Raw genomic sequence first — 72,089 nt, 5'->3', positions numbered from 1 at the left:
ATCTACAACTGTACCTCATGGTGTTTCACTAATAAAAAAAAAACTAAAAAAAAATAAATAAAAAAAAAGAAAATTGAAAAAAAAAAGTCTTGATATTTGACCATGGGCCAAAGTGATAGTACAGTGGGTAAGGTGCTTGTCTTCCAGCAGCTGGCCTCAGTTCTTGCATCTTCTTTGGTCATCCAAACATCTTCAGGAGTGATCCCTGAACATAGAGCCAGGTGTAAACCCTGAGCACCACCAGTGTGGCCCCCGAAATAAACTCACCACACACACACACACACACACACACACACACACACACACTCCAAATCTTTATTTTTATTTTTAAATTGAATCACTGTGAGATAGACTCTTGTGAAGCTGTCCATGATTAAGTTACAGTCACACAGTGTTCCACACCCATCCCTCCCCCAGTGTACATTTTCCTGAACTAGCACAAATACACAAATCTTGATATTAGGCTAGAATCCATAAAATACTTCAAGGAAAACAGACAGCACTCTCTGTGATGTTTTCTTCAGAGGCATCTTTATTATTCAGTGTCACTGGCTAAGAAAATAGAAGACAAAAATACACAAGTGAGACTACATTAGACTAAGAAGATTCTGCACTTCTTAGTAAAAGAAACAATGAATGACTAAAAACACAAAACAAGACAAAAAAAAAACAACCCTACTGAGTGTCAGAAAATCTCATTAGCCATATATCTGACAAAGGGCTATTAGTCAAAATGTGTAAAATACTCATAAACCCCAACAACAGCAAAAAACAACCCCATCAAAAGGGATTGATTGGGAGATGTACAGATTTGAGAAGAGGAAACAGGTACTGTTGCTTTCTCAAATATGACATAGATGACCATCAGGTAAATGAAAAAATGCTCATCATCACTGATTACCACCAAACTGTAGCACTGTAGCACTGTCCTCCCGTTGTTCATCGATTTGCTCGAGCAGGCACCAGTAACAAATTGTGAGACTTCTTGTTTTTGGCACATTGAATACGTCACGGGTAGCTTGTCAGGCTTCGCCATGTGGGTTAGATACTCTCGGTAGCTTGCTGGGCTCTCTGAGAGGGGCGGAGGAATTGAACTCGGATTGGCTGCATGCAAGGCAAATGCCCTACCAGCTGTGCTATCACTCCAGCCCACCACCAAAACTGCAATGTGGTATTGCCTAACACTAGAGATAATGAAGCACTTCAAAATATCCAGAAATGGGCTGGAGAGATACTACAGTGGGTAAAGTGCTTGCTTTGCACGAGGCTCACCCAGGTTCAATCCCTGGCGTCCCATAAGGAGTACCACCAGGAGAAATTTGAGTGCAAAGCCAGGAGTAACCCCTGAGCACTGCCAGGTGTGGCCGAAAAACAAAACAAAACAAAATCAGCAACTACCAGTATGATGGTGTAAAAGGAGCCCTCATCCACTGCGTAATGACTCTTGTCTAACTGATCATTTATGGAATGTATGGAGACCTCTCTAAAAATTAAGACTAAAACTTTGGGGCCAGAGGGATAGCACAGAGGGTAGGGCGTTTGCCTTGCACGCAGCCGACCCAGGTTTGATCCCTGGTCCCCCAAGCATCACCAGGAGTAATTCCTGAGTGCAAAGCCAGGAGTAAACCCTGAACATTTCTGGGTGTGACCCAAAAAGCAAAAAAAAAAAAAAAAAAAAGACTAAAGCATTCACTCTTGATTCCACTCTTAAACCTCTATCTGAGAAACATATATTTTTCCCTGAGGAACATACATATTTTATATTTTTAATACCTAATAAATATGCCTGCTAAAAAATAAATAATAGAAGGGAGCACTTTAGTTGCTATTAGTATGCAGCAAGTTACCCCAAAATTAGAAGCTTAAAACAAACAAATATTTGGAGACTGAAGAGATAGTACAATGGGTAAGGCACTTGCCTTGGACATGGTTGGCCCAGGTTCGATCCCCAGGACCCAATATGATCAGTCCCTTGATCACCACCAGGAGCTATTCCTGAACAGATCCAGGGTAGGTAAGCTCTCAGCACCATGGGTGTGGCCACAAAACAAAAGAAAACCCCCAACAAAAACCATCTTTTTGTTTTTTGCTTGTTTGGGGATTATACCCAGCTGCTCTTGGGAATAACTCCTGGCAATCAAGTGTCCATAAACGGCGTCAGGGATCAAACCAGGATTGACCAGTTGACCACATGTAAACCAAGCGCCTAAATCCTGTACTGTTTCTCTGATCTCCAAACAGCAAATATTTAATTTAATATGTTAGTTTCTGTGGGTCAACAGAACTGCCAGCAGGTTAAAAGCAGTTCAGTGGGATGGATGGGAATCAGCATCTGAAGCATTTGCTGCCCTGTACAGGCCAGTGTTGCCGTGAACAGGAGACCTGTTCCGGGCAGAAAAGTTGCCCCCAAGAACAGCAAGAGAGCATGTCTCACAGAGCACTCCTCTGAGTATGGAGCACTATACCCTCATGTGTAACCCCAGGCAAAAACCATACCCACAGTGGGTAGAGCATTTGTCTTACATGCAGCCGACCTGGGTTTGATCCCCAGCACCCTATATGGTTTCCCAAACCTCACCTTGACCACTGCCAGGTGTGACCCTAAAACCAAAACAAACAGAATAATGAGGAAGCACCGCACGAAAGATGAGCAAAACACTTCCTGTAATCACAACATCATCAACATCAACAAAGGGATGGGGGTCAGGGGAGGGACGAAAAGAAATAAAATAATGTGAGTAGGAGCTGGAGCGATAGTACAGGGGGTAGGGTGTTTGCCTTGTACTCAGCCCACCCGGGTTCAATGAAGCACCAAGCACTACCAGGAGTAATTCCTGAGCGCAGAGCCAGGAAATAAATATATAAATAAATAAATAAATAAATGATGTGAGTATATACATTAAAAAATAATAAACAGAAGGTGAGGGGATAGCTCAAAAGGGTATGCCAAATGATCTTTCAGCACCACTTGGAATAATTCCCGAGGCATGCAAAAATAAAAAAAAGAAGCAAATCAACAAGTAGAGGAACAAAGGATAAAGTAAGGAAAGAAGGAAGGCTAAGACTAGGACAATGGGCTAGAATCCATATTTTGCTACTAGAAACCTCCAGTTTTGTCCCTGACTCTACCTGGTCCCCTGAATCACAGCCTGACATAACTCTGGAGGCCCCTAAACATCACCACAAATGACCCAAGTGCCTCCAGTAAACTGGGCCTAAGCTGCACCGTGCTTCCGTGCCCATGCATTGATCCACCCTGCATGACGGGCCCAGCATCACCAGACTCACCCAGAGACCCTGATCACTGCTTTAGAAGTGGCCCCTGAAACCCAGGAGCACAGAAAAGGGCAGGGACTATACATAACTCAGTGCTAGAGCTCATGCCCTGCACTGGGCACTAACAACAACACACATTCAAGGAACCCTCAGAACAGTATTCAAAGATTTTCTTTTCTTTTCCTTTCTGGTTTTTCAGCACAGCACAGCGGGGGGGGGGGGGGGGGGGGGGTACTCAGGGTTTAAACTGTCCATGGGGATCTCTCCTGGGCTGGAGCAATAGCACAGCGGTAGGGCGTTTGCCTTGCAAGCGGCCAACATGGCCGACCCCGAGAGCCCGCAAGCTACGAAAGTATCTCACCCGCACGGCAGAGCCTGGCAAGCTACTCACGATGGAGATGTTACTGGGCCCGCTGGAGCAAATCGATGAACAACGGGAGGATCGTGACCGTGTTGGGGATCTCTCCAGCAGGGCCCCTGGGACTGGATGGGGCGCTGGAAATCAGATCAGAGTGTTTTAGTTTTATCCCTCTGGCCCAGAAGGCATTTTTAAATGTGCACTCTTTCACAAGGTTTGGTTTTTATTTTATTTTTTTGCTTTTTTTTGGGGGGGGGGGTCACACCCGTTGATGCACAGGGGTTACTCCTGGCTCTGCACTCAGGAATTACTACTGGTGGTGCTCAGGGGACCATATGGGATGCTAGAAATTGAACCCGGGGCAGCCGCATGCAAGGCAAACACCCTACCTGCTGTGCTATTTCTCCAGCCCCTTGGTTTTTATTTTAAATAGATGCATGGTCACCGCCATACGGACACGAGTCACAAGGAACCCATCAAATGACCAGGGAGCAGCCGGTCACCAAGGCGCTGGGAAGGGTCGAACCCCAGGGACAATGCACGCAGCTGCACGTGGGATTCACAGAGGACACGAGCTGTTCCATCACCCGCAACGTGAAAGGCGGGGTTCATAACGGTGACACAGTGACCCTGCGAGAGGCCCTGAGCCGTGCTGACTCCCCCGGGTCAAGGATGTCTGGCTCAGCCCTTGGCCTCCCACCGATGACCTGTTAATAAACCAAGTCTGCCATATGGGGGGAAAAGAGAAATGTATGGTTAAGGGGGCAATTGTAAAGCTTCAGGACAGAATGAATGTGAAAACACTGACTTTTTATTGTACTCGAGGTATTGATGTTTATATTTATGTTGTTCCAAATTCCTGCCCCTCCACCACCCCCAAAGTGTTCAAGACTCATCACCCCTGAAGTACTCTGATGTCGCTTCTTTTCCACCTCTCCTACCCTCTCCCCATACTTGGTACATTCCGATCTGTAAAACCCAATGCTTTATTAATAATCAGATATTGTTTGTCCTTTTTTTGTTTCTTTGTATACTACAAATGAATTTTTTATCTGGGCTTTTCACTAATGTGATGCCTTAAGTTCCACTTGAGTTGCAGTGAATTACTAAATTGCATCTTTTCTTATAGCTACATAGTATTCGACTGTGTATGTGCACCATATTTTTTTATTTAAATTTTTATTAGTGAGACATCATGAGGTACAGTTGTAGACTTACGTGCAACATATTTTTTAACTATTCATCTGTCATTGGACATTTGCGTTGTTTCCATATCTTGGCTATGTAGTACTGCAATGAACATTTATCTTTATTTTTTCAAGTTAATTTTTTGTGCTTTTAGGGTAGATGCCAAGAAGATGAATCATTGGGTCATAGGATAATTCTATTATTAATATCCTTTTAAAAATATTTATGAAAAAGCTATGATTTCCAAAGTTTCTGATAAATGTGTTTTAGGCATATAATAACACCAATCCCTTTACCATTGTCAACTTTCCTCCACCAAAGAAAGAAAGAAAGAAAGAAAGGAAGGAAGAAAGTAGCCTTAAGTTCTTAAGAAATCTCATACTGTTTTCCACAGAACTTTAATCAGGTAGCTTTCCGGTCAGTAGCAAGTGAGGATTGTTGTTCAGCTGCAGCCTCACAAACTATTTTTTTTTTTTTGCATAGGCACATCTGGCAGTGCCAGGGCTCATTCCTGGCTCTGTGTTCTGAGATCACTCGTAGTGGTGCTTAGGGAAACTACATGGAGTGGCTAAGGATTAAAACAGGGTCACCTGCATGCAAGCCAAGTGCCTTACCCCTTGTGCTATCTCTTGGACCCCAATAGAGTTTTATAAACAATTTTATAACAAGAAATTTGAAATTGTAAGTAAAATGGCCTATGCTTAAAATATTAAAATTTCAAATTTAACCAAGATGTGAAACATGATTATTACTACTAAAGAAGTAAAGCAAAAATTTTATTTTATTTATTTTTGCTTTTTGGGTCACACCCGGCAATGCACAGGGGTTACTCCTGGTCCTGCACTCAGGAATTACTCCTGGCAGTGCTCAGGGGCCTATATAGGATGCTGGGAATTGAACCCGGGTTGTCAGCGTGCAAGGCAAACGCCCTACCCACTGTTCTATCACTCCAGCCCCCTAAAGCAAAAATTTTAAATCTCCAAAAATTATCAGATCCAAATCTTTTTTAAAAGAATATCTTTTATTTTAAAATAATTTCAAAGATATAGAAATAGTATTGGCTGGAGCGATAGCACAGCGGGTAGGGTGTTTGCCTTGCAAGCGGCTGATATGGCCGAACTGATTTCGATTCCTCCACCCCGCTCAGAGAGCCTGGCAAGCTGCCAAGAGTATCTTGCCTGCAGGGCAAAAGCCTGGCAAGCTACCCATGACGTATTTGATATGCCAAACACAGTAACAAGTCTCAATGTTACCGGGCCCGTGTGAGCAAATCGATGAACAATGGGAGGACAGTGACAGTGACAGAAATAGTATTAAAAACAATACAAGAAGAGATAGTATAGAAAGGAAGGTGTTTGCCTTGCACTTACCTGGTCTGGATTTTATCCCTAAAATAAACAAAGTTCCCCTGAACAATGCCAGATGTGACTCCTGAATATAGATTCAGGAGTAACCCTTGAGCATTGCTGGGTATGACCCAAAACCTAAAAACAGAAACAAAATGATAATTAAAAAAAATCAAACAAACCACAAGAAGGAAAAAAGAAGTCAAGTTGCTGGATCATTCCATGTAGATCCATCTCTGAGCCCTTCTTGGACTTCAAGTGGGCTGATTCCCCTCCTTTCTTCCGGTGAGGCCCAGTGGCCAACACACCCGACCTCCTCCGACATATAAATGACCTAGTTCCACAGCTCCTGGAGGACATGGGCACATATGGGTCTGCAATGCCTTCTCCATAATCACAGTATTAGCAGCCAAGTAGAAGCAGAGCAAATTTGATAGGAAAAGTCCACCAAGCTTGATGAGCAAAAACAATAACACAATAGGCTCAACCAGAAACAACGAGCTCAGTAATCTTCAAATAATAACTTTAGTGACACTGTTGTGAAATATAACAATGATCACAAATTGACTTTTATTAATCTCTTTTGCCATTTTGCCATTTTGTTGTAATAAGCAATATGAAGTAAATTTGTCTGTGCCTGCCAAGAGGGAAGGGGGAGTGAGAGGGGAAGCTGGTAACATTAGTGGAAGGAAAGTCATACTGGTTGTGGTATTAGAGTTGGAACACCGAATGCCTGAAATAACTGTTATGAACAGCTTTGTAAATCACGGTGTTTAAATTTAAAAAAATACAAAGTAAAACAATACAGACTAGGAAATGGCACAACAATTAGGGTACATGGCTGGTATGCATTCTACCTGGTTCAATCCCCAGCACCATCTGGTTCTCCAGCACTTCCCTTGCACACTCTGGGAGTAACTGATGACCAGAGAAGTGCTACCAAGAAATCCCGGTGGGGCCCAAACTAATGGTCATGCGTTCATACCTGGTGTTCCACATGCCCCAAGTGTGATTCTGGCAGCTATTTGAGGTTTGAATTCTTTGTGTGCAGAACCACACCCAGCAGTACTCACAACCTATTCCTGGCTCGGCTCTGTGCACAGGACTAACCTCTGCAGTTCTCAAGGCACCATATGTGGTGCTTGAGATTTGAACCAGGGTTGTGACCACCAGAGCCATATGCAAGGAACGTACATATTGCAAGAAAAGTGCATAACTTCAACTGTAAGCTTCTCGAATTTAACTCCTCTACTTTTTTTGATCCCAAACACCACAAGCCATTTTCAGCTGTACTACAGGTGTAGATAATAAACACCACAAAAGGGATGTGACCCTCAGTGAAACAGCAAAATAGCGTGACTGTCTCAGCCAAGAAGTGTCAATACTGCATAAGCACTGGGTGATGCCCAAGAGCACTGTAACCAGGATTTGAACTCAGAACCCAGTAGTATAAGCAGAACATATAGGCAGGTAACACAGCCAAGGAAATCAAGCCTGGGGAATCTTCGTAGGTGAGTGTAAAAGCTCTACAGTGATATATATGACCCGTGGCAAGCACCAGAGTTGCGTGTGTTTGCAAACTTTGGTAAGTATCACATTACCAAAAGAAGAAGAAGGCAGGAGGGAAAATTAAAAGAATAATAAAAAAAAAACCTATATTTTCTTTCAGGCTCACTGAGTGTTAATATTTTGCAACATCTGCCAATCTTTTACTAATCCCTTCTTTATGAGATTTTTCTGTCCTTGGAACTGCAAAAAATACATAAAACTTGTCTTTTTTTTTTTTTTTGCTTGTTGGGTCACACCCGGTGATGCACAGGGGCTACTCCTGGCTCATGAATAATTCCTGGTGGTGCTTGGGGGACCATATGGGATGCTGAGAATCGAACCTGGGTCAGCCGCGTGCAAGGCAAATGCCCTACCTTCTGTGCTGTCGCTCCAGCCCAAAACTTGTCTTTTTCCCTTTTTGGCCACACCTGGTAGTGCTCAGGGCTTACTTCTGGCTCCTCACTCAGAGATCATTCCCAATGGGGCTCAGGGAACCACGTATGATGCCAGGGATTGAATCTAGTTGACTTCATGGAAAGCAAGCACATTATCCATTATTTTACCTCTCCAGCCTCAATTATTTTATTCCTTTATTAATATTTTTTAAATTGGGGTTTGGACCACTTTATTTAATTTGGAGGGGAGCAGTGGTGTTTGGGAATATAATTGGATGTGCTCACTTAATCACTTAATCACTTAACTTCCCGTTAGTCGATTTGCTCGAGCGGGCGCCAGTAACGTCTCCATTTGTCCCTGTCACGTGCTAGTGTAGCCCAATGGCATCTGTTCGCTCCGGGAACATGAAGAGCCTCAAACCGATCATTCATGATCTTGATGAAGAAGTCTGACCATCTGGTAGGTGGGCGGCCACGCAGTCTTTTGATATCCCGTGGAATCCAGTCGGTAACAGCTCTAGTCCAGCGGTCGTCTTTAAATCTCATTACATGACCAGCCCATCTGATTTTCAACACCTTGACAAATGAGACAGCGTCCCTGATTGTTGATCGTCGACGGATGTCGGAACTCCGGATTCTTTCTCTCATTTGAGTGAAACGTGATATTCCAAGCATAGCTCTTTCTATTCTTCTTTGGGAGACCTGAATGGCGTTCTCATCTTGTTTGCGTAGGGCCCAGGTCTCTGAGGCATATGTTAATGCAGGAAGAACAGTGGAATCAAAGAGATGTGCCCGGAGCCGGAGGTTCTTCGTCCTCTTAGCTATTTCTTCGACGTTCTTGAAGGCGTTCCAAGCCGCTCTCTTCCTCCTGCGCAGCTCGGGTGCCAGGTCATTTGTCATGTTGACTTCTCGACCTAGGTACACATAGCTGTTGCATTTGGAGATGGTCGTTCCGTTGAGAGCGAATGGTGCATCAGGAACGAGGCTGTTTCTCATGAACATTGTCTTCGTAAGATTCAGCTGTAGTCCTACCTTTCCACACTCATGGTCAAAGTCGGCCAGCACTTGTGCCGCTTGGCTGATGTTTGGTGTTATTAAAACAATGTCATCAGCAAAGCGGAGGTGGTGTAGTTGCCGACAATCTATCTTCACTCCCATTCCTTCCCATTCCAGTCGTCGCATGATGTTCTCAAGGGTGGCACTGAAGAGTTTCGGTGAAATGGTATCACCCTGCCGAACCCCTCTCTTGACATCAACGATCACTTCTGTGTAGAATGGTGAGATCCTGGTAGTGAATCCGCAATACAGCTCACGGAGGATCTTGATGTATTGGGCTTGAATGCCCTGATTGGCTAGGGCTTCAATGACCGCTTCCTTCTCAACGGAATCAAAGGCCTTCTTTAAATCAATGACCGTTAGACAGAGCGGCATCTTGAACTCCCGAGAAACCTCAATAAGCTTGGTTATCATGTGGATATGGTCGATGGTGCTGAATCCTTTGCAGAACCCGGCTTGCTCGCATGGTTGTCCTTCCTCTAGTGTTCTGCCAATCCTATTTAGGATGACTCGAGTGAACAACTTGTAGATGACAGACAATAGGCAGATGGGGCGATAGTTGCCAATGTCATGGATGTCTCCCTTCTTGAACAGTAGTACGGTCCTGCTGGTTTTCCATTGGGACGGAACCTTGCATTCAGACAGGTAGCGAGTGAAGAGCCGAGCCAGTGTATTGATGAGTACTGACGGCAGGTTCTTCAGGTATTCAGGTCTGACCTTGTCTGGGCCGTGTGCTGTTTGTTTCTTTACCTATGAAATGGCGTGTCGGATTTCGGAAGGGAGAACGTTGGGAATGACATATCCATCCTGTGGAATTTGGTATGTCGGCAAGTGGACATGGCTATCGAAGAGATTTGAGTAGAAGTCATGGATAATCTTCTCCATTGCCGTTCTGGAGGATGTGATGGATCCATCAGGACGTCGGAGGGCAGTCATCTTGGTCTTGTAGTTGGCGAAGGACAGGCGGGCATTACGAATACTTTTCCCGGCTTCTGCCGCATCTACCAGTACTTCTGCTCATCTCTCTTTGAGGTCTTCCTTGATCGCATCTCTGCACTGCTTTGCGAGCTCGGATGTTAGCTTGCAGTTGCCTGAGGCATGCGCCAAACCACGCTGGCGAATTAGCTCAAGAGTTTTCGAAGACAGGCATTTTTTTGTGGCTATCTCTCTCTTGGCGTTCCTCGCACATTCATGGAGGTGCTGAACCAGTTGATCGTATTCCTCGTCAATGTTGTCAACAATGGCATCCTCCCATGTTGCCGCAATAGTGCCAAAGAGTTCCCAGTTGGTGGTCGTTCTGGGAGTTCTCTTTTTGAACTTTGCAGCCCTTTCTCCTCCCTCTGTGAAGTAGAATTTTGCACGAAGGAGACGGTGGTCCGATCCCGTTCGAAATTTTGGGACAACAGCGACATCAATCAGGCAAAACCGTCGATTGAATATGATGTGGTCTATTTCGTTGTGGAATCTTCCACCGGGAGACTCCCATGTCCATCGTTTAGATTCTGCCTTCTGGAACTGTGAGTTACCATGAGTGGTCTTGGTCTTGGTCGACATAATGGATGTGCTCAAGGCTTACTAATGGATCTATGCTCAGTGATCACTCCTCATGACTTTCAGGAGACCATAGGAGATGCCAGGGATTGAATTTGGGTGAGTCACCTGCATGGCAAGGACCAACCCTGTACTCTATTTCTGGTCCTAAGTCTCTATATTAAAATCGTTAAATGTGGGGGGCTGGAGCAATAGCACAGCAGGTAGGGCGTTTGCCTTGCACGCAGCCAACCCGGGTTCAATTCCCAGCATCCCATATGGTTCCCTGAGCACTGCCAGGAGTAATTCCTGAGTTCAGAGCCAGAAATAACCCTTGTGCATTGCTGAATGTGACCCAAAAAATCAAAAAAATAAAATAAAATTGTTAATGCGGGGGTATTGATGCCACCATCAGGTCAACCTGTACCTGCAGGAAAAGTGCATCAGCAGTCCAATGGTGCCTGCCTTCAGGCTTCCTGGCACCCCAAAATTGCCACTGTGCCTTTGGCCAGACCCCAACAACCTGGATTAAGTTTACCAAGAAATTAAAGAGCTTAAAGTTAGGTATGTGGGAGCCATGCCCACAAACCACCTCCGGCTCAGCTATACAAGCTCATTTATTGGCCTTATTTCAGAGACCCATAGATAAATCTCAAAAGAGACTGAAAGTCACAGTTAATCTCAGACCCATGCATGGCTGACCTGCGTGGGGTAAATCAGAGGGCAGCAGAGCCCAAAAAGAGCCCTCAGCAGCCACTTGCTTCCACAATCCAAAATTGCTGCCATACCCCTGGCCTGACTCCACTCTCTCAGGACAGACATCACCAAGATATAATCTGCTGAAAATTCAGGTGTGCAGGTTTTGTGACTGAAATCTCCAGGTTTTCACAGAGTTGGGGAGGGCTACTTCCCTCCACTTCCCAATACACATGAAAGCACTGGCAGTCACCCCCACGAATCAACTCCAGCGCCACCCTGTAAACTCTACTACTGGCCTTCAGAGACCCATAAATTTCAAAGGAGAGCAAAAGCCAGAGACACAGCAGAGAGTCCCCAAGACACCACAGAGCCAGAGATCTCTCTGGGTCCCATATCGAGCCAGTTTCACCAGGGCAACCCAGATGGAGCAGATACACTATCCCCACCTACTCCAGATGGAATCCCAGCCACCACAAGCTTCCACAAGCAAGGGCAGGTATGCGGGTTCCAGGATTAAATCTCCATGCCACATGGTGGCAGAGGTGCTGGGCTGTCCCTCCTCAGGTTCCCGCCTGCGAAGCAGACTGGCTCTCAGCCCCACAATGTGCCCTGGGTGCCATCTTAGCGCACCAACAGCCCTGGTCCAGAGGTGCCCAGTTGAATCCCAAAGTGGATTAGTGCCCTACAGAGATGTCTCTGCAACCCAACCATTTACAATCTAGGATTCCAGAAGCTCAGGGCTGTGGCACCCAAGATATTCAAAATAAGCAATGGACGATAAATGATCTAGCATCTGCCCCTGGCAGGCAGGCTTGAATGGTGGTGGGAAAATTCGAGCAAAACATAATGCCCAAAAGTAGAGAGAGAGTACTGTGGAAATTGCCTGCCATGGAGGCAGGGTGAGGACTGGGATGGAGGGGATGGGGATATACTGGGGACACTGGTGGCAGAAAGTGTGCATTGGTGGAGGGATGGGTCATTGTACGGCTGAATCTCAAACATGAAAGCTTTGTAACTGTGTCTCGCGGTGAATAAATAAAAAAAAAAAAGTAATGTGGAGTTCATGCCCAATTCAATCAGCTTAATCTATGGCTGAATAAATAGCAGTACTCCTACATTTCTAAAAAAAAAAATTGTTAAATGCACATGCTTTGCAAGCAGCACACCCAGTTTAATCCTCAGGTTCTCATAGTCCCAGAACAATAAGCTGGGAGTACTTCCTGAGCACCATTGTATGTGACCTAAAACGAAAATACATAAAAATAAAAATCAGTCTCTCTCATCCACTGCTGGTGGTAAGGTTGTCTTGTTCAACCTGTGTGGAAAAAAGTGTGTATAGTTTCCAATAAACATACAATTGATTTGCCATATGACCCAGAAATTCCATTTTTGGGTATCTATCCCTAGAACATTAAAATATTCATTCAAAAGGACATATGCACACCATTATTCACTGCAGCACTCCATTATTCAAAAGGACATATGCACACCATTATTCACACCATTATTCACCCAGTAAGATAGCCAAGATATGGAATCAACCTAGGTGTCCAATAAAGAGATGATAGTGTGCTTTATTGACTCTCTCTACCATCATTTCTTTGAGATCATTAAATATCTCCCATGTAGTATCTATATAGTTATTGTCTGAGAGGTTGCAGAGCTGGTTGGCACTGGTAGAACTTTCAGTGGTATTATCTTCACTCATTGAGCATGGTGGGTTTCCACAACATTAGTTTGTTGTGCTCTGAAAATGAATATTTGTAGTTCACCCTACTGGGGATCAGATATTAGATATTAGATATCAGGTATTAGACTGAGTTACTCTGTTATTCTTTTCCTTCCCTGCCAGTCCTCAGTCTGTTACAGGAATATTAGTATGCATAGTATTGTGGTGTGATAATTAGAGCTCCTGTGGCAGTGTGGTTCAGGATATAGGCAAAGATGAATGACGCCATGGACTTGGGGTATGATGTGGGCCAGGAGGGTTGAATAAGTAAGCAGAGGGTCTGTGGTGGTGAATCTGCTGAGATGGTGGAAGTAGGGTGTGGAGGCTGCCCGGACCCAGATACCAAAATAGTTTCCTTGCTTTTATGACTGAACAATATATACTTCATATTTCCTTTAGCCATTTTGGTTGCTTCCATGTCTTAGCTGTTGAAAATAGTGCTGCAATAAACAAGGGAAGCATGTATCCTTTTTTTCCTTCCCTCCCCGTCCCTCCCTCCCTCCCTCCCTCCTTCCCTCCCTTCTTCCTTCCTTCCTTCCTTCCTTCCTTCCTTCCTTCCTTCCTTCCTTCCATCCTTCCTTCCCTCCCTCCCTCCCTCCTTCCCTCCCTTCTTCCTTCCTTTCTTCCTTCCTTCCTTCCTTCCTTCCTTCCTTCCTTCCTTCCTTCCTTCCCTCCTTCCCTTCCCCCTTCCCTTCCCCTTCCTTCCTTCCTTCCTTCCTTCCTTCCTTCCTTCCTTCCTTCCTTCCTTCCTTCCTTCCTTCCCTCCCACCCTCCCTCCTTCCATCCTTCTTTCCTTCTCTCCTTCCTCTTCTTTCCTCCTTCCTCCCTCCCTCCCTCCCTCCCTTTATTCCTTTTACCGTCTTTAATTTTCCTACCCTACTTGCATACGCATTTGCGATTTCTGTTTTGTTTTCTTTCGCTAAATACACAGAAATGGAATTGCTGAGCCACACTGTTAATTCTACTTTTAATTCTTTTAGAATCTCCCACACAGTTTCCCATAGTGGCTACTCCAATTTGCATTTCTATGAACAGTGAAGAGTTCTTTTTTGTGTAAAATCTTACCCATATTTATTATTTTCTTTCTGTCTAATAATAGACATTCTGATGGGCATGAGATATCTCATTTTAGTTTTTATATACATTTCCCTGATAATTAGTGATATCCAGCATCTTTTCATGTATCCATCAGCCATTTCAGAGTTTCATCTTTGGAAATACGTATATTCAAATATTCTTCCATTTTTAATGGATTTTTTGTGTGTGTTTTTGAATCATATGTACTTTGGATATTAATCACTTATGATTTACAATTATTTTCTCCCATTAAGGTGCCTTTTAATTTTTGTTAATGATTCCTTTGTTAATGTCCCATTTATTTATTTTTGGTTTTGTTGCCTTTGCTTTTGTTAGATCCAAAAACTCATCACTAAGAGTTACTGTTAGTAGCCTAACTCAGGTGTTTGGTTTATTGGGTAGATTATAGAACCCTCATGAATACAAGACAAATTACTACTGAGCTACAATCTCAGCTCTTAAATCTATGATTTCTTCTAGGAGTCTTATGGTTTTAGAACTTACATTGAAGTATTTAACTAATTTTGAATTTGTTTGTGTGTATGGTGTCCAGGTTTTTCCAACAGAGTTGTATTTTATTGGCTCTTGTGTTGTCAATTAGTTGACAATATACGTGTAAGTTTAGTCCTGTTTTCTCTCTTTTGATCCATTGGTTTATGTGCTCTCTACCATACTGATTTCCTTAGATTTGTATCATATTTTAAAATTGGAGACTGTGGGTGCTGGAGAGATAGCACTGCATGTAGGGCACTTGCCTTGCATGCGGTTTACATGGGTTTCACCCCTGGCATCCTATATGGTCCCCCAAGGCTGCCAGGAATGATCCCTGGGTATGGCCCCAAAACAAACAAACCATTGGAGAGTATGATTCTTCCTCAAGATTTCTTACGTTCTTCTTGGAATTATTTGCTTTGTTTCTGTGAAATTCTCATGGAATTTTTTTTTAGAAATTATATTAAATGTGTAGATTACTTTGAGTATTGACGACTTAACGATATTAAATCTTCCATTCATGACCATGGAAGTTCCCCTCCCTCCCTCCCTCCCTCCCTCCCTTCTTTCCTTCCTTCCTTCCTTCCTTCCTTCCTTCCTTCCTTCCTTCCTTCCTTCCTCCTCTTTCTTTCTGTTACTTGTAGTCTACCACTTTGAAAGCTATCTCCCTGGTCCCACCTTCTATATGGGAAATTGTAAATAGTACTGCTTTCTTAATTTATCTTTCTGATAGTTCACTATTAGTGTATACAAATCAGTAAATTTTGGGTTATTTTAGGGTCACATCCAGTGGTGCTCAGGGGTTATTCCTGGCACTCAGGAATACTGTCTTATGTTTAAAAACTTACTGAATTAATTTATTAATCCTAATGTTTTATGGGGATTCCACGCTAGGCTGTTTTTACTCAGGGTGCCCCACAGCGGGGCTGACAGGAACCCTCCCCAACCCAGGGGACCCAGCCCCAGCACTGCCCAACCTCTGCCATGCTCCAGGCTGCTCTCCGAACACTCAGGCCTAGCCTTACACAGGAGTGAAGTCCCATGGAACTCAGGTCATGCAGAACTTTGTAACCTTGGACTCTGGACTCAACCCGGAGCAGAGATCCTCTGCCTGCTTCTCCCAGCCTCCAGTGACCCGAGGTTACACCCATAAGCAACACTCTGCCAGCACCATAAAACATCATAAAACATTTCCTACCCATTTTCCATAATTACTACATCATGTTTGATGGAGTTCATACAGTAGGCAACAAATCATATAGAGAAATAGATATATATATATATATGCTTCTCGGAGAGCCTGGCAAGCTCCTCGTGGCATAGTCGATATGCAAAAACCAGTAACTATTTTTTTTTTTTGCTTTTTATGTCACACCTGGCAATGCACAGGGGTTACTCCTGGCTCTGTATTCAGGAATCACCCCTGGCGGTGCTCAGGGGACCATATGGGATGCTGGGAATCGAACCCAGGTTGGCCGAGTGCAAGGCAAACACCCTACCCACTGTGCTATTGCTCCAGCTCCAAACCAGTAACTATTAAACTATTATTGGAAGTTCTAGTCAAAACAGTTGGAGGGGGAAAATAAAGTTACCCTAATTCTATAAAACTTTTACTACTCTCATTCCCCTGACTCTGAAAGAGCCTCCAACTGTTGTTAAAGACGAGTAAGGAGAGGATGCTAAAATCTCAGGGCTGGGACAAGTAGAGATATTACTGGCGCCTACTTGAGTAAGTAAATCGAAGAATAACGGGATGACAGTGATACAGTGAATATTTTGTGGAGTTCTGGAGTTGTTACATTTTGGGGGGAAGCACACCCAAGTGGTGCTCTGGGCTTACTTTCTCTCTCTCTCTCTCTCTCTCTAAATATATATATATATGCACACACATTTTAAATTTATTTTTATTAGTATATATGACATTTGAAAATAGTAAAAGTTTTATAGAATTAGGGTAACTTTATTTTCCCCCTCCAACTGTTTTGACTAGAACTTCCAATAATATTTTTGTGTGTTTGTTTTGGGGGCACACCCTGAAGTGCTCAGAGCTTACTCCTGGCTCTATACTCAGAGATGACTCTTGGCAGGCTTGGGGGACCTCATGGAATGCTGGGATGGAACCTGGGTCAGCTGCATGCTGATGGTTCTGGATGGTCTATCTATTGATGTGAGTAATGTAATTCAGTTCCCTCCATAATATTGTATTGCTGTCAATGTTTTTAAGTGTTAATAGCTAATGTTTGCTTTAAGTATTTATTAGCTTCTATTTTAGAGATACTGTCTCTAGTTGGATTTTTACCCACTATATAAATTGGATGCCTGGAATTGAATTCAGGTTGCTTAATGCAAGGCAAATGCCTTACCTGCTATACCATCTTCTGACTCCTGCTTCAGAGTTTTCTAACTATGGTATCTGCACTGAACTTCCGGGGCTTTGGGCCGCTCCCCAAGCTGGGCATGCCATTGGGCAAACATAGGAGGAACCGAGGGTCATGCCGCTTGAGTGATCAATTGCTATTTATTTCATTCTCCCTTCGTGCCTGTTCAAGTCTCTCTGAGTCCCCCATTCTAGTCTCACACTGCCCCTCATTCCCATCTCCTCCTGTCTCTCCTGCTCATCTCTCAGCGTTCCATCTTGCTGCCCTGCTCTCTCTCTCATTTCTCTCCAACGCCCTCATTCTTTCCCCCTCCCCAGCACTGGGGGCGGACACAACACCCAGTCCTTTAACAAAATCAACATAAGAAAGCCCTTCCTGATGGCCTATCGGGCTTAAGCTGTGGAAATACCACCTAGGGGTATTCCTCTTCTCCTTAGTCCAATAACTTAATTAACATCTTGATTAACATCTTAATTCTACTTCTTAATATTAGTTATTTTGTTTGGACACTGTAAGAGAAGTTGAGGCTTATAGGAAGGGTCTCCCGGGAACACCTTGGCACAGACTCAGACTACAGTGCTCAGGCCAGATTAATCTTCCCTAACCCTAGCAGGGTCCGAATCTAGATATTACATTTATGGATCATGATCGCATTTGTCCATGACCAAGCTCTTAACTTATAGTTAAGCATTATGGCACTTTGGTAAGGCCCATTTTGATGCCAGGTTAGCACATTGCTCACCTGCATCCATCCAGCCCCTCATCAGGACCCTGCTCTTGGGGTAGTAGGAAGTAAGGGGGGCAGCTAAGGCTTAAGTCAAGAGAACAGATGCCCAGGAGGTAAATATCATTGAGAGTCCATTAACTCCCTTGTTACAAAAGCATAGCATTTACTATCTTCTTGTGCCCTTAATTAACTTTCCAAAGGACTTAAGGAGAAGAGAAAACAATATTTACAAGTCAAGAGAGCACAAACAAGGAAGTTACAAATAAACACAGAAGAATGGGAGTAACCCAATAAACCTAAACTCCCTACAGCAAGGCAGAAAGGACAAACCAATGTTATCCTACAATACAGGAATTTGTCGATCACAAATTTCACAAACATCCTTTGAAAAATATAATTACTAAATCATGATTATGAAAATTCTTCAAATTTTTTAAAATTTAATTTTAAAATTTAGGGGACTGGAGCAATAGCACAGTGGTAGGTTGTTTTGCCTTGCGCACAGCCGCCCGGCCAGCCGGGTTCGATTCCTCCGCCCCTCTTGGAGAGCCCAGCAATCTACTGAGAGTATCTTGCCCGACTGGCAAAGCCTGGCAAGTTACCCGTGACATATTCAATCTGCCAAACACAGTAACAACAAGTCTCAAGATGGAGACGTTACTGGGCCCGCCTGAGCAAATCGCAAATCGATGAACGGGAGGATAGTGCTACAGTGCTACAGTGCTACCATAACACGGGTTCCTATGTACTTTTCCACTCCTTGTCTCTGCTCTGGCAAGTGTTGATTCCCTCATTTGACAGTCTCCAATCTTTGGGACAGATTTTTCTATGTATCCGACTCACTAATGAGTCCTTGTTGATGTTTCAGCTTGCTTGCTTTCCACATGTGGCAGGACAGAGTGGTAAAAACTACTGATATCCCTCATTGTACTATTGATTTACAATTATCGATCAGTTAATGATAGAGAGCATCTTTTCAAATGCTTACTGGCAGTTGGTATATCTTATTTTTTTGCGGAGGGGTGGGGACCCAGCAATGCTCAGGGGTCCTCCTGGCTCTATATTCAGGAATTAATCCTGGTGGTGCTTGGAGGATCATATGGGATGCTGAGGATTGAACCCAGATCAACCGCTTGCAAGGCAAATGCTCTCCCCGCTGTGCTATCACTCCAGTCCCAGTTTGTATATCTTCTTTGAAGAAATTTAAGTCCTTTGCCCACTATAGAGCAATTTATTTTTTGTTGCTGAGTTTTAGTTCTCTATGAACTCTCAATATTAACCCCTCAAACATGGTTTGCAAACATTTTTCTTCTTTTTTCTGAGTTGCCTTCTCATTAAGTGGTATATTTTCAAACTTTTTCATTTTCAAAAATCCCAACTTGTCTTGTCTTTCTTTGGTTAACTGCCTTTGAGTGGAATTTGGAATTTCATTCAAAATATAATTACTAAATCATGATTATGAAAATTCTTCAAAATTTTTTAAATTTAATTTTAAAGTTTAGGGGACTGGAGCAATAGCACAGAGGGTAGGGTTTGCTTTGCACGCCCCTGAAACAGGTTTGATTCCCAGCATCCCATATGGTCCCCCAAGCACCACCAGGAAAGATTCCTGAATTCATGAGCCAGGAGTAACCCCTGTGCATTACCAGGTGTGGCCCCCCAAAAAAAGCAAAAAAAAATTTAAATTTAAATCTATAATCTTAATTCTGACATCTTAGTCTGACATCGTCTTTGATATTTTGTATATTGTGTTTCCTGTAAAAATTTTACCAAACTTTTTATAAGCATTGCATTCTATCTGTAGATTGCTTTACACTTATTGGCCTTAATTTTCATTTGTTTTTGGGCATCAACTGTGCTCAGGGCTTACTGCTAGTTCTGTGTTCTAGGAATTATTTCTGGCAGTACTCATAGTGCCAGAGATTGAACTGTGTTCAGGCACTTTCCTCTAGATTCTTTGGATTAACACCTTGGAAAAATTGTTATTTATGACACTGTGATTTACAATACTATTCATGGTAGGTTTTCATGCATGCAAGGTTCCAACACCGTATTTTCCACTAGTGTCCACTTCCCTTACTACTGCCTATTTCCTCCTTAAAAAAAAATGCAAAAAAACAAACAAAAACAACGCCCCATCCCCACTATAGTAAACTCACTACTGTGGACCAATTATTATTTTCTGTTGCTGCTGGTCAATTTTTTATTCCCTACTATATTTCATTATATCTCACATATGAGATCATTCTATCTGTCCGTCTTCTTCTGACTTCACTTGACATAACACTCTCCAGATCCATCCATGGAGCACCAAATTGCATGATTTTGTCTTTTCATTTAGATGAATAGTATTCCATCATATACATGTACCATAGTTTCATTTTCCATTCATTTGTTCTTGGATACTTAGGTTGTTTCCAGATTTGGGTTATCGTGAATAGTGCTACAATGAACATAGGAGTACAAATGTCTACAAGTTTTTTCGTTGTGAACTCTTCAGAATTTCTTACATGCAAGATAATATCTGCAAGCAGATAATTTTATATCTTTCCAATTTGGATAGATATTTATTTCATTAATGGTTTGATTTCACTGATATTGATGATTTCCTTTTTGAAATCTTCCCAAAGGTCCACCAGATGTGGCAGTCACAGAACTTCTTAGCTGCAATGCTTACTGAGATTCGCACCCCTTTTTGGCTCTTTTGGTCACAACAGTCCAAAACAGTGACAGACTCAAAGACTGATACAAGTGCATGGGTCTTGTCAGATTAAATTAGAGTTCTGCTAGGTTTTTTTTTTTCCTTTTTGGGTCACACCCGACTATGCACAGGGGTTCCTCCTGGCTCTGCACACAGGAATTACTCCTGGCGGTGCTCAGGGGAACATATGGATGCTGGTAATCGAGCCCGGGTCAGCTGCATGCAAGGCAAACACCCTACCCGCTATACTAATGCTCCAGTCCCATAGAACCCTTTTTATGGTGCTTACACACACCTGGCTGTGGTTCAGTTAGAAACTGCTGCAGCACAGGGGATGTTAAACAGCAGAGCAGTCAAGCCGAAACAATAGAACTGCCTGAATTATCCTCAGTACATGTGGGTCACGCAGTAATCTTTCAGTTTCCAATACCTTTTTTTTCATCCCAAAAGGAATTTAATATTTAAGTTGATTTCAAAACATCAATGTCTTGTTGATTTGGTCATTAATCCTAAATTTTACTTTTCTTGGGCTTTTTGGGTCACATCTGACGATATTCAGGGGTTACTCCTGACTCTGCACTCAGGAATTACTCCTGGAAGTACTCTGGAGATCATATGGATCTGGGGGTTGAATTAGCTCAGCTGCATGCAAGGCAAACACTCTACCCACTGCACTATTGCTCCGGTCCCTAATTCTAAATTTTAATGGTTATGGGATATCATGTCCTATAAAACTTTTTTTTTTAATAGGGGCTATTCCAAGCACACCTCAGGTACTGGTGCCAGAGATCTTTATGCTGGAGGCCACCAGAGACCAGAGTCACATGGGAGAAAGAAGCAGGGTGGGGAAGAATGCTGGGGCCAAACTCAGGGCTTCATACATGCTAGGCATGTATGTGCTCTATCATTTGAGATGTCACTGTAATCCTAATATTGCTTTTCAGACTCCATTATGGGGCCAGAGATATGGTAAAACACATGCTTTTGCATTCATAAGACCTGGGCTTGATCCCTGGCACTACAAAATAAAAAGATTGTAAAACTATAGAATGCAGATTAAATTGTTAATGATAAAATCTGGTTATTATAAATATCTTTAATGCAACATCTTTGGGAGGGGGCTTGGGGAAGGGGAGACTGCCACATGTGGCAATGCTCAGGGGTTACCCTTGACTCTGCATTCAGGAATTACTCCTGGTGGTGCTCAGGAGACCCTATGGAATGCTGGAGATGGAACCTGTGAGCCGCATGCAAGGCAAGCATCCCATCAGCTGTACTATCACTATGGTCTCCAATATCTATTTTCTATTTATCTATAGCACAGCGGGTAGGGCGTCTGCCTTGTACGCAGCCAACATGGCCGACCCGAGTTCGATTCCTCCGCCCCTCTCTGAGAGCCCGGCAAGCTACTGAGAGTATTCGATATGCCAGACACAGTAACAACAAAGTCTCCAATGGAGACGTTACTGGGCCCACTCGAGCAAATCTATTGTGTAACTGTCTATATTTAATAACTCAAAAGCTTGTTTAGATCTTTTGTATCTCAGCTTACTGGTTAGGGGGTTCTCCTCAGAAGTATCCAAAAAAGTCACTGGGTCCACTCAGGGAACCATGTGATTCTGGGAAGAAAACCTGGGACCACTGCACACCAGGTACGCATTCATAAGAAATTTTTAATATTAATTCTGTTGATTATATGTGACCATGTGGGTTTTATTTTTTTAGTTTAGTAAAATGCATCATAATTACAAGGCAGTGTAATTCACTATGATTTTATTTTGGGGCGACACCCAGAGTGCCCAGGGAATCACTCCAGGCTTGGTGGACCACAGGGTAGCTGGGGATTGAAACCAAGTTGGTCGCGTGCAAGGCAAGAGCCTACCAGCTCTCTCTCTCTATATATATCAATCTGTCAGGCACCGGGAATTTTATTTTATTTTTTTTTAACGTAGAACTCACTCTTCATGGAAAGATAATTGCAACAGTATTCTTCTCTTTCCGGGGAATCAGTACAGGGCAAGACTCTTGCCTTGCACACAGATGATCCTGGTGCCATGCTCAGCACTGCATGCGGTTCCCTGGAACAAGGAAGGTTCCTGAGCACCGCGGAATAAACCCAGTTTTTTAAAAAAATTAGCACAGCGGTAGGGCATTTGCCTTGCACGCAGACAACATGGCCGACCTGAGTTCGATTCCTCCGCTCCTCTCGGGGAGCCTGGCAAGCTACCGAGAGTATCTCGCCACCATGGCAGAGCCTGGCAAGCTCTCCATGACGTATTCAATATGCCAAACACAGTAACAAAAATTTTTATTTACTAGTGCAACACCATGAGGTACAGTTATAGACTTACAATTTTTGTGCTTGGGTTTCAGTTATACAATGATCAAGTACCCATCCCTCCACCAGCACGGGTCCCAGCATCCCCGGTCCCAGCATCCCCCCCCCCCCCCCCAGGGCACTCCCTTTTGTTCTCCTGCTCTCCTTTTGGGTCCTGTGGTTTGCAAGAGAGGCACTGAGTGGCAAGCCAAAGTTTTTTTTTAAAGAAAGACATCTCGTGGACTTTAGGAATGTACGTGGAAACTGCAAAAGATCTAGAAGAAGGGCTGGAGAGATAGCACAGCGGGTAGGGCGGTTGCCTTGCACCCAGCCGACCGGCATTCTATTCCCAGCATCCCATATGGTCCCCTGAGCACCGCCAGGAGTAACTCCTGAGTGCAGAGCCAGGAGGAACCCCTCTGCATCGCCAGGGTGTGACGCAAACAGGAAAAAAAAATCTAGCAGAACTCTAATTTAATCTGACCAGACCCGTGCACTTGTATCAGGCTTTGAGTCTGTCACTGTTTCGGACTTGCTTATTCAGGAGACTGCAGTTTCCCGTCAAGATTTCTCCGGACTCCCTCTGCGGATCCACGAGGACCTCTAGGCCAGGAATAGTGTCCGTCTGTCAGAACATGGCAGTCAAGCCCAAAGCGCACGGAGCATCCACGGCACGGACGACCACCTCTGAGGCGACAGCCCACCTAAGGCCGAGCCCCTGCCACGTGCTCGCGAGTGCCTTCTCAGACCTCCCCGCCGGCAGACGGCCGCGCCGTGGCAGAACAATGGGCCACCGTCCTCGGCGGCTCCCGCGGCCCGCACGTCCCAGCGCCCTCGCCGCGGCCCGGCCCGGCCCCGCGCAGCCCCGGGGCCCCTCGCCGAGGCCCCTCGCGGGCAGCCGGCGGGGAAGGTCGGGCCGAGGGCGGCCGCGGCCCAGCCCCGGGAGCCCGCGCGGCCTCCATCTTGGTGGATGGGAGCGGGAGCGGCGTCTGGCTGGTCCCCGCGGCGCCCCCAGCCCTGGGCCCGGACGCCGGGAGCGGGGACCGCGCTCCCAGCCGAACGGGGGGCCGAGCGGGGGCGCCCCGGGCCGGCCCCCAGCCCCGGGGCCGCCGTGGCACTGGCCCCACGTCCTGCGGCGGCCCCCACAAAATGGAGGACGCCGTCTCCTCCCGCAGCCATGGCGGGCGGCGGGGCCCGTCCCCCGGGATGAGGCGCGCTCGAGGCGGCCCTCGGGCCCTGCGGGAAGTCGCGGCGCCCGCGGCCCAGTCCCCACGTGGCCCCGCCGCCCCGCTCGCCCCCGCGGGGCCTCACGCCCCGGGCGGGGCGGCGTGGGGCTTATCGAGGCCCGGCGTCCCCGGGCAGGGGGGCTCGAGGGAGCGCCGGCGGCCCCCAGCCGCCTGCGCCCGCGGGAGCTGGCGCCGGCGGCCGCTGTCCACGGACCGGGCCGGGCCCGCGAGGGCGCCAGTGCCCCGGGAGGAGGCCGGCTGCCAGCGCGGCGGGTAACGAAACTCGCGCGGCCTGACCCTGACGGACCCCGGAGTGGGGGCGGGGCGGGAGGCGGGGGCAAGCCGGGGCGGGGACGCGGCGGGAGCCGAGCGGGGCGTGGCCCGGGCGCGCGGGGGCGTGGCTCGCGTCTGACGGACGGCCTCCCGGACCACCCCCTCGAGGGGGGTCGTGAAGGAAGGCCGAGGCGGCCAATGGACGTGCCCGCAGCGCCCGGGCCCGCCCTCTGCGCCCGCCTATGGGGGCGCGAGGGCGGGGCGTCCCCGGGCTCGGCCGTGCTGCCGCCGCCGCCTCCTCCGCCGCCTCCTCCTCCTCCGCAGCCCTCGGGCCGGGACTTGGCCGAGCGGAGTTGTGCGTGTGGCCGAAGGGGGGGTGGGCCTGGGGAGCGGAGGTCCGTTCGGCCGAGCCGCAGCCGGAGCCAGGTGAGGCTTCTCGGAGCTGTTCTTCCAGCCCGGGGCCGCCGAGAGTGGGAGTGGTGGGGAGCGGCGCAGACTCGGAGTAGGCGGAGGCGACCGGGGAGGCGGAGATGGGTGAGGGCAGCCTCCGAGCTTCCCGGCGACCGGCTCCGAATCCCCCGCGGCGCGGCTGCCGCGGCCGCCGGCGCGTCGGGGCCTGGGGGCCGCCGTGGGCTCCGCTCGCGTCGCGGCGGCCGGGAGCGCGGCCCGCGGGGCGGCGACAGGGCCGGGCCGGGCCGGGCGGGCCGGGGGAGGCGTTCGCGGCGGCGGGGGGGCTCGCTGCTGGGCGGGGGCCGCCCGGCCGGGGCGGTGGGAGGTCGCGGGGGCTTTTCCTTTCGTGCGGGCAGGGTGGGGGTGAGGCCCGTCGGCGGCGCCTCCCGCGCCCGGCCTGGGGCTGCGGGCCCCGGCGCGGTGCCCCGCGGCCCCCAAGTTTCGCGGGCGCGGGTGCTGCCCTGCCCGGCCGGCCGGCGGCTCCGTCGAGTTCCTAATGGCGGACGGGCAGCGGGCTCTTTGCCTGTGAGCAGTGTGTGCGGCCCGGCGAGCGCTCTCGGGCCCGGGGCGAGTAACCGGGCGAGTGTGTGCCCCTCCTGTCTGTGTGGCCCGACTGCCTCACCCGGGACTGGTGCGGGGGCGGGGGGCGCGCTACTTGGGCTGCCTCGCGTCAGCGTGCGTCCAGTCCTCTGGCCCCTATGGTTCGGCCCACCGAGGGCGCCGGCCCGCCCCGCCCCGGAGACACGCACTTCTGTGCCCCGGAGCTCGGGCTCCCCACCGGCTCATCCCAGTGCGAGAAGCTTCTCGGGAAGCCCCGCCGGGTTCCCCCTCCCTGTCTGCCGCGGCCGGCTGGGCGACCCGAAGTTCTTCGCGGCCGCCTGGAGGGGCAGGAGTCGCCTCAGACCAGCGTGGCGAGACTGGCGGAGCCGAGCAGACGCTCCCTCCGCGGTCCCTGTGCCCGGCCTCCGGCCACTTGGCCGCTCTAAGGGTCGGGGACTGGTTTCTCCGGGCCCGTCGCACGGAGTGGTGGCGCGAGGGGGGCGGGGGGGGGGAACCACTGGAAGGCCCCGTGGGCAGTTTCTTGGGACCGACCCGGTCATTCCCGTTACGGCTGGGCGGGGCACCCCTCCCGCTTGAAAGTTGACTCTGGTTTGAATTTGGGCCACTCGCGCGGGTGTTGAGGGAAGGGGTCGGCTGTGTTGCTCAGCGTCCAGCGCTGGCTCCGCACATCTTGGACTCGAGCTAGCCACTTGGCCCATGCTCAGGTCTCTTTTAAACACTTTGCACCTAATTTCTTTTCCTTTACAATGGATTGTTCTTTTCTGTCGTCGAAGAGAAGCCCCTTTATTGATGAAATCTTACTTTGAAGTTGTTATGTATTTATAGAGTACGTTTGAGAAACTTTTGCATTTAGGTACTTGACAGTCCTGTTGACATACACAATATATTGTCACATTATTAGTGAGTCTAAGATTAACCACTTAACTGGACGTAACAGTTGGTTCCCTCTTACAAAGGCTATTTGCCTTTGGGATTTTTTTTGCTTTGTAGGGGATCTAACCCAAGGTCCCTCATGCAAGGCTTTAAGCCTTAATGTGCTTATTCTCATAATCAAAAAATACTCGATGTGATTTTTTTATTTTGATACAATAAAATACTCAGGTTAAAGTTAATTTAGCTTGGGGCCGGAGATACAGTACAGAAGTAGGACACTTACCTTGCACATCACCGATCTGGTTTCTATCTGAAGCATCCTACATGGTCCTCCAGATCGCCAGGAGTGATTCCTGACTGTAGAGCCAGGAGTTAACTAGTGCACCCTTGAGTCTGTCCCAAAAACCAGAAAGGGAAAAGAAAAGAGTTAATTTAACTCAAGACCTAGGACAGTATTGGTATAGAGTGCTCTCATTAAGTCTTAGAAGTTTCAGCTTTACGTTTTAGAGGCTACCTTGAGGAGATAATTTTTCCATTCTATGATGTTTTAGTGAGAACATTGGATGTGATTGTGGTTGTGGAGCTACTATGGGCCTTCGCAGGGACAGGGAAGTAGTGGAAACTAAGTTTTGGTTGTTCCTGATATTTGTAGTTTGGTATAGAGAACTAGGTTTTAATATCTAATTGTGCAGATTTCTGCTCTCATATACTTTGGCAAGGACAAACTAGAGTCAAGAAATAAAGCTTTGTTAGGAACATTTATAAAATATACCTATTCAGTCAAATGCAGTGTATTGTGTAAGTACACAAATGTAAATTATGTCTGATTTTCTGAAATTGTTATAAAGATTGAGTAGCTAAATTCAATCTCAGCATAGCTACTGAAAGTATCTTAAATGCTTGGAATGTAAATTTATATTTAAAAAATACATCATTAATGTTAGCTTTAGTACCTTTTTTTCTTTTAGTGTCAGTTTCTGATGATTTCTTTAGTTTTATGTTTCCTACTGGTGCTTAGCTTTTAATTTTTGGAAATCCTTTTTTTTTTTGTCCACAAGCGGCCAACATGGCCGACCCGAGTTCGATTCCTCCGCCCCTCTCGGAGAGCCCGGCAAGCTACCGAGAGTATTGGATATGCCAGACACAGTAACAACAAAGTCTCCAATGGAGACGTTACTGGGCCCGCTCGAGCAAATCGACGATCAACGGGAGGGCCTTTACCTTTACCTTTACCTTTTGTCCACCTTGCAGTGCTCAGCAGCTTAGTGCTCAGGAGTCATGATGCTGCTTATGGGACCGTAATGGAATCTGTACGGACTTTAGAGGGACTTAGCTCCCTTAGTACTGTATCACCTAGTGTTCCCAAATGTGAAATATGTACTCTGGTCCTCTGAACTATCTTCCCAGCCCTCCATTTTTATATTTGAAGTGTTAATGTTTTTGCTTTTAATGCTTTCACTCATCTCTTATCATCTAGACTACTGACTCTGTTTTTGGTTTTCACATTTTCTTTTCTTGTATTTGCTATTTACTTGTTTCCCTGTTTCACTATTTTTCCTTATTTGGGAGGTGGGGATGGGTATTGAACCACAACCAGCAGTACTTAGGGAATCTTATGCAGTGCTGGGGATGGAACCCAGGGCTGTCACCTTGTACTATCTCTTGACCTCTATTTTATGGTTTCTATGAAAAGTCGGCAGAGTCTGGCAAACTCCCCGTGGTGTACTGATTATGCCCAATACCAGTAACAATGATGGGTCTGTCTCATTCTCCTAACCCTAAAAGAGCCTTGAATATGGCACTTTTTAAAAAATCTCAGGGCTAGGATGAAGGAGACGTTACTGGGGCCTGCTCGAGGCCATCGACGAACAACAGGATGGTCGTGAATCATGATCATGATGAAAAGTCTATAAGCTTGATGCCTTCTAACTTTATTTTTCTTTTTTCCCTTATCAGATAAAAACTTTATTAAAAAACCCATAGCTAACAACACTTAGCATACTTTCCCCCTTAAGATTAGGAGCAGGATAAGGATTTTTGCTTTTAGCTCACCTTTTTCATCATTTTATTGGAAGTTCTAGCCATAAAAAAATAGTGAAGAAAATTAAACAAAAAGCACCTTTAGTGGAAAGGAATAAATAAGACTATTTGATCTTGTACAGAGGAGCAAAAAGGGAAAAAAACATATTAGGATGCCATAAAGGTTAAGAAAACATTAGATAAGTACACATAAAACAATTACATTGTTATAGTAACATGTAGAATCACGTTATCACTTGACATCCTGTTACTCATGAATTTGCTCGAGCGGGCGCCAGTAATGTCTCCTTTCGTCCATGTCGCGTGCTAGTATAGCCCAATGGCGTCTGCTTGCTCCAAGAACACGAAGAGCCTCAAACCGATCTTTCAGGGTCTTGACAAAGTCCCGTAGGTGAGCGACCACGCGATCTTTTGACGTCCCTAGTCCAGCGATCATCTCCAAATCACATTATGTGTCCAGTCCATCTGATTTTCGACGCCTTGGCAAACGAGACAGCATCCCTGATTCTTGGTTGTTGATGGAGGTCAGAACTCCAGATTCCTTCTCTCACTTGAGTAAAGTGTGATTCTCCAAGCATAGCTTTTTCGATTCCTTTTTGGGAGATCCAAATAGCATTCTCATCCTGTTTTCCTAGGGCCCAGGTCTCTGAGGCATATGTTAATGCAGGAAAAATGGTGGAGTCGAAAAGATGTGCCCGGAGCTGGAGGTTCTCCATCCTCTTAGCTATTTATTTGACACTCTTGAAGGTGTTGCACGCTGCTCTCTTCCTCCTGTGTAACTTAGGTGCCAGGTCGTTCGTCAGGTTGAGTTCTGTACGTAGGTACACATAAATGCTGCATTCAGAGGTGTTCGTTCCATTGACAGCGAATGGAACGTCAGGAACGAGTTCGTTTCTCATGAACATTGTCTTCGTGAGACTGAACTGCAGTCCCACCTTTTCACACTCATGGTCGAAGTCGGCCAGCATTTGTGCTGCTTGGCTAAATGTTTGGTGTTATTAGAACGATGTCGTCAGCGAAGCGGAGGTGGTGTAGGTGCTGATGTCTATCTTCACTCCCATTTCTTCCCATTCCAGCCGTTCTTGAGGGTGGCACTGAAGAGTTTCAGTGAAATGGTATCACCCTGCCAAACCCCTCTCTGTAAGTCAATGGTCACTTCCTTGAGAACTGTGAGATCCTGGTAGTGAATCCGTAATACAGCTCACGGAGGATCCTGATACATTGACTTTGAATGCCCTGTTTGCTTAGGGCTTCGATGACTGCTTCAGTCTCAACAGAATCCAAGGCCTTCTTTAAATCAATGAACGTTAGACAGAGCGGCATCTTGAACTCCTGAGAAACCTCAATGAGCTTGGTTACTGTGTGGATATGGTTGATAGTGCTGAATCCTTTTCGGAACTCAGCTTGCTCGCATGGTTGACCTTCATCTAGTGTTCTGCCAGTCCTATTCAGGATGACTCGAGTGAACAGCTTGTAGACTACGGACAACAGGTAGATCAGGCAATAGTTGCCAATGTCGTGGATGTCTCCCTTCTTATACAGTAGAACGGTCCTGCTGGTTTTCCGTTGGGATGGAGCCTTGCATTCAGACAGGTTATCATGTGAAGAACTGATCCAGTGTATTGATGAGAACTGATAGCAGGTTCTTCAGGTTTTTCTGGCACGGTGTTTTCGCTTCTTGACTGACAAAATAGCGTGTCGGATTTTGGAAGGGAGAACGCTGGGAGCGACATATCTATCGTGCGGAATTTGGTATGTGGGCAGGTGGACGTGGCTATCGAAGAGTTCTGAGTAGAAGTCATGGATAATCTTCTCCATTGCCATTCTGGAAGATGTGATAGATCCATCAGGACGTCGGAGGGCAGTCATCTTGGTCTTGTAGTTGGCGAAGTACGGGCGGGCATTGCGAATGCTTTTCCCAGTTTCTACTACAATGCCAGCACTACTGCTCTTCTCTCTTTAAGGGCTTCCTTTATTGCTTTTCTGCACTGCTTTGTGAGATTGACTGTTAGCTTGTGGTTGCCTGAGGTTTCACAGAGCCGGGACAAAGGGCTGCAAAGTTTAAGAGAGCTCCCAGAACAACCACCAACTGGGAGCTCTTTGGCACTATTTGGCACTATTGTGGCAACATGGCAAGATGCCATTGAGAAAGAATACCATCGACTGGTTCAGCACCTCCATGATTGTGCGAGGAATGCTGATGGAGAGAAAGCCACAAAAAAGACGCCTGTTGGGGCTGGAGCGATAGCACAGCGGGGAGGGCGTTTGCCTTGCACGCGGCCAACCTGGGTTCAATCCCTGCATCCCGTATGGTCCCCCGAGCACCGCCAGGAGTAATTCCTGAGTACAGAGCCAGGAGTAACCCCTTGAGCATTGCTGGGTGTGATCCCAAAAGCAAAAAAAAAAAAAAAAGACACCTGTCTTCAAAAACTGGAGCTCATTTGCCAATGTGGCTGGGCATGGGCCTCAGGCAACCACAAGCTAACATGTATAATATGAAAAATAAAAGTAAAAGAATAATTTCATTTACAATGAAAAGAAAAAGGAGTAGTAGAATTAGAAAATAAGTATAAATAAGTATAAAAATTTTACTCCACTACTTATATAAAGCATTGTCTAACTATTCTTATGAGAAGTTTTCCTTGAGTATTTCATAAGTAAAGTAAAGTAAAGTAAAGGCCCTCCCGTTGATCATTGATTTGCTCGAGCGGGCCCAGTAACGTCTCCATTGGAGACTTTGTTGTTACTGTGTCTGGCATATCGAATACTCTCGGTAGCTTGCCGGGCTCTCCGAGTATTTCATGATTTTTTTTTTTTTAATTTTTATTAGTGAAACACCATGAGATACAATTGTAGACTTACAAATTTTTGTGCTTGGGTTTCAATTATACAATGATCAAGTGCCCACCCCTCCACCAGTGCCCATTTTCCCCACCACTGATCCCAGTATCCCACCCCCATCCCACCCTACCTCTGTGGCAGGGTATTCCCTTTTGTTCTCTCTCCTTTTGGGTGTTGTGGTTTGCAAAGAGGCATTGAGTGGCGATCATGTTCGGTCTATAGTCTACTTTCAGCATATTTCATGATTCTTGACTAGTCTACTCCTGATTAAGAATTGATTACTGGGACTTGAGGAATAGCACAGCGGGTAGGGCGTTTGCCTTGCCCGCAGCTGACCTATGTTCGATTCCCAGCAACCCATATGGTCCCCTGAGCACCACCAGGAGTAATTCCTGAGTGAACCAGGAGTAACTCCTGTGCATCGCCGGGTGTGACCCAAAAAGCAAAAAAAAAAAAAGAAAGAAAGAAAGAATTGATTACTGGAGATGCATATGCTCCCTGAGCCCATGTGATGGAGCACATGTGGTGCCCGGGCACATGTGTCTCCCGCATTTCCCCTCTTGAGATGTGTACTTTCACGCTTTCGTGTCTAATGTTAGGATGTGTGTAGGGGCTCCCTCCCTCTGCCATAGGAGAAGCCTGTATTCTCCCTTGAGTACGTTACTCTCTCTCACTGCCTCCCTCTTCACACCTTAAAAATCCTCCAAATAAAATCTGTTTATTTCACTAAAAAAAAAAAGAATTGATTACTGGAATGTTAGAACATTGTATGACTAATAAATACCTTATTTGACATTCAGAATAATTCAATAAAAATTTTTTTTAATGAAAGAAAAGAATTTAATACTAGAAGGCAGGTTGGACAAGTGAGAATGAGCTTTCAACCTAAACCTTTACTATAGGACAATTTTTTTTTGACTGGTAATGGGAAAATTGAGTCATTTTGGTGGGTGACTGGTGGGGGATGCACATTTAACAGTGCTCAGGGAACCATGAGGATATCAGAAATTGGAGCAAGGACTCATTCATGCAGTGCACGTACTTTATATATTTGAACTATCTTCAATGTCTCCATTGACACTTGTTACTGTGTTTGGCATATTGAATACTGTCACGGGTAGCTTGCCAGGCTCTCCGAGAGGGGCAGAATAATCGAAACTGGGTCAGCCAGGTTGGCCCACGTGCAAGGCAAATGCCCTTACCCGCTGTGCTGTCGCTCCAGCCCCCTGTACTATATACTCACGAAATATGAACCTAGCTTTGGAGTTGATTATTTTGTGTAAATACATAAATATTTTATGATTATTTGACTATAAATGTACAGAAGTACCATGAAAAATGTTTTACAGTTTGCGAAAAACAGCTTTTGTAGCCTAACATCCTATCTATATCCTTTCACAGAGCCTAAAAGATCTTATAGGCAGCCTAAAAAGGAAACTTTAGAAACAGTTATACAGTACTTTAAAATACTTTCCTTTTAATTTTAAATGACTCTAAGCAGATAAAGGGGCCGAGGAGATAGTATAGAGTTTAATATACTCCTTGCAAGTGGCAGACACTGTTTTGATGCCCAGCACTGCATATGGCTCCTTAGTACAGCCAGGAGTGATCCCTGAGCTTCCATAGGTGTTTCCCAACATACAAATAAAAATCTCTTCTAGGGTCTGGAGAGATAGTACAGTGTACATAGCCTTACACACAGCCAACCCAGGTTCAATCCCCTCGATCCCCACCATTTCCACCATTCCCAGTACCACCAGAACTAATTCCTGAGTGCAAAGCCTGGAGTAAGCCCTGAGCATCACTGGGTATGGCAAAAAAAAAAAAAAAAAATCACAGAATTTTTTAAAAAAAAATCCAATTTCATAAGCAGTTTTTCTCATCATGTTGCTAAACTTGACACTTTTGCATTTGTTTTATTATTTTTTTTTTGTTTTATTTATTTTTTGGGGCTTTTTTTGGGTCACTCCCAGCAATACACCGGGGTTACTCCTGACTCTGCACTCACTCAGGAATTACCCCTGGCGGTGCTCAGGGGACCATATGGGATACTGGGAATCTAACCCAGGTCGGCCGTGTGCAAGGCAAACACCCTACCCGCTGTGCTATTGCTCCAGCCCCTGCATTCGTTTTTTTTTTTTTTGCATTTGTTTTTAAAATGATTCTTTTTAACATGTAAGTTCTATTTGTACATATGTTTAATTGTTGAATGACTACTAAATTCTTCAGTAAATTTTTTTCATTGAATATGGTATCAGAAAAATTATATTTGTGTTGTAATAACTTAAGAATTTAGCATTTTCACAACTACTAAGAAGCATATTTAGCTGGTGTGATTCTTAGCGGTATAACCTTGCCTTGCATGATGAGGTCCTGGGTTCAATCCCCAGCACTGCAAACAAAAACACACCTTAAAAAAAATATACTGAGGGCCAGGATTGTGACTCAGGGATAATGCACATGCCTGGAATATGTGGGTGTTCCCCCCCATCCTCCAACAAATAAATACAAAAACTATGGCACTGATCTATGTAGCACTGTCCTCCCGTTGTTCATCAATTTTGCTCGAGCAGGCCCAGTAACGTCTCCATTGTGAGACTTGTTACTGTGTTTGGCATATCGAATACATCGTGGGTAGTTTCCCAGGCTTTGCCATGCAGGCAAGATACTCGGTAGCTTGCCGGACTCTCAGAGAGAGGTGGAGGAATCGAACCTGGGCTGACTGGGTCTGCCACATGGAAGGCAAACGCCCTACCCACTGTGCTATTGCTAAATGATAAAATGGTAAATTTTATGTATTTTTGCCTCTTTCTAAAAAGACAAATATAGCAACATTTAGGAAAATTACAGCTGTGAGATGTTGCTCAAAGTAGTCTGTTTCAGAACTAATACAGTAGGACTGTACCTATATTTATGTCTTTGAGAGTTAGCTCTTGGAGGAGTACTGCTATTTATTCAGCCATTGAGTAAGCTGATTGAATTGGATATGAACTCCACATTACTGTTGGTGCTTATTTTTTTTTTTTTGCTTTTTGGGTCACACCCAGCTATGCTTAGGGGTTACTCCTAGTTTTACACTCAGGAATTAATCCTCGGGGTACTGTGGGGACCATATGGGATGCTGGGGATCTCACCAGGTCTGCCGTGTGCAAGGCAAATGCTCTACCCGCTATACTATCCCTCCGGCCCTGTGTTTAATTTTTTTAATTGTAGATCTGTGAGATAGACCATTACAAGGCTGTTCATAATTGGGTTTCAGTCATACAATGACCCAGCACCCATCCCTCCACCAGTGTACATTTCCCACCATCCCCCAACACCCCACCCTCCACCCCCAGCCTTCCTCTATTGGAGGCACATAGTCCTTTTTGCTAAGAGTTCAATCTTACCCCTTTTTTAAAGTACTCTGTTGACTTTGAAGGTAGATACCCATTATCTGCACTGCACTGTCTTCCTGTTGTTCATTGATTTGCTTGAGCGGGCACCAGTAACATCTCCATTGTGAGACTTGTTACTGTTTTTGGCATATCTAACATGCCACGGGGAGCTTGCTGGGCTCTCCGAGAGGAATCGAACCCGGGTCAGCTGCATGCAAGGCAAATGCCCTACCCACTGTGCTATCGCTTCAGCCCACCCATTATCTAAAGACAGTAAATATTTAGGAGTTCTCTTTGGGTTTCAATCTGACTTTTCGTGTGTTGTGTATAGGATATTGCACCTGCCTTCTTTTGTGTAGATTTTCCTTTGATTTTACATTCACAAATCACAAAATCACAAATCATCCTGTTAATCGTTGATTGCCTCGAGCAGGCCCCAGTAACATCTCCTTCATCCTAGCCCTGAGATTATATTCAAGGCTCTTTAGGAGAATGAGACCCATCATTGTTACTGGTATTTGGCATATTGGGTACGACACAGGGAGTTTGCCAGACTCTGCCGGATTTTACATTAACTTCACTTTATGTCAATTCTTACTGTATTAAAAATGAAAATTTTTAAAGTTAAATGTTCTTAATTGGTAGATGAAGATCCTAAGTAAATATTTAAAATTTATTAGGCCTTTCTTGAACTCCTAGGATAATGCCAAATTATATGATTCCTTCATTTTCTTTTCCCTTTTTTGGGGGGGATGGGGGATAGGTGCCTGCAAGGGGGCATATATATAAAATGTGCTCAGCTGTGGAGCTATATCTGCAAACCTTAAACACCTTCTCTTGGTAGGATTTACCTCCTCTCCCCGTTTTTTTTTCCACCTTCAATTTCCTGTAGTGGTGGTGGTGACAGTGATATTGCTGCTTCTGCTGGTGGTGGTTTTGCTTCTAAGAGTGACGTAGAAATCACTCACTTAGCTGGCTGTGGTGCATATTTTTTAGTTGCAGTGTGCATTGAGGGCTAAACATGAAATTGTGGCACTTGGCATGTAACCTGGCTGCTTGCTGCATGAGGAATTATAGGTATTAAGGAAATAGAAATAAGGCAAAAAGAAGGAAGAAAGAAAAAGTACTTTTGATTAAATGAAATGACTGCTATACGAAGCAGATTTTCTTCCTACCTCCAATACTGAGGTATTGCTGAGGTATACTAGGGAATGTGCATTTGGCTGAGCTGCTCACATGTTTGTTATGGTTACTTTGCTCAGGGAGTCACATACAAAGTGAATTGTTCTTTTTTAGGGGGGGAGAGGCCACACCCAGTGGGGCTCAGAACTCATTTCTGGCTCTGTGTTCAGGGATCATTCCTAACAGGACTTGGAACCATATGTGATTCCAGAGATTAAACCAGCATTAGCCACATGTAAGGCAAGCTCCCTGCCTTCTGTACTATTGCTCCAACCCTATAGAGTGATGTTTTCTTATTAACTTACTACCATATAGTTCTTACTGCCTTCACTCTCTTGGGTTTCAAAAAAAATGGAATCAGCATGTATAAATTCACATCAACTTTTTTTGGTTAGGTGGGTATACCTAGATGGGTACTTCTGGCAGTGCTAGGGAACTATATGCAGTGTCTGAAGTATTTTAACAAAGTAGTTAGTATTTGGGGGCCTGATGTTTAAGGCCAGAGTTGAAGTTCTTTTTGGTCTTAAATTTAGTTTCTCTTTGCCTGATTATACCTCATCATGAGATGTGTTCAGAATTTTCTATTAAAGATTCATAGTATAGAGCTGGAAAAATAGTACAGAGTCTAGACCGTTTGCCTTGCCTGTGGCCGACCTGGGATTTCTCCTTGGCATCCTTCATGGTCCCAAGCACCATCAAGAGTAATTCCTGAGTAACCCCTGAGCATTGCTGGGTATGGTTCAAAAAAATAAATAAAAATTTATAGTATAATGTTTGGTGATTTCTGGACAGTACAGAAAAGATTTAATCACAGTAATGTCGAAAGCAGAAAATTTGCAAACCAATGACAAAAGATTAGGGAAGGAGGAACTAGAAAAGAGGCTTTTAAATAGATGAAGGTATATGATCAATAGAGATTATATTTGAAAACTTGGTTATTGTATTGGTTCAGATATAATTTTATACTATTTTCTATTTCAAAGAAAGACAGGTGTGGGCAAGTACCACTGGATACTTTGTTTCTGTTTAAAGATGTAAGCATGAATGGTTTATGGGAAAAGCTGAATAAAAGAGGGACAGATTTTGTCTTTAGGAGGAAGATACAAATTTCATTTGATTTTTTTCATTGTAATAAAATCAAATAATTACAATATTCTTTATCTTTGTTTCACAGGTTCTTTGGCATGGATAAATGTTCAGTGGAAGGATTAGAATTGACTGAACAGACTCCTGTTTTATTGGGGAGTACAGCCATGGCAGCTAGTCTCATGAATGTAGAAAATTCATTTGGTGACCAAATTAGTCCTCTGGTTAATAGGTCTAGAAATTCATCTATGGAAGATGATGAGGATGATGATGTTGTATTTATTGACTCTATACAACCTCCTTCAACTGCTCCAGTGGTAACTTATCCAAGAAACTTTGTATTATCAAAAAATGAAAAACTGCAAGGAAATTACTCCAAATTTCTTCCTTCCTCAAGAGATTTGGCTTCTCAAAAGGGTCATATGATTGAGACAATAGTCATTGATGATGAAGAGGACTTAGAAACAAATGGAGCGAATAAAAAAATTTCTTCCAGTTTTGTTGGATGGGGATTTCCCGAAACTAAAAACAGAACCAAAGATTTGGATTTCTCTACTACCAGTCTTTCAAGAAGTAAGGTAAATTCAGGAATGGGTAATAGTGTTATCACTACAGAATCGACTCTCAATTTCATATTACTAATGTTACCACCTTAGAAACAGGTTTAAGCTCTGAATGCTGGGCGAGATGTGAACTTAATGATTACACATGTAACAGTACTGTAGAGAACCAACTTGGGAGATGTCGCTAAAGGACTTCAGTCAAGTAATTTTGGTGTTAATATGCAAACATACGCCCCGTCTTTAACTTCACAGAGCAAGACTGCTGTAGGACGTTTTAATCCTGGTAGAATGAATGTGGCAGGACATGAATTTCAGAATGGAGGATTTACGACTCATCATACTCCTGGTAAGCAATAAGTGATGTTAAATATTTTTCTTTCAAACTTTTGACTTTTGTTTTTCCTTCCTAAAACAAAATAGCTATTTTATTTATAGTTTGTACCTGAAATACCTTAGTTCTCGTGATTTTCATATTAAGACAATTCTTTTACTTATAAAAGTCTCCAGTTCATTTTGTCTGTGTTTTTGATAATTGAAGCTGTGTTTATATAATTTACCTCCAGTGCCAATTGAAAGTGTACTTTTTTTTTTGGGGGGGGTCACACTGCTCAGGATGCTCAGGGGCTACTCCTGGCTTTACACTCAGGAGTTACTCCTGGTGGTGCTTAGGGGACCATATGGGATGCTGGGGATCGAACCCAGATCAGCCTCATGCAAGGCAAACACCCTACCTGGCCCTCAATGTACCTATTTTTACTAGTGTGTTTTTGTTGTTATGTTTTGGTTTTTTAATTTATTGCAGTCTGGGCAATCAAGCCCAGGGATTCTTACAGCATATGTTCTGAAATTTGAGTCACACATCCCTAACTCCTACTATGTTTATTTTATTTCTGTACTATATCTTTGTTTTGGAGCCACACAAGCTGTGCTCAGGACTTAATCTTTTTTCTGTGCTCAGGGATCACTCCTGACTTCTGTTTGGGGATCACTCTGGTTGTGCTAGGGGAATGATAAGGGATCCCAGGGATTGAACTCTGGTCTGCCACATGTAAGACAAATGCCTTACCCATTGTACATTATCTCTGAGCCAATTATTAATAACATTGCTTTATATTTTTACAGATCTCTTAAATTCTGGCTTAGTGGAAGATAGTAAAGGGTTCTAGTTTTTAACATCTATTTCACATTGAAAATGTTGGCAGAAGAACTGGAGAGATTGTATAATGATATTTAGCATCACATAAGATCCCCCAAGCACTGCTAGGAGAAGGCCCTGAGCACTGCCCAGTGTGGCCCCAAACCGAGGGGGTGGAGGAAGGAACAAACCAAAAAATCTGGAGAATTTTGGGTTGAAATAAAAAATTCTTAGGATATAAGAAAATCTGGGGCTGGAGCAATACTACAGGAGGCAGGGAACTTGCCTTGCATGAAGCCAACCTGAATTCAATCCCCAGTATCCCATATGGTATCTCAGCACTGCCAGTAGTGATCCCTGGTGTGTGTTACCCCAAAACAAAAACAAAACAAAGTAAAATTGTTACTTGGTATTATACACCTAAAAAAAGGGAAAAAATATCTGACCTTGCATAGATATGTAGTTATAGATATAAGTGTTGTTTTAATGGCCTTTTTTGAAAACTTTTCTTTCTTTCTTTCTTTCTTTCTTTCTTTCTTTCTTTCTTTCTTTCCTCTCTTTCTTTCTTTCTTTCTTTCTTTCTTTCTTTCTTTCTTTCTATACCAGAACTTTAGAGGTGTTGGTTTCTTTTTTTATTTAATTTATTTATTTATTTGCCTTTTGGGTCACACCCGGTGATACACAGGCGTTACTCCTGTCTCTGCACTCAGGAGTTACTCCTGGTGGTGCTCAGGGAAACATATAGGATGCTGTGGATTGAACCTGTGTTGGCCATGTTCAAGGCAAATGCCTTACCCATTGTGTTATTGCTGCAGTCCCTTTGTTTCTTTTTTTAAAAAACTGCAGAATAATAACAACTATGATTGTTTTGTGTTTGGGAACCACACTGTCAGTGCTCAGTGGCTACTCCTTGCCTCTGTGATCAGGGCTTCTCCTGGTTAAGGTGAGTGAGTCCTCAGGGAACTATATCTGTGCTGGGGATCAAACCTGAGTTGGCCGTGCAAAGCAAGTGCCATTACCCCCGTGTTAGTTTCTTAAAGCTTCTTAAATTGCAAAATCTATAACCATATAATGACTTTTTCATATTCTTAAAATAATATTTAAATGGATTTGTATAATTGATAACGTCCTTTGGTTGTTTAGAAAAATACTAATTCATTTGAGTTTAAAAGATCTTCCAGATTTTGGAACTTGAGCAAGTTTTCAGAGTAGAATGGTGCATGTAACTTTTCAGATTTCTGTTTCCTCTTGAAATCTCAGATATTCCTTTTGTTTAGTTTTTTTTGGGGGGGGATGGGGAGTCTATTCCCAGTGGTGCCCAGGGCTTATTCCTGGCTCTGGCTCAAAGATTGCTCCTGGCAGAGCTCAGGGAACGATATGGCTTGCCAGGGATTGAGTCTGGGTCAGCTGTGTGCAATACAAACACCTTGCCCACTGTATTGTTGCTCCAACTCCTCCCATGTCCTTTTTTTAATCCCCAGTTGTTTGTGCCACATTAGAGTGGGGTTACTCTTGGCGCTGTGTTCAGGGATCACTCCTGGCAGAACTCAGGAAACCATATGAGGTACTGGGGATTGAATTGGGATCAGCCATGTGCAAGGCAAAATCCCTGCCGATTATACTGTCTTTCCTTCCTGCCTTTTTTTTTTATAATTTTGTTTTTTTTGTTTTTCGCTTTTGGGCCAGACGTGCCTGTGTCTGGAAGGCCCTCCCAACCTCCCCTGTTCCCCTTCTTTCTTCCTCCAGGCTGTCTCTTGAGGATTTCTCTCTCTCTCTCTCTCTCTCTCTCTCTCTCTCTCTCTCTCTCTCTCTCTCTCTCTCTCTCTCACACACACACACACACACACACACACACCCCACACACACACACACACATGGGTTTACTCTCTCTTCGGGGATCATGGGATCACTCCTGGTGGTGCTTGATGGACCATGAATGGTGCCTGGGATTGAACCCAGGTTGGGTATATTCGAGGCAATGTCCTATCTGCTGTACTACCTCTCTGGCCCCTTATTTAAAATTTTTTTAACATTGCATTTTGCCGGGGGCGGGGGGGGGTGTCATATCTAGCAGAGCTAGGAGGGGGGACCATAATACTAGGGATTGAACCCTTTGTTCCTGTGTGCACTCTGCTATCCTCTTGTTGGGTTTGGGGTCAAGCCTGTGAGGTTTCTATGTTCAGAGGTGACCCCTGGTTGAGGTCAGGGTACCTTATGCTATATGGGAAATTCGAACTAGGGTTGCCAGTATCATACATTCACGCCATGCCACTGCCTTATCTCTTCTACTGTCCTGTCCTGAAATCTCTGATCTGAAAGCTCTCAGATTTTCTCATTGGGAACAAATGCTGTTCGTTTTCTTTTGCATTTTATTTTTAAATGGGCCACACCTTGTGATGCTCGGGGTTACTTCTGGCTTTGCACTTAGAATTACTCCTGGCAGTGCTGGGGGACCATATGAGATGGCAGGGTTTGAACCCTGGTTGGCCATGTGCAAGGCAAATGGCTTACCCACTGTACTATCACTCCAGCCCCCTGTTTGTTTTCTTGACATATCAAATGCTTTGGATTTATTTTAAAGAAAGTGCCCCAATCGCCAGTTTGTCACCATTCTCTGAAGACTGCCTTGCAGTTCAATAATTACTTCCCTACTTTTCCTAAAATAACTTTTGTCTTTTGATGTTAAGCTGGAATGGTTTTAGATGTGCTTACTTTCTTAATTACATGAATACATGAATTAAGCCTGCCTGCCTGCCTTCCTTTTTCTGTTTTTCTTTTTTTTTTTTTTTTTAATTTTTTTGGGTCCCTACCAGCTGTGCTTATGGGTTACTCCTCACTCTGCACTCAGAATTACTCCTGGCAGTGCCAGGGTACCATATGGGACGCCAGGGATCAAACCCAGATCTGCCACATGGAAGGGAAATGCCCTCCCTGTTGTACTGTTGCTCTGATCCCTATAAGACCCTTTTCATCAAAGACTGAAATTGTTTATTGTTGTTGTTTCATCAAGGATATCTTTTGTATAATAAATAATTGTGGACTGACCTTTATCCCAGGTCTGGGGGAGAGACTAAATCCTTGAAATTTTCCAAACAATAGAAGTGGCTTTTCTATTTGTATAAGTTTTTTTTGATCACACCTGAATTTATGCAGAGATAAAGAGACTTCTGCTGAGTGCAAATCACCTGAAGGCCAACATGTCATAAAAATGTTAGGGCTTTGAGCCAATCCAACCACAAAGGAGAGTAGAGAGGCTGGAGATTGGGTTCAGTCCTGTGCAATGAATGATTTTCTTCCTCCCTTCCTCCCTTTTTCCCTTCCTTTCTTCCCTTCTTCCCTTTTTCCCTTCCCTTCTTCCCTTCCACCCTTCTCCACCAAGTGATGTTCAGGGGTTACTCCTAGCTCTGCACTCAGGAATCATTCCTGGCAGTGCTTGGGGGACCATATGGGATGCCAGGGATTGAACCTGGGTCCACCGCATGCAGAGCAAACGCCCTACCTGATGTACTGTCGCTCTGGTCCCAATGAGTGATTTTCTGTTAATCATATCTACAAGTGAAACACTCTTTAGACAGTAAGATGTGCAGCCTCATGATTGGGGAACTTTTATTGTGCCAGGAAGCTCTGCATTTGAGACCTTCCCAGTCTCTTCATTTGGCTGACTTTTATTGGAATTCTTTCTAATAAAATCTATTTTAATAAATTATGAAGTCTGTAGAAGGTTGCAGGAGTCTCCCAGATTCATAACTAGGTCATCAGAAGTAGGGATGTTATTATTAGTGACCAGGCCTTTAAACTGGTGGAATCTGCTATTTTTTTCCCTCTCTCTTTAAATTTGTTTTATGGGCTATACTTCACGGTTTATTCCTGGTTCTGTGCTGAAGAATCATTCCTGTCAGGTCTTTAGGGTCCATATGGGTTGCCAAGGATTGAACTGAGGTTAGTTGAGTGCATGGCAAACGCCTACCCACTCTATTTTCTCTTCAGCCTGGATAATTCTATTTTTTTAATTTTAATTTTTATAACATTGTTTACATTTAATATCCAAACACCAATCCCACCACCATTGCACCTTCCCACCACCACATTTCAAATGTTTCCACCCCAAATCCCAAACTGTGCCCCCAAAGTAGAATCGAAACAATTTTGTATTACTTGGTCTAAATAATTCACTGAAAATGGTCCTACAAAGTTTCCTTAGAGGAGAGTGTATGAAGATTGTTGTAATTCATCCTTGAGCCTTTAAACCCTTGCATAAGAGATTACTAACAGGATAGTTACCCTCCATCAGTGGTATAGGGTATGAGAGCTCATTTGCGGCCGCACTCTCCAGAAATTCTAAAATTTAGATTGATTATATAGCAGATTCACGGGTGAAGCTCGTCCACAGACCTGACTTTTTTTATTTTTTTTGTTATTGTTGCTTTTTGGGTCAAACCCGGAGGTGCACAGGGTTTACTCCTGGCTCTGCACTCAGGAATTATTCCTGTGGGGCTCAGGAAACTGTATGGAATGTTGGGGATTGAACCTGGGTCAGCCACATGCAAGGCAAACACCCTATCTGCTGTACTATAGCTCCAGCCCCAGTTCTGATAATTCTTTTTTTTTTTAATTTTAATGTAGGAGTATTGCTAATCAGCCATTGATTAGGCTGATTGAATTGGGCAGTTATAAAGCTTTTGGGTTTAAGTCTCAGTCATACAATGATGAAACACTCGTCCCTTCACCATTTTCCACCACCAAAAGCCTCAGTATACCCCCCGTCCCACACCCTCTCCCTACCTGTGGGGAAGATGAGTTCCACATTACTCTCTCTCTACTTTGATTACATTCAGTATTTATTTCGACACCAGGTAAAGGTAAAGGTAAAGGCCCTCCCGTTGATCGTCGATTTGCTCGAGCGGGCCCAGTAACGTCTCCATTGGAGACTTTGTTGTTACTGTGTCTGGCATATCGAATACTCTCGGTAGCTTGCCGGGCTCTCCGAGAGGGGCGGAGGAATCGAACTCGGGTCGGCCATGTTGGCCGCTTGTAAGGCGAACGCCCTACCCACTGTGCTATCGCTCCAGCCACTGTGCTATCGACACCACTGTGCTATCGACACCAGACCCACTGTGCTATCGACACCACTGTGCTATCGACACCACTGTGCTATCGACACCAGACCCCCGACACTGTGCTATCGACACCACTGTGCTATCGCTCCAGCCACTGTGCTATCTACCCACTGTGCTATCGACACCAGACCCACCATTATTATTTGGGATTTTACCCCAACACTCAGATCTGCCGAAACAGTAACCATAGATAATTTGTTTTCTATTGCTGGTTATGAATAACATATGATGTCACACAACCGCAGTAGTGACCACACGATTTTGGAATTTTGAAATTTTGAAATTTAAATCTGGAGAGATTTCTGCCAAAACCTACTGGTTCCAAGATTTGTTCCTGAGTCTCTGGCATCATGGCCATCAAGCAGTTTGATCAGGAGCCAGAGAGGCTGTTCGTGGCCAGCGACCCAGGGGTCGCCTTGGGGTGGGGAGAAAAGGGTTGACTCCACCCTCATTCCATGAGCACACATGTGTCTCATCACTGTGGGCCCAAACCTGACTGTCCAATGGCCTCTGGAGGATGATGGCCACGGAGCTGCCAGGGGGAACAGGCCAAGGCACGAAACCTATTCCTACTTGGGGTGGGGTGGCTCGGCACCGGTAACCTACTGCAGGGACCAGATGCATTTCTGCCAAAAGCTGCTGGGTTCTGAGATTTGTTTCTGGGTGTCTGGGATCATGGCTATTAAGCAGCTTGATCGGGAGCCAGAGAGGATATTTGTGGATGGGCAGCAACTCGGGACTCGTTGGGGTGGGGAGGAAAGACCCTGACAATTCTTAAATGGTTAGTTTCAGAATTGTTTTCAGTGGTTGGTTTTGGAATAATAACAGTATGTGAAAATAACACTTTTCCCTCCCCTCCACACAAACTTTAGTTTAAGTGAAGAAAACTATTTACTTACATAGTTTTATTCCATTATGAGCAGTGAAAAAACTCATTATTGTTCTTATTCAGTAGTGCAAATACTAATGCAGTGAGGATAAAAGAGTCATAGAATTATTATAGAAGTAGTTTGAGCTCAAAAGATTCTCTTTTGTTTATATTTTTCCTACAAGAATGTTGCGTAGAAGTGGTGATAACATAAGCTTTTGGTCTTAGCATAGGAGGAGGGACTTGATATTTTATCATTTAGTTATATTGGCTTATATCAATTGCAGTTATCCTTTGTGGTGGGGCTACACCAAGCAGTGCTTAGGAGCTACTCTCAACTCTGGATTTGGGGGTTTACTCCTGATCCCTGTGATCCTCAGAGGGACCACATGGTACCAAGGACTGAACCCAATTTTTCTGCTTGTAAAGCTTGTACTCCAATGTCTTGAGCTCTCTCTCTCTCTCTCTCTCTCTCTCTCGCTCTCTCGCTCTCTCTTGCTCTCTCACTCTCTTTCTCTCAGGCCCCTCAAATGTAATTATCTTTTTATATTTATAATTTAGCACCTTACACCTTGAGGTTATTTTTAGTCTTAATTGTATGCAGAATTCTCACAAATATCTACTTTTGATATAGGTATGTCATCTTACTTTTTGGGGTGTGGTGGGTTTTAGGCCACACTTGGAAGTGTTCAGGGCTTACTTCTGCTCTGTGCTCAGGGGTCTCTTCTAGCGGACTTGGGACCATATAGGGTTCCAGGGATTGAACTCGGTTTGACCATGTGTAAGACAAATGCCCTACCTGCTGCACTATAACTCTGGCCCCCTTATATTTTTTCTTGGGGAGCAGCTGGAGGTTCTTGGGGTAACAGGGATCAAACTTTACCCAACTGCTTAGAAGTGCCTTACCCACTGTACCATCTCTCTGAACCCCTATGTAGTTGTTGTCTTTTTCTTTATTTCCTTTTTTTCTTGGGGGGGGCAGGGAAGTGGAATCCACACCCAACTGTGCTCTGGAATCACTCCCGGATGAGCTCAGGAGACCATATTAGGTGCAAGGAATCAAACCTGCATCAGCACGTATCTTCCCACTGTACTGTCTGACCCCTGTAGGTGTGTTTCGAGAAAAGTTTCTCTAGTTATAATTGTGAATTCTAATGGTTAACAAGTATTTGCTTTCTTTTTTATGTTTGTGTTTTGGCGGCGATCACACCCAGTGACGCTCTGGGGTTACTCCTGGCCCTACTGGTGCTGCTTGGGGAACCATGTGGGGTAATGGTGATTGAACTTGGATGACCTGCATGTAAGGCAAGCGTCCTACACGCTGTACTATTTCTCTAGCCCTCTTTTTTAAAAATTACATAATAAACTATAATTAAATTCTATCACTGTATCACTGTCATCCTGTTGTTCATCGACTGCCTCAAGCACGCCCCAGTAACGTCTCCTTCATCCTAGCCCTGAGATTTTAAAAAGTGCCACATTCGAGACTCTTTCAGGGTGAGAAGAATGAGACCCATCATTGTTACTGGTTTTTGTCGTATTGAATACACCACGGGAAGTTTGCCAGACTCTGCCATGTGGGCAGGATACTTTTGGTAGCCTGCCAGGTTCTCCAGAGTAAGAACTAGATAATAAGAGGTCGCTCTTCTGGGAGCAGGGTTTTAGAGTCTCTGGGTCTTGGCCGTTGATGCGGTTATACGGCACTGGGGGCAGTTGGTGGGTGTAAAACCTACGTACTGGAAGATGGGGGATCTGGGTGGTGGAGGCTCCAGTCCCAACCCGAGCAGGCTTGGAGATCTTCATCCCGGGTCCTGCACATCTGGGTTCCTCTGCCGGTTCCTTCATGTGTGAGGCTCATCCGAACGTGTGGAGAGTGGTCTTAAGCATGGCTCTGGCTGGAACCGGAGGTCTTCAGCTGCCGGGCCTCTGCTCGGGTTGGGGAGGGAAACTCAACCCACCCTCCTCCAAGGGGCCCCAGTGAGGACAGCCAGGCATGGAGGCAGGAGACAGATAAAAAATAATAGGGGCTACTTCTCGCAGTCCTGGTAAACAGCAGAAGTGTGCATTGCCAGGGATCTAATTCAGGGCCTTACACATGCTAGATTTGTGCTCTACAGTTGAGCTATCTCCCTGGCCTATCAACATTTTTTTTTTCAAATGAATTTGTCTATTTAGGCGGAACTCTTCCAAGCAACTCTTGGGATTCAGGGTCCACACCTTGCAATACTGGGTCTACTGCTTCATGGACCTTGCAGTGTTAGGGAGTTCTATGCAGTATAGGGAGTTGAAGCTGGAGCCTCTGCATGTCATGCATAAACTCCAGGAGCCTATTAAGCATTCTGCCTAGCCCCTCAACATCTTGTTTTGTTTTAGAGTCACACCCACCATAGCTTGGGGATTACTAATGGCTCTACAGTCAGGAATTACTCCTGGCAGGGATGCCAGGTCTCAAACCTGGCTTAGCTGTGTGCAGGCCGCTGCTTTACCCGCTGTACTATCGTTCTGACCCAAGAACCAGCTTTCTTCTTTCTTTTGCGGGAGGTGGTGTTGGGGTTGGGTGGGGGTTGGAGCCACACCTGGCAATGCTCAGACTTACTCTTGCTCGAAGGGGCCGTATGGGATCCCTGCAATCAAACCCAGGTTGGCAGCATGCAAGGCCTTCCTTGCCTGCTGTTCTATTCTTCCTATCCCTCCCCTGCTCCTCAACACATTCTTTTTTTTTTCCCCCTTGGTTTTTGGGTCACACCTTGCTCTGCATTCAGGAATTACCCCTGGTGGTGCTCAGGGGTCCATATGAGATGCTGGAAATCGAACTTGGGTCGGCTGTGTGCAAGGCAAACGCCCTACCTGCTGTGCTGTTGCTCCAGGCCCCCCTCAACACATTCTTAAAGCTTTTGATTGTTAATGCAAAATTAAATTCATTAAAATAATTGTATTTGCTTTTCCTTAAAATTCCCAAGACTTGTAGCTCTGTTCCGGCTAGTATTATTTAATGTTAGCAAAGTGGTTATTTTAAGCATTTGTATAAAGGGCCAGAGCAATAGTACTGCGGATAGAACATTTGTCTTGCGTGCAGTCAACCCAGTTAGATCCCCAGCATCCTGTTTGGTCCACTGAGCACTGCCAGGCGTGGTTCCTGATTGCGGAGCCAGGAGTAACGCCTGAACATTGCTGGGTGTGATCAAAAAGAAAAAAAAAAGTATACACACATATATGTATAAAATGTAGGGGCTGGTGAGAATACTGTGGGAAAGGCTGTTTCCTTGCATGCAGTCATTATGAATCCTATCCACAGTAACCCACATGGCCCCCTGAACCTGCCAGGAGTGAGAGTGCAGAGCCAGAAGTAAGATCTGAGAATAACTAGGTATGTGCCCCCTCCCAAAAAAACAAAAAAGAAAGAAAAAGGAAAACCAATTTAAAATGTAATAGAAAGACAAAACACCTGACATTTATATAAATTGAGCAGAGATTCTCAATTTAAGTGATTTTGTTATGGTAAATGGCAATGAATTTCACCCCTTTTGGGAGAGGGCTGCATTCAGGAATTACTTCTGCCAGTGCTTGGAGGGTCATATAGGATTCTGGGGATCAAACCTGGTCAGCCCTACCCACTGTACTATCACTCCAGCCCAAGGCAGTGAATTCCTAATGCCTGTGAAGTATGTGTAAATTTACTGAGTTCTTTAATTTGGGGGGGTTTTGGGCAGAGGAGCACATGTGGCTATGTTAAGAGCTTACTCTTGACCCTGCACTTAGGAATTACTCGTTGACAGTTTGGTGAACCTTATGATGTGCCAGGGATCAAACCCAACTTGGCCACGTGGAAGACAAGTGCCCTGCCTGCTGTACTGTCAGTCTGACCCAAGTTCAGTTGTTATAGACAAGCATTATAGAATTATATCCATTAAGTCATTGTTTTTTAACGTATTTTCAACCAAGACCTCACTGGTGCACTAGTAATCTCCTAGCTCTTCATATATACTACTTTCTTCTCTGATCCTGTATCCCTCTTGAAATATCCTAGGGTTCCACTGGGGGACCATATGTCCCCAACTAAGATATACTGTTTTAGATAATATTTTGTCTAGTATTGTGAAAAGATATTATTAATCAAGTTATTGAGTGAGCTTCTATGACTACCTTTTTCCCCTTTGGCAGTGCTAGAGATCAAACCCAGGGCATCACATATGCAAGACAGCTCCTACATTCCTGGGGCACCTAATTGTCATCAGAAAGGAGATGGTATACCAGAGCGATAGTACAGTGAGTGGGTAGTGCATTTACTTTGCCCAAGGCCAACCCAGTTTGATCCTTGACATCCCACCAAGCACTGCCAGAAGTAATTCCTGAATGCAGAGGTAGGGAAAACCCTTGAGCACCACTGGGTGTGACCCCTCTCTTGTCCCCCACCCTCTTCCCCCCATAAAAAAGAAAAGAAGAGAAGATATGTTTGAAGTTTTAAGTCTTTTGGATAGGAGCAATAATGTAGCAGGAGTTGGGGGTTAACTACCTTGCACACGGCCTGGATTCAATCCCCAGTACACAGTATGATCTCTGTACCCTGCAGGAGTGATCTTTGAGCGCAGAGCGGGGAGTGAGTCCTGAGATCTTGGATTTTCTGTTCCAAAACAAAAACACAAACAAAAAACATTTGTTTTGCTGAAAATTGTGTCAAGGATAGTATTTTTTTTATGTTACTCTTTTAAAAAAAAAAACAAACTTGAACTGAGTGTAGTATTGGAAAGTTATCTAATATTAAACATTAACTCAAAATTTTCTGTCAAACTAATAAAAATCAAGGAGACTTTTAGAATAATCACGAATCACGACCATCCTGTTATTCGTCGATTTGCCTCGAGCAGGCACCAGTAACGTCTCCTTCATCATAGCCCTGAGATTTTTAAGAAAGTGCTATGTTCAAGGCTCTTTAGGAGAATAATTTATTTATTTAGAATAATTTAGCAACAATTGTTAGAATCAAAACTCTGCTTAAGTATCTTACTTTAGTTACTATGTACTTCTTGTAGAAATTGAAGTTGCAGCTCAGGAAAATGACAAATACATATGTGCAACATGAGGTTTTCTAGAGTTGCGTTCTATTTAAATCTAGGACTCATAAAAATTGTGACTGTGCATAAGATATATGTTTCATCTTATTAAAATAGAACTATGACCTTGAGAATGGACCTTTGCATTGTTTTTCCATTAACCTTTAGAGTAAACTTTGTTTTGCTGAAAATTCTCTACTTGTCACATATCTATAAACAGCAAAAATCTCTTCACACAGAGTACTTAAACATAGAACTTGCTCTTGCACCTGTGTTGTATTTCTCTTGCTTTTTGAACATATCTGGCCACGATATTAATTCTGGGGTATTCCAGTTCTAATAAGTTGTAGTGAGTAGGACTTCCCAAGCAATGATTAAGTAGCCGGGGGCCCCCTCTTGGCAATTCTTGGCCAACCAGGCCAGTATTCAGTGTAAGAGCCCTGCCTCAGGAGACAGTGCTGCTCAGGAGTCTGTGGGTTCCGAGGATTGAATCAGGGTCAGTCATATGCTAGACGTTGACTCAAACTCCTTTACAATATACCTCTTCACCCATGTTACTTGGTAATTTTTGTTTCTTGTTAGGAGTTCTGCCTAGTGATGTTTGGGTGCTGGGCTTCTCCTTGTGGTTCATATAGAGCCAGGGATGGAACCCAACCTCCTACCTGCAAAGCATGTTTTGCAGGCACTCAGCTGTTAAACTATCTGGTCCCCACAGTTCTTTTTGGGTGGGGGGGGGGAGGAGATTTGGCCACATGCATTGGTGCTAATAGCTTTTCCTGACTCGTAGTCAGGAGTGACCTCTAGTGTTGCCAGGGATTTAAACCAGGACAGAGGGGTGCAAGGCAAGCACCTTAATCCCCTATATTATCCGAGAGGGTAATTTTTAAATCTCCTACAGTGCTTAGGGGCTGGAGTGGTGGGGGTAGATGGGAGACGAAATATGTAAAATAGCTACTGGTAGCATCATAAGTGCTACAAATACAGTGAAAAATTTATTTATTTATTTTTTTATCACACCCAGCAATGCTCAGGGGTTACTCCTGGCTTTACACTCAGGAATTACGTCTGGCAGTGCTAAGGGGACCATATGGGATGCCAGGGATCGAACCCGGGTCAGCCGCGTGCAAGGCAAACGCCCTACCGGCTGTGCTATCGCTCCAGCCCCTCAAATTCTTAAGATATGAGAAATGGAGCTTCCAAGAAGTGATCTATGTTTTGGGAATATTTTATCTTGTAGTATTCAATTCGATAGCACAGCGGTAGGGCGTTGGCCTTACAAGCGGCCAACATGGCCGACCCGAGTTCGATTCCTCCGCCCCTCTCGGAGAGCCTGGCAAGCTACCAAGAGTATTCGATATGCCAGACACAGTAACAACAAAGTCTCCAATGGAGACGTTACTGGGCCAGCTCGAGCAAATCGACGATCAACGGGAGGGCCTTTACCTTTACCTTACCTTTACCTTACCAATTCCAGAAAAGTCTGCTGGGAAGGACTAACATTTCAGTCGAGCTTTCAAAACAGACTTACAAACCACAAGGAGGGATGCTAGTAAATTAATTATGATGAATCAATTGTCATATGATTAAACAGAAGGAAATAAATGAGAAAGGGAATGAGAATATTCTAAAATGGAGAAAAACATTAACCTGCAAACTCCAGATATGTGAATCCTAACTGAGATATTCCCCAAATAACTTTTCAAAACTCAGGTGTCAGAGATTGTAAAGGGGTTAAGGTGCTTGCCTTACGTGCAGCTCACCCTGGTTTGTCCCTGGTACAGCCAATAGTCTCCTAAGTACTATCAGGAGTGATCCTTGAACGCTGCTGGCTGTGGCTGAAAAATAGCAAAAATACCAAAAATCGGAAATAATTCAAATGTTTAAAAATAAAGTGAATGTTAGCTATATGATCAATTTTTTTTTTTTCTTTTTGAGTCACACCCGGCGATGCTCAGGGGTTACTCCTGGCTCATGCACTCAGGAATTACTCCTGGCAGTGATCGGGGGACCAGATGGGATGCTGGGAATCGGCCATGTTGGCTGCGTGCAAGGCAAACGCCCTACCCGCTGTGCTATCGCTCCATCCCCCATGATCAAATATTTAACAATGAAAAAATGAACTGTTGCATGTAAGTGTGACTAAGCCATGCAAGATGTTAAATTAACAAAACTAGTTACAAAAAATTGTAATATAGTTTTATGTAATTTATGATGATAATGAAGGTCAAAATTTAAAAATATTTGAAGTTAAAATAGGAAAAGAAGTTACCAAGTGAGAAAATTAGGAAGGTTTCTAAGATAATGGGAATTTCGTGTGTGTGTGTGATGCTGGTAGTCATGCAAATAATTCATTGTGAAAGATTTTATTGGGCCACAAGAGTGCTTTCTTTTGCATACAGTTGACTCAGATTTAAACCCCAGCACTGTATATGTTCCCCTGAGCTCCACCAGAAAGTGAACCCTGAGCACATAGCCAGGGGGAAACACTAAGTGCAGACAGCCAGGTGTGACTCAAAGCACACCTAAGAGAAGTAGGGGCAGAGCAGTAGTGTAAGTGTGTTTGTATATTGCCTTGCATACAACAGACTTAAATTCTATTCCCAGAACCCCATATGGTCCCCAGGCCCCATCAGAAGTGATTCAGGGTATGCCCACCCTCAAAAAAGAAAAAAAACCACCTAGGTTATTATCTAGGTGATAAGTAGGAAAGTTTGACTACAGAAAGAATATAATGTAGGTTGTTCTGTAGAGGATTGAGGGTGTGACCAAAAAGGAAAGAAATCTCTTTTTTGTTTATTCTGATTTCTTTTTGCCTATAAATAAAAGTAGCACTGTCCTCCCTTTGTTCATCAATTTGCTCGAGCAGGCACTAGTAACATCTCTGTTGTGAGACTTGTTACTGTTTTTGGGCATATTTAATACATCACGGGTAACCTGCTAGGCTCTCCGAGAGGGCCGGAGAAATCGAACCTGGGTCAGCTGCATTCAAAGCAAATGCCCTACCCACTGTGCTATGGCTCCAGCCTGTAAATAAAGGTGCTTAAAAATAATATGTTAGGGGCTGGAGAGATTGCACAGCGGGTAGGGCATTTGCCTTGCATGCAGCCAACCCGGGTTTGATTGCCAGCATCCCATATGGTCCCCTGAGCACTGCCAGGAGTAATTCCTGAATGCAGAGCAGGAATAACCCCTGTGCATCGCCGGGTATGACCCCAAAAAAAGCAAAAAAGAAAATGAAAAAAGAAGGAATATATTAGAAGCTGTTGAATAGGAGGTTGGAAATGAAAATAAAGTCGTTAGTTTTAGCAGTATTATAAAAAGACTTTCAGAGCAAGCTATGATAGGTAGAAGGCCTTATATTTCATGCTAGTCATAAAACCAATTTTTCGTTTTGGTTTTACGGCCACACCCAGCAACGCTCAGGGGTCACTCCTGGAGGGCTTGGTGAACCATATATGGTGCAGGGGATTAAACCTGCATTTGCCCCATGGCAATACACTCTGTACTATCTCTCTGGCCCCAGAAACAATTTTTCAAGAGATAACAGAATAATTCATTAGTCTACCCAGCAGTTAGAAGTGCAGGATCTCAGTTCCTACTTCAGACTTCCTCTTCTAGAATCTGTTTAAACAAGATTCCCCAATGATGTCATATGTTGAGAAGCACTATGACTTCATAAAAAATACCCTCCTGATTAACTAGTAATATGTGTTGGAGGAGTCCATGTCTGAATTTGGAAAACTGAGTCTTTCTAAGTAATCTACCACCTCTATAATGAACACTTGTTCAATCACTGAACAATTGTTGAAATTATTTATGTTGGAGTATTTTGGAAGGAAATTGTTTTTTTAATCCCTCAAAATATAGAAAAAGATATTTTAGTGTACTAGAGAGAGTACAGATTTAAGGCACTTGCCTTGCAGTGGACCCTGATTAATCTCTGGCATTATATATGGTCCCCTAAAACATTATCAGGACTCACTGTCTTAGCACACCCAATGTGACCTCAAACCACCCCCACCCCATTTTTAAAAAGGATTCTATTTGGACAATGGTGCAGGGGTTAAGGTGCTTGCTTTGTATCTGGTTCAGATTCCCCCCCCCCCCTTTATTTTTTTTCCAAAATTTGATGCTGGGAAGGTAGCACAGGAGTTAAGGTGCTTACCTTGCACAAATCATTGGCACCACATATGCTCTCTCAAGCACCACCGGGGTATTCCTGACTCAGAACCAGGAATATAGCCTCTGAGCACTGCTGGGTATGACCTAACCACCACCCCTCCCCCCCCAAAAAAAGAAGATTAAACAAGAATACTAAAGTAATAATATTTACTTCTTGATCATATGGTTGTTCTTTGTAAAATTCATTTTTTTATAAAAATGGTAGGAAAATGAATTATGAAATTGGATTGTAAAGAAGCTAGTTGTTATATACACGACTCTTTGTCTTGGTATTTGTGTATTCTTCTTTATCCCATATTAAGTTAATGCTTTACTCTTAGATAACAGAAATTACTATTTCAAATCTTTTGCACGTCAGACATAATACCTCGCAAAATCATTGTCAACATGTAGGTGAGAAAACGAAGATACAGTAATATGTACTAGCATGATACAGATAGATTTTGAACCTAGGACTCAGACTTAAATGCTGATGGCTAATATAGTGCATAAGAGTATCATTCACTTATACTTCAAAATGTGCAGTTCTCCAGGGCTTGTGCAGTGTGGCTCCTTGACCTCAGTTATACAGTTTTACTACCTCTCCCTAGTCTTTATTGGTACAAATTAATTTCTGGTATGAATTTGAATTATTCATGACTTTCTTTTGTGTTTTACTTTAAGATTCTTGGATATCCCAGTCAGCATTATTTCCCCGTAATCAGAAGCAAGAACAGGTGGATTCTTTAGCACCAGTGGCTTCTCTTCCTAAACAGATTTTCCAGCCTTCAGATCAACAGCAACGTATTAAACCAGCTAAAATCATTTGTGCTCATTGCAAAAATCCTTTACAGAAGGGACAGACTGCTTATCAACGAAAAGGATCAGTTCACCTATTTTGTTCTACCACCTGCCTTTCCTCTTTCTCTCATAAACGTATTCCCAAGAAGAGCAATGTAATATGTAAAAAGTAAGCTATATTTTTCAGTGACTCCTTATGGTTGAATACTGATATGTATGTTCTCAAGTAGCAGTGTATGTTCCTAAACAGCATTGTTGGGAACAGTATTTTAAGGTTTATTGAACCTAAAATATCCTAGATAGTGTCAACTGTGGGGATCATCATATTGTATAATTTAAGCAGGAAAACAAGGATATAAGTTGTACAGATAAATCTTCTTGCTACTGCTTTTGCCTTCTCACCTCCTTCTTAATTGTCCCAAATCACAACCAGCCTTTGGATTGTTTCTATAACAGGTTTCTTGTGCTTACATAATTTTTTAAAAATTTGTTTTGTGTTTGGTTCTAGGGCCCCACCCAGCAATGCTCAGGGATTACTCTTGACTCTGCACTCAGGAATTACTCTTGGTGGTGCCAGAATTGGACAAGGCAGTTGCCCTGTCCACAATACTATCTTTGTAGCCCCCAACTTTTTTGTTGGAGGGGCATACCCAGTGATGCTCAGAGGTTACTTCTGGATCCGCACTCAGGAAACTCCTAGCAGTGCTTAGAGGACCAAATAGGATGCTGGGGGATCAAAACCGGGTCAGCCGTTTATAAGGCAAGCACCCTCCCACTGTACTCTCTCTCCAGCCCCTCTTCTAATATTTTTTTTTCCACATTTAGAGACTTTTTTTTTTTTTTAACTTCCTAAGAAGCGGACCTTTAATCCTTGAGGACACTTCTGGTGATACTTGGACAAATGATCTGCTCTGATCCAGCAATGCTTGGGATGGTGCCCGTAGTGCCAGAGATTAATCACTGGTTTCTCATGTGCAAGACATGTATTCCAACCCTTGGCACTCTCTCCAGCTCCTATTTTTTTTTCCCTTTATTGTATTTTATTTTTTTTTAAAGTTGTAGATTTACAATTTTTTGTGCTTTGGTTTCAATTATACAATGATCAGATACCCATCCCTCCACCAGTGCCCATTTTCCACCACCATGGATAATATCCCTCCCACCCCCATCCCCCCATCCCCCCTGTCTCTGTGGCAGGGCAATCCCCTGTGTTCTCTCTCTCCTTTTGGGTGTTGTGGTCTGCAAAAGAGGCATTGAGTGGCAAACATGTTCAGTCCATAGTCTACTTTCGACATGCATCTCCCCTCCTGGGAGGATCCTCCAAACATCCTTTATTTGGTGCTCCCTTCTCTATCTGAACTGCCCTTTCCTCTAGGATACCCGGCTGGCCTCTAAGTTATGGAGTAATCCTCCTGGTGCTGATCTCAGCTATTCTTGGGTATTAATCTCTTACTTTGTTACTTTATATCCCCCAGATGAATGCAATCTTTCTATGTCTATCCCTCTCTTTCTGACTCATTTCGCTTAGCATGATACTTTCCATATTGTACCACTTGTATGTAAATTTCATGACTTCATCTTTTCTAAGAGCTACATAGTACTCCATTGTGTAGATGTACCAAAGTTTCTTTAACCAGTCATCTGTTCTTGGGCACTCAGGTTTCTTCCAGTTTCTGGCTATTGTAAAGAGTGCTGCAATGAACAAACAAGTGCAGATGTCACTTCGACTATACATTTTTGCCTCTCTGGGATATATTCCCAGGAGTGGTATTGCTGGGTCAAATGGGAGCTCAATTTCTAATTTTTTGAGAATCGTCCATACTGTTTTCCAGAAGGGCTGAACCAGTGGACATTCCCACCAACAGTGAAGGAGTGTCCCTTTCTCGCCACATCCACGCCAGCATCGGTTGCTTTTGTTCTTTTGAATGTGGGCTAGTCTCTGAGGTGTGAGATGGTATCTCATTGTGGTTTTGGTCTGCATCTCCCTGATGATTAATGATGTAGAGCATTTTCTCATGTGCTTTTTTGCCATTCGGATTTCTTCTTTGAGAAAGTTTCTGTTCATTTCATTGCCCCATTTTTGGATGGGGTTGGATGTTTTCTTCTTGTGGAGTTTAACCAGTATTTTGTATATCCTGGATATCAACCCCTTGTCAGATGTGTATTCGGCGAATATCCTTTCCCATTCTGTAGACTGTCTTTGTATTTTGGTCACTGTTTCTTTGGAGGTGCAGAAGCTTCTTAGTTTAAGATAGTCCCATTTATCTATCTCTGTTTTCACTTGCTCGGCCAGTGGCGTGGCATCTTTGAAGATACCATTAGCTTCAATGTCATGGAGGGTTTTGCCAACTTTATCTTCAATGTACCTTATGGTTTCTGGTCTGATGTTGAGGTCTTTAATCCATTTTGATCTTACTTTTGTACATGGTGTTAGGCAGAGTTCTGAGCCTATTTTTTTGCATGTAGCCGTCCAGTGATGCCAACACAATTTATTAAAGAGGCTTTCCTTACTCCACTTCTCATTACTTGCACCTTTATCAAAGATTAGATGAGCATATGATTGAGGAGAGATGTCAGTGTATTCAACCCTGTTCCAGTGGTCTGCAGTTCTGCCTTTGTTCCAGTACCATGCTGTTTTAATTATTACTGCTTTGTAGTACAGTTTGAAGTTCGGGAGGTTGATTCCTCCCATTTTCTTTTTCCCAAGAATTGCTTTAGCTATTCGTGGGGGCTTATTGTTCCATATAAATTTCAGGCAGCTCCTATTTATTAACGATTGACAAACCCAAAAGCTAGCTTTTGCTAGATCCAAAACTCACAGGGGATTATTAGCAGTAGAGTATGAGAGAATTAAAACTCTGTTTTTGTTAATATAGTTCTCCTTTATTAAAATGCAGTGTTATCTATTCTTTGTTTCAGGGACACACCTACAAATAAAACTCCTATGGTTCCTACAATGAAGTCAACTGAATCCATCCAGAAATTTTCTAGTACATCTTGTTTAACTCTCTATGAAGATAATCAGGACATTAGAAAAAGAGCACTAAATAAATCAAGATGTACAATCTGTAGTAAACTAACAGAGGTTTGGATTTTTATATTTTAGATAACTGTTATCTAGACTAACAGATATTTTAACCTTTGAGTGCTGTTATATGCTCTGCCATCTATATTATACACATCTTGAATCTGTACAGTGAAAGTTTAAAGAATTGGGATATGAATTATGATTTAACTTACATAGTTAAGTAAAACATCTTTTCCCCCCACTCAGCCCATAGAATTGGATGTACTCAAACAAAACAGTCATTTTATGTTGGATTTTGATTTTAATAGTAATTCTAAATAAAAATGTAGTCTCAACATGGAAGCAAATGATTCTGGTACAGTATCATGTAAAACAAGTGGAATGAAAGTATGCTGATAACTTCACATTTCTTTCTAGTTGCTAACAAAATTAATTTGCATATCGGCAGTCTTCACTATTCATACTTACTAAATTGTTCTTTTGAAGCCATGCAAATCCATGATTCAATTTTATTTCAGTTAACAAAGCTAAAGAAAGGAAGAACTATTTTATTTAATATATACACAGTATATCATACTGAATATGGGTAATATTGATGACCTTTGCCCAGAAGTTCCTAAACATACTTTTAGGGGAGAAAATTGTTTAGCAACCCTTCTAAAATCTACTTTCTTGGACCACAGAGATAGTATAGTGGACATGGTACTTTCCTTGCTTGTGGCTACCCAGATTTGATCCTTGACACTATATATGGTCCCTAAGAATCACCAGGGGTGATCCTTGAGCACAAAGCCAGGACTTAGCCCTGAGCATCTCTAGGTGTGACCTGAAAGCGAACAATAAATCAGTCTTAGGGGAATAAACAGAAATCCTGCTTAATTGTGCCCGAGGCCACCACCACACACCTTGGATTGTTACAGCCCTTACCCTATAGGGTGAAGAGTTGAGAGGTATTGTATACACATAAAAACGCTACCATTACCCCTTGCACAGGTTTTCTGGGGCAGTGAAATTTGAAACCAAGCTGGCGCGCGCGCGCTCTCTCTCTGTCTCTCTATCTCTTTTTCTTTTTCTCCCTCTCTCCTCTCTTCTCTCTCTTTCCCCTCTTTCTCCCTCCATCCCTCTCTCTCACTTTCTTTAGTTGTTATTTTGTTGGCTTTTTGGGACCCCCCACTGCTTGTGGCAGTGCTCTGGATTACTCCTGGCTCGGCCCTCATAAATCACTACTAGTGGTGCTCAGGAGACTGTATGGGAAGCCAGGGAATGAAAGAAAAGCGCCTTCCACTGTACTGTCTCTCCAGTCCATTTTCTAGAATTAAATGTCTCTGAGAAAATTAATACGAGTGTATTGCTTTTTTTTTCTGAGTTAATTTACTAAGAGAAAAATGAAATTAGCTTTTTTTTTTTTAATGAAATTTGCTCTTTCAATCTTTTCTTAGAATACTTCTTTCACTGAGATTTACAGGAGGTTCTTTGTTTCTGCTCGACTGGCATACTTATTTGTCCTGTTTTTTCTTTTAGGTTCGACATGAAGTCAGCGTTAACAATGTAACACATAAACTGTGCAGTAACCAATGCTTTAATAAGTACAGATTGGCCAATGGTTTAACAATGAATTGCTGTGAACAGTGTGGAGAGTACTTGCCTAATAAAAGTGTTGGAAACTTTGTCCTGACCATTGAAGGTCAACAGACAAGATTTTGCTGCCAAGGTTGTGCTAACGAATATAAACAGGTAATTATTTTTAATAGAAGTAATAAATGGCCAAGTATACAATCATTTCCCACTGTTAGCTTACAATATAGATGAATCTCATTTAGTTTGATGTATTTTTTTTGTGTGTATCTGGGCCACATCCAGCCAAAGGGGTTGCTCCTGACTTAGTATTCAGAAATCATTACTGTGGTTCTTGGGGGACAATATGGAATACCAGGCATTGAACCCAGATCGGTTGCCTACAAGGCAAGTGCCCTACCCACTGTAGTATTGCTGCAGCCTGTGTTTGTGGGGTTTTCTTGGAACCCACACTGGTGGTGCTCAGGACTTATTTCTGGCTCTGCCAATCACTCCTGGAAAGCTCAGGGGGCTTTATGGGGTGTTGAGGATTGAACCCGGATGTGCCATGCAGAAGGCAAACTCTCTGGCCAATGTATTATCACTCTGGCCCCCAGTTTATTTATTTATTTATTTATTTATTTATTTATTTATTTATTTCAGGGGGAAAGGGTCACACCTGGTGATGCATAGGGGTTATTCCTGGCTCATGCACTCAGGAATTACTACTGGCGGTGCTCAGGAACATATGGGATGCTGGGCATCAAACCGGGGTCGGCCACGTGCAAGACAAACACCCTGCCCACTGTGCTATCCTCCAGCCCTGCCCCAGTTTGTTTCTATTATCTTTATGCTGTCCCATTTCTTGTGAATATTGAAATCAGTGGATAGTTTATCATAATTTGTAAGTTGGTTTTAATCTCTACTCCTATAAGTAATTATAATACTTAACATTTTATATTTTTATGGACAACTTGTCCATGTTGCACCATATTGTCATCAAAATTTGGTACTGTCCTTTTGACTTAAAGCTGTCCTGTGGGACTAGAGAGATGCAGCATGCAGCATGCAGCATACCTTGCATGCGGCTAACAGGGGTTCAATCCCCAGCAGTTTCCCTGAATAACACCAAAAAAAAGTTGTTTTTTTTTTTACGGGCTCAGAGTGCTGGACTAATTCTTTGCATGTGGAAGCCCAGATTCAATCACATGACACCAGAGTTCACTGAGCACGTCCTACATGTTTTGCATGTGGGAGCCCTGGGTTCAGTCTCTGACACCAGAGTTCACTGAGCACCACTGAGCACATCCTACATGTTTTGCATGTGGGAGCCCTGGGTTCAATCTCTGACACCGGAGTCCACTCAGCACCACTTTACCTCCCCTCAGCATTCAATTCTTGTTCAGAGTGACCATTTCTAACTAGTATTGTTATAGTGGTTTCTTCTCTATCCTAACCAGTCCCACCCCACCACCTCCTAACCTTGTGGGATGCTTCCTACACAGGACCAGTCTTTCTAGCCCTCGTTTCTATTGTCTTTTTTTCCCCCACATAAATAAGTACAATCATTTTATGTCTGTCCCTCTCCCTCTGACTTTTCTTTCACTCAGCATGGTACTCTCCATGTCCATTCATGTCCAAGCAAATTTACTAATTTTATTTTTCCTAACAACTGCGTAGTAGTCCATGGCATAGATATACCATAATTTCTCTACCTACTTGTCTGTTCTCTAGCACTTGGGTTATTTCCAGATTTTCGCTATTGTGAATAATAGTGCAATGAACATAGACTTGAAATCTTAATACATCATGTTATATATTGTAAGTAAATAAGTACAGTTTTACCACTAGTACCTCAGTAAAATAGGAATCCCAATCATGCTATGGCTATATAAGGGTAAATATATCAATAGAATGAACATTCCAAAAAAAGAATCTTCTGTAGTTGTTTTTAAATAAGGTATGGAATCATTTTCATTAATAAAGCAAGATCTCTCCTTTTTTAAATGTTTTTAATGTTTGGTTTTGGGGCCACACCCAGCAATAATCAATAATCCTGACTGCACTCAGGAATCACTCCTGGTGGTGCTCAGGGAACCATATGGAATGCTGGGGATCAAACCCTGCTTGGCCATGTGCAAGACAAGTGCCTTGCTGGGTTTACTTAGCCTCCAAACCTTTTAAATAAATAATGTTAATGCTTAGATTTTTTTGCTATTGCTTTGAAAATTAATGAACCTTGATCCTGTATACAACAATTAATTCAAGGGTTGCAGATGTGACTCCTTGTCTTGAGTCCTTGCCTTGAATGTGTTCCAAGCCAGAATTACCCCCGCCTACGTCTGAGTGTAGTCCAAAAGCAAAACACAGCAAAGAATAATGAACTTGAGATGAATTTAAAATTCATCTCAAAAATTTAAAAAAACAGAACCATTCTTTAATTTATGTATGTATAGTGCAGGGTATTGAATTCAGGGTCTATTACATATAAGATTGATATTCTGCCAGAATTTTATCCCCAACCCTAAACCAAAAATATTCTTGTATTTTTGTGTACCTCTCTAGCCACCTGACAGAAGCTTTTTTTTTTTTCTTTTTGGATCACAGCCGGCAATGCACAGGGGTTACTCCTGGCTCCTGCACTCTGGAATTACTCCTGGCAGTGCTCAGGGGACCATCTGGGATGCTGGGAATCGAACCTGGGTCAGTCGTGTGCAAAGCAAATGCCCTAGCCGCTGTGCCCCAACAGAAGCATGTTTACCCCTTTCTTTTTTGCTTTTTCATTTTTTTAATTTTTTTATTCGGTAGGGCGCTTGCCTTGCATGCAGCCAACATGACCGACCCAAGTTCGATTCCCCCGCCCTTCTCGGAGAGCCCAGCAAGCTACCGAGAGTATCTCGCCCGCACCGCAGAGCCTGGCAAGCTCCCGGTGACGTATTCCATATGCCAGACACAGTAAAAACAAAGTCTCCAATGGAGACCTTACTGGGCCTGCTCGAGCAAATCGATGATCAATGGGAGGGCGTTTACTTGAGATAGACTATTACAAAGTTATTCATGATTGGGTTCCAGTCATACAGTGATCCAATACCCATCCCTCCACCAGTGTACATATCTCAACACCAATGTCAGTTTCCCTCCCACTATCCCCCAACACCCCCGCCCCCCAGCCTGCCTCTGTGGCTGGCACTTTTCTTCTTTCTTTTCTCTCCTTTTGTGCATTATGGTTAGCAATACAGGTACCAAGAGGTCATCGTGTTTCGGGCGTTCAGTATTTTATCAGGAAGATAAGGCTGGAGTAGCTTATTTAACTAGACTGCCAAGGCTTCTAGAAGTAGAGGGTGGTGGGGGGAGGTAGTCCATCCTGACCCCGACAAAGCCTGGAGATTTAAGTTGGAAAATTTTTCAGCACATTATAATTCAGTGAGGTCCATTCAGGACATGGTGGTGATTTGGGATTATGTGAGCAGGCGGCTGGTGCGGGGAGGGGTGTCTCTGCTTGGGCAGACACCAGGTTGACCTGCTCCCTTCTGATTTACCCTGGTCTATTTAGCTTTGTACGGGCTTGTTATTAACTGTTTAACTGTGGCTTTTGATCTCTTTTGAGATTTATTTATGGGTCACTGAAGCAAGACCAGTAGAAGAGCTTTCATGGTGGTGTTGGAGTTGGTTTGTGGGAGTGACTAGTGGTGCTTCCAGTAGTATAGGGAAGTCAGGGAGGTAGACCATCCCAACTCCGAGAAAGCCTGGAGATTCCAGTCACAAAACCCGCATGCCCGAATTTTCAACAGATTAATATCTCAGTGAGGTTTGTTCTAAGATGGTGGAGTGTGGCCATGAGCAAGGTGGCCATTTTGAACTGTGGGAACAGGGACTCTGCTTGGGCGGGCACCAAGCAGACCCGCCCAATCTGATTTGCCCTGGTCTGTTCAACCTTGTGTGGGTCCGAGATTAATTATGGCTTTTGGTGTTTTTTGAGATTTACTTTTGGGTCTATAAGCAAGGCCTATTTATTAATGAGGCCTATTTATTAATTTATTATTTATTATTTGTATAGCTGAGCCAGAAATGGTTTGTGGGTGTGGCTCCCACACACCTAACTTTTGGCTATTTAATTTCTTGGAAAACTTGGTCTCGGGTTGTTAGGGTCTAGCCTTAGGCATAGCGGCAGTTTGCGGGTATTTTCATCATTAGATAAAGATATATGGATTTTAGGTAACCCTGAAAGATTTTTGAAAAACAGTAAATACCCGTAGGTGATTTAAAAGTTATTTTTGTTTTTGATTTTTGAACTACACCCAGTGGTACTCAGTGCTTACTCCTGGCTTTGCTGTCAGGGATCTTGCCTGGCAGTGCTGGGGGACCATACAGGTGCTGGACGTTGAACATGTGTTTGTCACATGCAAGGCAAGCACCTTGCCCATTGTACTATCTCTATGGCTCCTCAGTGAGTCAGACATTAGATTAAAAAAATGGTCATCCTCAGAAGAATATTAGGCTTATATATTGAGTACAATTATTTTAGTCTTAAATTGACACTTAGAGGAGGTTAAAATTGGAAATGTATATAGTCAAAATGTATATCAACCATGTACACAGACTTTTTTGAATAATTATACTGCCTGCCTGGCATTTGTGTTCTTAAAAATAAGCCTGTTCATTTTACAATGCTCATATCAGTAATGTAAAGCAACTTTCTTTCTTTCTTTCTTTCTTTCTTTCTTTCTTTCTTTCTTTCTTTCTTTCTTTCTTTGTCCCACCCGGCGATGCACAAGGGTTACTGCTGGCTCGTGCACTCAGGAATTACTCCTGGTAGTGCTTCGGGGACCATATGGGATGCTGGTAATTGAACCCGGGTTGGCTGCGTGCAAGGCAAATGCGCTACCTGCTGTGCTATTGCTCCAGCCCCAATAATATAAAGTAACTCTTCAGCAGCAGGAAAATGTAGGGATATTATGAAAAACTTATGAAATAGAACTTACATATAACCCCTATAAATCTGCTTCACCATCACCACATTAGCATTTTTTAAAAATGATTAGTAACAGGCCTTTTCACAGTGGAAAACCTTCATTTTATTAGAAAGTTTTAAGCTGAATAGTATTTTGTTCAATGTCAGACTGTGGCAGTGGTTCCACAACTCCAGTGCAAATTGTAATGTATTATTTTACCCTGGTAACCTCTTATACCTGCCATGTCTGATAGTATCATTTTTCATTGTGCTTGATTTAATCTCATCTTTTTTAGTTCATCAAGGTCCCCTAAGTCTATAAGTTCTCTACTAATTTTGTCAGTAAGCAACAGTTGCATTGATTGACCTGGAAATAAAATTTATAAGTGATTAAATAATAGGAAAATGGAAAGTCAGTGAGCTACTCCTCGCCAGTCAGGTTTGTTGCATTCCACCGTAGCTACAGTCACTTTTCTTCTGTAAAATTTTTTAAAAAATTTTTGTTGAGTGTTTACTAAGTGTTCATGATTGGATTTCAGTCATCGGATGTTTCAATACCAGTCCCTTCACCAGTGTACATTTCCTTCCACCAATGCCCTAGTTTCCCCCCTTCGACCACCCCCAATAGCCACAGTTGTGAAGAGCCAGTATAAAGTTATGGAGGTTGTTAAAGACTCCTTCATTGAAAACTACAAGATTAACAAAAATTTGAAAAGGCCCTATATCAGATACAGAAACACTTCTGTTCACCTGGATTGAAGACCAGATAGAAGCATATCTCTCCGCACCATGATCATTACAACCAACACTAAAAGTTTGTTTGCAGTATTGAAAGAAAAGACTGGGCTCAACTATATTGTTGAACTTACTGTTAGCTCTGGGTGGTTTAAGTAATTCAATATTTAGGGTGTTTGCTTTGCACGTAGCTGACCCAGGTCTGATTCCCTGCATCCCATTTGGTCCTGAAATTGCCAGGATTGATTCCTGAATGTAGAACCAGGAATAACTCTGACCATTCCCAGGTGGGACCAAAAAAGCTCCCCCCAAAACCAGTTATTGTTCATTGCATAATGTGATAGTGAGTAGTGAGTCTCTAAGCAATGATGTGAAGGCTGTTAAAAATTTTTTTGGATTCTCTACATAAACTAATTGTGGAAGAAAATTTCTGGCTGGAACAAATCTTATATGGATGAAACTTCTCTATTCTGGAAACAAATGCTAAAAAGACTATCCCTTTCCAGGTTTCAAGGCTTTTAAGGATAGCCTTGGGTGCAAAAGCCACTTTTTTTTTCTTTTTTTTTTTTTTTTTTTTTTTTGCTTTTTGCTTTTTGCTTTTTGGGTCACGCCCGGCGATGCACAGGGGTTACTCCTGGCTCTGCACTCAGGAGTTACTCCTGGCCGTGCTCAGGGACCATATGGGATGCTGGGAATCGAACCCGGGTCAGCCACATGCAAGGCAAATGCCTACCTGCTGTGCTGTCTCTCCAGCTCCCTCAAAATTTTATTTTATCAAAACACTATGAATTACAAAGTTATTTCTAGTTGGGTTTTTGACATACAATGTTCCATCACAGATCCCATCACCAGTGTTCCCAGTTCCCTCTCCTACCCTCCCCCACCTCACCCCAGCCCTAGCTTGCCATCTCGACAGGTACCTTTAAAATTTGGTCATTAACGTTTAGCAAAGGCTACTTTAGTGGTGTGTCATAGTGAGAACCAAAGGCCTCCAAGCATATCAGTAAACAAACTACCAATGTACTACATGAGAAATACAAAGTCATGGATGACATTACTCTTTTAAGATGCACTTCTGAATTGCTCTATCAGTGAAATGAAGAAATGCTCTTCAGAAAATAACAGTTTAAAATAACATTGAATTATGTTCTGTATAATGTGTTGGGCAACTGTGTTATATGCATGTCAGAATGCAGTTACATCAATCTTTTATAGTACACCATACAGCACAACTAGGTTATACAATACAGCCTACTGCTCCTGGGCTATAAATCTGTTTGGCAAAATACTGTACTTAATACTGTTGGAAATTTTAATACAGTGTTTTATTTATTTTTGGGGGTGGGAGTTTCTTTGAGATCACACGTGGTAGTGCTCAGAAAACAGTAGTCAACTGTAGTTTATCACCTGAACTACCTTCCCAGCCCCACACAATGATTTTTGTGCATCTGATCTTCTCAAGACAAAGAAAAGGTACAGAAAAAATAAGGTACTGATGATTTGTATAGGCAGTTATGAACTTAAAAATTTTTAAGGGGACAGAGTAACAGTACAGTTGGCAGAGTGCTAGCCTTGCAGACTGCTGGCCTGGGCTTGATCCCTGGGACCCCATATGGTTCCCTGAGCAGGGTCAGGAGTAAGCCCTAAACATCTCTACTAGATGTGGCCAAAAAAAAAAAAAAGAGCTCTATAGCAGTAGAGAAATTTTTGCATTTTTTTTTTTTTTTTTTTCTATTTTAGACCATTTTCGTAAGACATAAGCACCTATTAGCTGAGGCCTCCAGAGAGTCAGACTAATCACTATCACTGTCTTCTAGGTGCATATATTCTATTGGAGAGTCTTTCAGAACACTAAATTATATAGAGCTATCCTTTTCCAAGACAACATTATCTTTTATTTTTTTGGGGGGGCCACTCCTGATAGTAATGTACAGATTAAGTTTTGCTTTAATCCAAAGAAATAGTACAGCAGGTAAGGTGCTTGTCTTACAATCTAGTTATAGCTTATTTGTGGAAGTGGGGAGGACTTGGAGTCACACCCAGTGAGACTTGATCACTCCGCTGATGCTCTGGAGACCATATGTGGTGCTGAGAATCAATTTGCAGTTGACAACTTAAAGACGTTGTACTGTAAATGTTTGTCTATAGCACTCTAGCACTGTCCTCCCGTCGTTCATCGATTTGCTCCAGTGGGCCCAGTAATGTCTCCATCATGAGACTTGTTGTTACTGTGTTTGGCATCTTGAAATACATCACGGGTGGCTTGCCAGGCTTTGCTGGGCGGGCAAGATATTCTCAGTAGGTTGCCGGGCTCTCTGAGAGGGGCGGAGGAATCGAGCCCAGCTCAGCCTGGCGGCTGCGTCTAGAAAAATTCAGTTGACATCCAGTAGGGTTGGGATCAGATATGTTGCTAACAATTTTTCAGTGCCTAGCTTAACACCTACCGCCGTAATGTCTACCACAATAAATGGTATGGCCCAAGACACTGAGACTTTCTTTTTGGTTTTTTTTTTTTGTTTTTGACCACACCCAGCCATGCTCATGGAGCTACACCTCACTCTGTGTGTAGGAATTACTCCTGGCCGTGTTCAGGAAGCCCATATGGGATGCCAGTGATCAAACCTAAGTCGGTCTTGTGCAAAGCAAATGCCCTATCCAACTGTACTATATCACACTGCTCTCAGTACTGTTATTTTCTAAGTCCTATAACCAAAGGTGGCTATGTTCTAATTGTGGTAATAATAGTAAGAAGGAGAATTAAATTTTTTATCTTTCTCATTGAGAAGTCCATTAATGAGGAAGTCAGTTCATGATTTCTAAAACTAAATGGAAAATATATAACAAATACAGTACTTTATTACTTGGAAATGAATCCACCAGAAAAGTCAAAAGGGAAAATGGGTAAATATCTGTTTAATTAACTAGATTTCATGATGATTCATATTTTGTATTTTATTTTAAAGTGTATTTCTTATTTGAAACACTAAATATTAATCTGTTGCTTCTGATACATTTAATTATACATGTTTCTATTCTCCAGGATCTCTGTGTGGATTTAGTAGTAAACTCCAGCATAAATACTGGGGCATTGAGAGTAAAATAGGGTTTCGTGTTCTCATATTCATACCATTATTTCCTGTGATTTTTTTTTGCCCATCTATCCTCTAATTTTGCTTTTTGGGCTATACATAGCTTAGTTCAGGTATTGCTCTGTCATAGTTCCAGAAGATCACTCCAAGTAGTGCTCTGGTGAACATGTAGTGCCAGGGATCAAATCCAAGCTTTCCACATGCAGAGATCATTACTGGTAGTGCTTGAGGGACTATATGGGGTGCCGGGGATCAATTGTGTGCAAGACCAGGGCCCTACCCAATTTACTATCTATCATTTAAAGTTTTCTTAAACTACATTGTGTAGTGGAGTTTAAGATTTCTACATCGTTCAAGTTCTGCTCTGACAAAAGTCATTGGCTAATACAATTGTATATATCTTGAGTTTTTATTTAATTATCACTAGTGGATTTTTAAATTGTTTCTGTTTCTTGACTGTTATGAATAAGTCGATTCACAGCTCTCTGTTGATGTAGCTTACCATTTCTCCTGAAGTTGGTGGTTCCTAGAGTAACTTAAGAGGAATTGAAAAATTGCTTTGCAAGTCATTTGTGCCATTTTATATTTCCACCAGCATGGTAGGAAAATAGCACTTTTTCCATGCTTTGCCAACACTTGCTATATTTTTATTTTAGGCATCATTGTAGGTAAGAAATGGCATGTGATGATTTTGATTTGTACCTCTTTAATGACCAATTAAGAGCACCATTCAGTGTAATAATTGGGCAGATGTATTTATTTTGGGTTCTTAGTGTCAGCAGTGCTAAGATGATCTATTCTACTTCACTCCAGATTATGGAAACAGATTCTAACAAATTGTCTGCATCAGAAAACAGAAAAAGGAATGCTCCTAGAATAGAAAATGAAAGAAGATTATATGGATCATTGGATATCTGTGTGGAAAAAATAGAGGAAATACCAGAAAAAAAGGAAAAAACTTTAGCACTGCAAGTTTCAGCGGAACGTAATTCAGATTTATCCCTAATCAAACAGGATATGACTTTACCTTCAATGTTATCTATACCTGATAAATTTCAAGAGCAACTGGAAGAAAAAAAATCAGAAGACTCCATTGTACCAGTTATGCTTTCTGCAGATCCAGGTACATGGCCCCGGATTCTGAATATTAAACAACGGGACTCTGTTATTGAAAATGTTCCTCCTCAAGTAAGAAATTTTAACTTTCCAAAGGACAGTACAGGGAGGAAATTTTCAGAAACTTACTATACACGAGTTCTTCCAAATGGTGAAAAAACCACTAGATCCTGGTTACTTTATTCAACTTCAAAAGATTCTGTTTTTTGTCTGTATTGTAAACTTTTAGGGGAAGGAAAAAATCAATTGAAAAATGAGAATGGGTGCAAAGATTGGCAGCATTTATCACATATTCTTAGTAAGCATGAAGAAGGTGAGATGCACATCAACAATAGTGTTAAGTATTCAAAATTAAAGTCTGATTTGGAAAAAAACAAAACTGCAGAACACAGATATCGCGAGAGTGAGAAAAATGATGGTGTGCTGTTATTGTATACATAATTGCTATTATTATATATCTAATACACCTGAAACTTACAGCAAATAAACATGGAAAAATGTCTGAATTCCAAAGCTTACTGGAGTTAATAATCATTAGTACTGAATTGATAAAACCTATTTTCTCCATCTGTTGATTGACTCATTCAAATTGGTATTTGAAGACTGACATTCGATAGGTGTGATTAAATGCGCCTGATTTACCCTGAAAAAGGGAAAGGCAGGCTTATATTTAACCATACCAATTTAAACAAGGCAATTACCTACATAAATGTTGTTGTTCAGGTAAGGTCATTTATAAATGGCTGAAGAACATAATGGATCAGAACTGCAGCTTTTGCAGTTAAACTGAATATTTGTGATACATTTCTTTTTAAGCTAGACAATATCATTTGTTACATTAAAGTGGTATAATTTGCATGTTACGGGTTCAATGTGTAAATATTTGGATTTTTATTATAATAAATGGATATAAAGAGTGTACACTATTTTTATGTTGGTACAAATATACAAAATATTAAAATAAATGCTAAGTCAGCTATTATGTTTTGTTACTCTTCTTACCCCAACCTCCCCCAAGGAGACTACTTACCTGAGCACTGCCAGGAGTAATTCCTGAGTGCAGAGCCAGGAGTGACCCCTGAGCATCGCTGGGTGTGACCCAAAAAGCAAAAAAAAAAAAAAAAACTCAGTTGTTTCAGGTAGGTAGTCAGTGTTGCAAGCATTGTTTTAGTTGTTTGATTTGTCCTGTGTGTGTTGCTAGGAATTGAGGCCAAGGCCTCACACATTCAAGATATGTGCTTTATTGTCATCAGCAGCTTATGTTTTAAATTCTTTAGTTTGTTTTGAGTGGAGGGGAGGCAACATTTGGATGTATTCAGGGATCACTCCTGATGGTGGGGCCATATGGGTTTTGGGGGATCAAGCCCAGATGGGCTGTGTGCAAGACAAGCTCTCTGTCCACTGTTCTATCTTTTTGGCCATTGTTTTATTTTTTTAATTTTTTAAAAAATTTTTATTATTAAAACACCATGAGGTACAGTTGTAGACTTACAAATTTTTGTGCTTGGGTTTCAGTTATACAATGATCAAATACCCATCCCTCCACCAGTGCCCATTCTCCACCACCACTAATCCCAGTATCCCTCCCACCCCCTGCCCGCCCATCCCACCCTGCCTCTGTGGCAGGGCACTCCCTTTTGTTCTTTCTCTCCTTTTGGGTGCTGTGGTTTGCAAAAGAGGACTTCAGTGGCAATCATGTTCGGTCTATAGTCTACTTTCAGCATGCGTCTCCCATCCTGGGCGGATCTTCCTAACACCCGTTATTTGGTGCTCCCTTCTCTGTCTGAGCTGCCTTTACCCCTAGAGTGTGCGGCTGTTGACCCTTGTTTTAAATTCTTTTACGACTGGTTATTTCTAGGATTTTACTCTGAAACAATGTCATAAGAGTCCTGAATGTCATGACTACAGAACAAATTGTTGAAGTGTCTGACTCAAGGAATCTTTGCAGACTGTTAGTGATGCAATGACAAACAATTTTAGAACATACCAGAAAGTCATTTTCATTCATTTATAATCCCCTGAGCCCTGCCAGGAGTGATCCCTAAGTGAGATAAAGCTAGGAGTAAGCAGTCAACATAGCTGGGTGTGACAAAAATAATAATGGGCCATTCTTATGAAAATACTCAAATTATAAAAAAAAGAAAAGAAAATACTCAAATTAGAACCCACCCCAAAAAGTATTACAATTACAAATTGATTCTAGAGATAAAATGAATGATGATTCAGGGGCCAGAGCTTATAATAAGCAGGTAGGGTGTTTTCCCCCAGCTGACCCGAATTTGATCCCTGGCATTCCCCGTGGTCTCCCAAGTAACGTCACAAGTAATTCCTGAGTGCAGAGCCAGCAGTAAATCCTGAACACCTCTAGGTGTAACCCAAAAAGACAAGAAAGGAGGAAAACAGTACAAAAACACCAGTATAAAAAGCATTTGATGGGCCTGATCATACAGAAAATAGGGGTCTTGCCTTGCAAATGGCTAACCAGGTTTAATCGCCAGCACCATATATGGTCTCTTGAGCCTTGCCGCAAGTGATCCCTGAACACAGCCAGTAAGCATTGCTGGGTGTAGTAACCAAAAATAAGCATTTGAGGACTATGAAACAACTCAAATGTTGAAGCACATTCCTACTATGTGTGGTGTCAAATTAGATTTAAAGCACTACATAACCATGCACCCCTCCTTTTTTCCTTTTTTTTTCTTTTTTGAGTCACAGTGATAAGAGAATTAGAGTTACATAGTTGTTCAAGATTAGGTTTCAATCATACAGTGCCCATCACTGCACCAGTGTACATTTCCCTTCACCATTATCTTCAGTTTTCCTCCCATTACCACCTCCCACAAGCCTGCCTCTGGCTGATACTTTTCTTCTCTCTCTTGCTCTTTCTGTTTTTTTGGGCATTATGGTTTGCAATACAGGTATTGAAAAGTTACCTAGTATATATCAAAAGTAATTGCTTATATATATATCTGGTTTGGCTTTACCTTCTTTCAGCACTCAGTGCTTGTCCATAGTGATCTTTTCCAACTGTCATTGTCAAAGTGGTTTATTCTCTCTAACTGCCCTCCACACCCCCAACCCCTGCTTTGTGAAAAGCTTCCAACCATGAGCCTTGTTTTTACTGTCCTTGGGTACTAGTCTCATTTTATGTATGTCCCTCTCCCTCTGACTCCTTTCATTCAGCATGATACACT

At 43.2% G+C, this 72,089-nt stretch overlaps 1 protein-coding gene across 1 annotated transcript; it reads left to right on the top strand.

Annotated features, from left to right (window-relative positions):
- Positions 1-24,692: 24,692 nt before the first annotated feature.
- Positions 24,693-69,819, top strand: ZMYM5 (zinc finger MYM-type containing 5). The gene is made up of 7 exons (XM_056132959.1): positions 24,693-24,742; positions 36,815-37,304; positions 37,542-37,635; positions 54,306-54,591; positions 57,342-57,507; positions 58,972-59,184; positions 68,593-69,819. Exons 2-7 carry the CDS (start codon positions 36,825-36,827, stop codon positions 69,334-69,336), a joined length of 1,983 nt encoding a protein of 660 aa, XP_055988934.1. The 5' UTR covers positions 24,693-24,742; positions 36,815-36,824; the 3' UTR covers positions 69,337-69,819.
- The last annotated feature ends 2,270 nt before the right edge of the window (positions 69,820-72,089 follow it).

The sequence above is a fragment of the Sorex fumeus genome, unplaced genomic scaffold (assembly GCF_029834395.1).
Source record: "Sorex fumeus unplaced genomic scaffold, SorFum_2.1 ptg000095l, whole genome shotgun sequence".
Classification (NCBI taxonomy): Eukaryota; Metazoa; Chordata; class Mammalia; order Eulipotyphla; family Soricidae; genus Sorex; species Sorex fumeus.
This window is presented reverse-complemented; position numbering and strand designations above follow the sequence as displayed.

What these genes read in the sequence shown, in the direction of transcription:
- ZMYM5 (XM_056132959.1), top strand. Translation starts at nt 36,825, where the DNA reads ATGGATAAATGTTCAGTGGAAGGATTAGAATTGACTGAACAGACTCCT. An exon ending in AGCAATGTAATATGTAAAAA is followed by an intron (nt 54,592 to 57,341) that starts GTAAGCTATATT and finishes TCTTTGTTTCAG; the next exon opens with GGACACACCTACAAATAAAA. An exon ending in TCTGTAGTAAACTAACAGAG is followed by an intron (nt 57,508 to 58,971) that starts GTTTGGATTTTT and finishes TTTTTCTTTTAG; the next exon opens with GTTCGACATGAAGTCAGCGT.